We start from the raw sequence: 61,013 nt of genomic DNA on the forward strand, positions 1-61,013 counted from the left end.
TTATTGACAATTTTATTGATTTGAATAGACCATATCGTAGAGCTTGGAAAAATGATTCTAACGCCTCTTGAATCACCCAAATCGAAGTTCAAATGAAGAAAATATTGCTAAAAAAAGTTTAACGGAAAAATACCCGAGATGGTGACGTGGCGACCAAGCATTCAATTTGAACCAATTAGACAAAGCCACTTGGAGCAATGAAGGAATAACAAATGTGGCTTTTTGTTATGTTTTATTGGCTTTTATAAAGAAAATGAATTTAAAAAGAAAATGACTTAATATTATTATTTTTCCTTGTGTCTAACGGCTAGTTTTTTTTAAAAGATGGTGAAGTTGCTTTATTGGTTTCTTTTTAAACAAAATATTTTGAAAAGACATATTATTATATTATTATTTGTATTGTGTCTAACGACTAATTAAAAATCTCAACTATTCATTTTTTTTTACTTATATCTAATGATCCAAAATGATTTTGAATTTATCTTTCCTCTCTTTTTAAATACTTCACTTTTCTCAAATTTTAAAAGACAAGATCATTAAATCTTTACAATCCTCAAGCAAAAAGCCAACATTGTTATTCTCTCTAAAGCTTCCAATTTTTATTCTTTTCACCTTATTCTTGAGAGCTTCTTATTGTATTGTGAGGATTAAATTTGTGAGCTTCAAATTGTATACTCACTCTTTTAGAGAGTTTTCTTTTGTGTGAATTAAAAACTTCAACATATTGTAACGGTTGGATCCTAACCCGTGGAAAGGATCGGGTTTACTCTTGAACCCGAAAAAGGAGCAAGAATCGGTCCGACTCAAATCCGTGGAAAGAGTCCAAAGAAGATTTTCAATAAAAATCTCAAGAGGTGCTTGGGAAAGTGGATGTAGGTTGAGTTTATCCGAACCACTATAAAATTACGGTGTCTTCTTCTCTAACTCTTTTCTAGTTATTTTTTAATTCAATTTTAGATACATATTCTTATTGGTTGAGTTTGATTGCATACTTCAATTCATATCTTTTTATCAATCTTGTTATTTAACAAAGTTTACAAAGTTCTTTATTTAAATTAAAAAAATATCTAATTGGTTGATTTTACTTTTTATTTGTCAAAAAGATTATTTAAACCCTATTCACCCCCTCTAGGGTTGCCATATCGATCCAACAAGCAGTACTGACCTTTTGGCAACTGAATTTGGAATTTGTATCTTCACACAACTTTCCTCTAATAAATCAGAATTAGCCAAGCTAGTCTAAAAGAGCATGTTCGGATGGAGGTTGGGGATGGTAGGCATTGTAAACTGTGCCTGGATCCGTGGTTGCAGGGTGGTCCTATCCTTCAACAAGTTGGTGAGAGAGCGCTTTATAATGTAACGAGTAGATAGGAGGCTAGGCTCTCTAAGTTTATTGGTTCGAAAGGGAATGAGTTGTCGAGGGTGTCTTTGTATTTGATTACTTTATGGGATAGGGTTCAAGTTGTAAGTTCGTGTCCTAATGTTGGTGATAGGTGGGTTTGGGTTCTTGGTCGTCATAGTGGTTTTTTGATTGCTAGTGCATGGGATACTATTCATCCTCGTAGTGTTAAGGTTCATTGGACAAGTTTCTTGTGGGGTGGGGACTTAGTTTCTAAGTTTGAATTCTCCCTTCTGAGTGACAACAAGCGTCGTTTTCCCCCTACTACGGAACGGGGAGGATTCCTCCTCTTTTCAAAGCCCTCGTCAAACTCAATGTTAAGTTTGACTGCTCCCTTCGGAGTGACAACAAGTCTCGTTTTTCCCCTAGTGTGGAACGGGGAGGATTCCTCCTCTTTTCAAAGCCCTCATCAAACTCAATGCTATGTCTAGAACGCTAAGAGTAGGTGGTCTGTTTTGGTTAGGCCAAAAGTGAAGTTTCCCTTCATTTTTTTATGGGATTTTTCTGATGTATAATGCATATGTTGTTTGTTTTTTTAGCTCTTAATTGTCTCGCTGTCTTTAATTTTACATTTGCAAGTGTCTTTTTCTTTCTTTGGTATGCGAACACCAGAACCGTGGGTAACCTTTCTATGGTTCTACACTTAGTTTCTAAGTTTGACTGCTCCCTTCGAAGTGACAACAAGATTTGTTAATGCCCACCCTTTCTAAAGGGATTTAGTTCATTGTGCTAGACAAGAGGCTCCAAACTCATGTTTGAAGACAAATTTGTTAAAACCATCTCAATTTCTAAAGAGTACCTCCTATCCTTTTTTAACTCTATCTAGGCTAGGTTTGGACTAAGCGCATCATAGGTAAGTCATGGCAAAGAAACAAAGGAAGACAAAGCTAGAAAAGTATCCATGCACTTATTTATTATATGCATGCAATCAAGCATTCACAACACACATACCATTTTCTCAATCATGCATTCACATCTCCATAAGATATCGCTAAAAATGGGCTTAAACCAAAAAACACTGGCAGCTTATTCTCAAATTTCAGCACATATACTCATCAACATTCAGAATTTTACATCACAAACCCAAGCTCAGTGATCAAGGGTTGCTAGTCATGCTTTTTATGCAAGATCTAAGTAATCTAAGAAGGTATAGTGCTCATTATTGTAAGGAAATTTTTTTTAGAAATTTTGAAATTTGGCAAAATTTGAACCTCCAAGTTTAGACTAAACATGCAAGCAATTGCCCACCCCCACTTAAAAAATTGCAAACTTTTGAAAATCAAAATAAAGGGAGAAAAATAAGGGAGAACTTTGGACTCCCCTGGAAGGATCGACATCCTTGGCTTTGGTTTGAAGCTTGCATGGATAAACCTCTTCATTCCTTTTTCATTGATTATTCATCCTTGTTCCTGAAAATCAAAGAAAGTTCTCTCAATTTCATTTATTACTAAAATTAGATAATTATATTAACTGTATTTTTAACACTTTTGGTAGTTTATGTTTGGTGTATTTTCAATGGTATTTTTATATAAAGTACAAAGTTTATGGGTATTCTGTATAATTTAGCCTTGAAATTTCTCAGACATGCATCAAATCAAAATTTCAAAACCATCGGTATACTTATGGAACCTCTTTAACAAAAAAAAAAAAAAAATCAAACCATGAAGTCTAACTAACCGAACACAATTAGATTTCTAGTAGCAGTAATTTACCACAGAAACATAAATTAATAGTTAGAAAATAATTGCATGGCATTTCTATAAATTTATCACATGATCTTTCTTCTTCCTTTTTTTCTTTCCTTTTTTTGATAGAACTCTAACTAAGTTAGTTAGGCTTCTACATGTAGCAGTTAATTAAAATAGAGACAGAAACTATAGATTAACAAAAATTGGAAGGCCTCTCGATCAATTTAATACACAATAAGTTCATACTTGTGTCGTTTTGGAAGTATGAAAAACGAAAAATCGCTATTTTCCCTAAACGAGAAACCTCTTCATTCCTTTTTCGTTGATTATTCATCCTTGTTCTTCAAACCTCAAGCCTTAAAATTGAGGCAGTAGAGGAAATTCTCTCAATTTACTTCAAAGGAAGGATCATGTTCTCTCCTACAAAGGGTGTGTTTCTAATTTTCATAACTTTATGACTTAATATGGCAATGTTGTATAATGCAAATCCATAATAGAAGAAACACCATTTGCAGCACAACCAAAAAAATGAAGATTGAATATAATGTAATGCAATAAAATTAAAATACTAAAGAATCTTGTGGTCCCTTCCTTTTCTTCTTTGTTTTTGATAAAGTAACTGCATTTATCACACAAACAATTAGATAGAAGACTTAAAACCCTAATCTGCATCGGACTAAGTTGATATTTTTCCTCTTTCTTTGTAAGTTAAAAACCACATGAGTTTGACACTGATTACTACCACCACAAGTCATTTAACTTCTTCAACTGCCTCATACTTTTCACACGAAACTGCGTCATACAAATTAACCCATAATAAAGCTACCCAAATTCCAAACCCCATCCGAGTTTCTGAAATCAGTAACTCTCATGGAAGGAAAAACTTGGACAGACTGATGCATAAATTGAGAAATGAAAGTTTGAAAAAGATTCTTACATCTTTGTCTATTAGAAAAAAAATCGATTTCTTGCAGTAGAATCGTTGTTCCCTACCATTCTCAAAACAGCCTGAATAGCCATGTTAAGAACAGACCCAACACTGAAGTTGAAAGAGGAGAAAAAACAGCATGTTGAAACAAATGAAGGTTAAACCAAAAGGATTGAACTATAGTTTCCAAAGTTTTCATTTCTCTTATATTCACGTAATAGTAATAGTAATTCCTCTTTCAAACAACCACTTTTGTTTCAACAAAGAGGACAAGGCTTACGATCCCTAAATAGTTAGCAGTATTGCTATTTGGAGAAAATGTTAAAGTTAAACAGCTGACAATACCTTCCAGCCCCTACCACTACTATCTTTTGGTTAACAAAATCACTCAATGGCTGCCCTTGAGCTCTCACATTTCCCAATAGTCCAGCGAGAGCAACACCAGCAGTTCCCTTTATGAAATGAAATAAACGAAAATGAATGTCCTTTTAAGTAATTATCAACTGCATGAATACAACATGAACTACTCACTTGTATGTCATCGTTGAACATGCAGAACCTCTTATGATAATGTTGTAATGTTTCAAAAGCCCATTTCATTTGAAAATCCTCAAACTGGCATTATTCAAAATCAAGTTTCCCAATATATCGTGTATGGAATTTTAAACTTTTCAAAGAAAACAAGGGTGATCAACATACAAAAGCCTCCCGTGGATAGAAAATTAATCAAACGAAAATTCGATTGTTTTGTAGCAGTTTGACTTTGTTGTCAAGGAAATTAAGAGTGATAAGAAGGCGAGGGAGTGACTTTGAGTGGTGGCAATTAGACAGCCAAGCAACTACACTCAAAGTTGCAGGTCGAATAGGCAGCAGGAAGAAACAAAGAAGAAGAAGAAGAAGAAAAGCTTCGTTTTCCCTAGTGTGGAACATGGAGGATTCCTCCTCTTTTCAAAGCCCTCATCAAACTCAGTGCTATGTCTAGAACGCTAAGAGTAGGTGGTTTGGTTTTGGTTAGGCCAAAAGTGAAGTTTCCTCTCATTTTTTATGGCCTTTTTCTGATGTATATTGCATATGTTGTTTGTTTTTTTATCTCTTAATTGTTTCACTGTTTTACGTTTGCAAGTCTCTCTTTTCTTTCTTTGGAATGCAATGTGGTAACTAGGTCTTGCTACAACCGGTGGACTAACCTTTCTATGGTTGTACACTTAGTTTCTAAGTTTGACTGCTCCCTTCGAAGTGACAACAAGTTTTGTTAATGCCCACCATTTTCTAAAGGGATTTAGTTCATTGTGGCTAGACAAGAGGCTCCTAACTCATGTTTGACAAGACAAATTTGTTAAAACCATCTCAATTTCTAAAGAGTACCTCCTATCCTTTTTTAACTCTATCTAGGTTAGTTTGGACTAAGTGCATCATAGGTAAGTCGGCAAAGCAACAAAGGAAGACAAAGCTAGAAAAGTATCCATACTTATTTATTATATACATGCAATCAAGCATTCACAACACACATACCATTTTCTCAATCATGCATTCACATCTCAATAAGATGTGGTTAAAAAGGGGCTTAAACCAAAAAAGACGGCAACTTATTCTCAATTTCAGCACATATAATCATCAACATTCAGAATTTTACATCACAAACCTAAGCTTAGTGGTCAAGGGTTGCCAGTCATGTTTTGTTTAGGGTTTAGGGTTTAGGGTTCTTGTTTTGTTTTTATCGACTGTTATGTTGGGTGAAGAACTCTAAGAACTTGCCGGCTTTGCTTTCTACTTGACCTAACAATCGTATTTTGCTTTCAAACAATCTTATACAAATGTGTATGGCCAGAAGAGGGATTTAAAATTAATATAAAAAAGGCAGTAGAATATGGCAAAAAAGGGGGATTAAAATTGAGATAAAAAAGACAACCGCACATATTATTACGTACATAATTCACAATATTCAGAAAATGAACCAAGTGTTCTACTCATTTCTAAGCTATCAATATATGCATTTTCAACATATGTAACATATTCAAATAACAAATACAATCACAAATCCGAGCTCCGTTCTCATGGGTTAGGCATACATGCATTTTTATGCTAAAAAGCGAAGTAGACATGGTACTTATTCTAAGCATAGAGCATTGCAAAAGTTTCTAAATTTTGACATGTTTAGCGAAATTTGCAAAATGAAAATTTCCCAGAGGACATGGAATGTGCAAGGCTACAACCTCACCCCCACTTAAAAATTTGCATTGTCCTCAAAGCATTTTCAGCAATATTGTACAGATGGATAAAAAAAAAGGAAAACAGAAGACCTCCCCTTGTAACCTAGTTTCTTCATGGAAGCTTGCTTGCAAAGATCCCAAGTTTGGTTATATTTCATTTTCCTTTATTCCTACAAAAAGAAAACAAGAATTTCCATCTAATTTTATTAAAGAGGTTAAACTAAAAATTTTAGAAAAATGTGCAGAATTGTTTAAGTTCGGTTGCATTTTCTAAGTATCACTTGAATTATTAAAACGACCTAACAAATATTCAATACAAGTTCGTAACTCATAACCTACCAAAAAGTTCAAAAAGATTGTTGTGGGTGTTCCACCAAACCTTTTGTAAATTTCATACATCAATAAAATTACTTCTTATAGGGGTGGGGGGGAAGAAACTATGTTTTAGAGACAGATGGCTCTAAAGCACACAAACACTCTCCATCTCACTATCTATCTGCCTTGTATCCAATTTAATCTAGCATTCATTTGGGGTATTGTAGGTTCATATTAAAAAATAGTCATTCATGTTGTGATGTAAAGACCCTTTTATGTATCTAAAACTAAAATCACGAAAATCATCGTGGACATGCAGCACAACAAACTGAATTTCCATGGGAAGCCTTTGCTAACAAGATGGTAGACAATAATTACTCAGACAAGAGAGAAGGACTATAATTAATTAACAGAAGTACAAATCAATATAGGTGCACAACCACCAAGCACCCAACAAAAGGAACACTAAACTTCAATAACAAAAGAAATGTAGTATCCGGACTATCCTTACCTTGTTATCGAAGAAGATACCTTGGCTCTGGTAAGCCCGATGCTCTGCCTTACAACATTCAATTACCTCAGTACTGTAGTGTTTCTTCAAAGTTTGGGAATCTACCTAAAACATAAAATATATATTACAACTTGAAAACCTCCATGTCAGAAACTTTACTTTAATTATCAAACCAGATGCTATGCAAGAATTAGTTATCAGAAACAACATAAATAGTAATGATATTCTTTGGGGAGGGATAAAAGCATCTTTCATCTTAGAAATAAGCTTAGCAGTTAGCACTAACCTTTATATAAGAAGTTAACACCGTTTGATTACTTCATAAACTTCAGCTACGAAATCTGGTAAAGAGAAAGACCTAATCCATAATGTTAAAGAGGAAAAGACCAAGTCAGATTCCTTTATTCAAACAGGTTAGTATCACACTCCAAAGGAAAAAACTTACGGACCTCTACGACGAATTTCCTTGAATGATGTAGCAGCACCTGTTCTTGAAACACAGTTTCATTTATGCTGTGAAAAATAAGATGATAAATAAAACTTTGGCTACAATTAGCCACATAAACATAAAGTTGTGACAGAAAACAAAAGCTAACAGATAATTAACTATACAGTTTGTAGGCAAAATACCAAATAGCCCATAATCAAGATCACAACTGAAGAAACAATAATGTGTAGTTTATCATTTCCAACCAAATAATTCAATAATAAATAAGGTCAAATGGCAAATAATATGTCCTTTCACATAAATATTTACTCCTGAATTTTTTGAAGGATAATGTTATCGCTTCGCTCCACGTTTCACGAAGGCCCTCAGCCATCTGCCAATTCCAATATAAAAATTCTTTTACATATTATATTTTTTTACATATTCTATTGAAGAATCTCATTTGAGCATTTTGTGGTCAATTTGACTTGAAATAAACGACATAACTTTCAATAAGAAAAAGCAAGATGCCCAGTTGTTTTTAACTGCTATTTTCTCTCTCTTTTTTTTTTTTTTTTTTTTGCTTTAACTTGCTGTAAATTGGAGATGTTTTCCATAACTACTTCGGCTTATGTAATTTACCTTCTCCCTAAATGCAACCATAAATCAAACAAACTAGATGAATAAATTTACACCACAGAAATCCATCCTATGAAGACTACATCGGAGAAAGATGGGATAAGGATAAAGCATAGGAAGAACAAATACCCCATGGGAAATAAACTGATAAAAAATACTTTGTCTTGAGAGTAATATATCCCGGACCAATTTTCTGCTCTGCCAGCCATTAAGATTTACCCACTGAAACTCTGCACACAAATATTTTCTTATAAACAATAATTAATACAATCTAATTGGTATCTTATGGATATCAAAGACAACATGGATCCATATTTTCCTGAATGAAGTAAGAATTTAACACATGATTCAAGTTTAGAGGAATGTTGTGATGTTAAAAGAAAGTAAAGTTATTACTACAAGACCTTAAGTAAAAAAAATAAAAGTATCTCCATGAAACCACAAATATTCGATTTAAATGTAGTTATATAGGTGAGGTAAAGCTACTTCAAATCTTTAAACTATAATGTATTGTAAATAACCGACAGAAAGTTGAATACAATAAATTAATAATCAAAGAAAAATTTTGGATTTTGTGGTCAAATTCTACCTTTTAGAACCCTAAAATTGGAAGGATTTCAAATTAGTCTACGAACAAAGAATTTGGAAGCATTTGTGATCCACTAAGGAGCTCTCTCGGGCATCCTTGGGCATCCTTGGGTATTTGTGATCCATTGTGATCATCATCCATAGTAGTCATCCAAGCCAGCAAGGGAAAGACCACGACGCGCAGTGGAATAGGAAAAGGAGCGTCGAGCACAACTTTCGTGTCACCAGCAATCCTTTTTCCTTTATTGGTAGACCGAAAAAGGCTTTGTCAAGCAGACAGGCATGATTGTCACGTCGATCGATAGTTGAGAAATCTGGCGCTGTTAGGGCTAGGAGAAGAAGATGGTCGTGAATCGGCGATTTTGAGGAAGAAAGAAGAGTACAAGAAGTTTTTCATTAGCCATCAATCCAGGAAATAAATGAAGCATCAAGCTTGTCTAATAAACTGACAAGGTAGAGAGGACTTAAACAAGTAAAAGGACAAAATGAAGCAAGCTCAAGCAACAAATTTTGTTAAGTAAACATAAATATTAACTAGAGGCTTAAATAAAATATTTCACCACCATCACCACCAAACAACAACAACAAAAACAAAAAGCCCAGATATATCGCCATTGACAACAAAAACAGCAATATAACCACAATAAACACAGCTGTCATAACCGATGCTGCATACAGTAAAAAGGCTGCAAAATAAAAGTCAAAGTTATTACCAATATGTTGTTAAATCAAATGACTTGCTAAAACCTGAGAACCTATATGGGTACAAATTATAGATTATGAATGAAAAATTTTAAACATATCATTCACAGAGAACCAAGTAACTGATTCCATAAATTTTCATTTCTCAATCAGTGCTGGAACTTTCCTATAACAAGATGACTCCTGAGTTGTCTTCACCACCCCAGAAGAAATATCTAAACAGTTTCTCCATACTTTTAATCATCCTGTAAGGAGCTTTGATGAGGGAAAGGAAATGCAAAGGCAACTCATTGAGCAACGGAGCAATCAATGATTACCAGCCACCTTTGGAAAGAAACAAATTCTTCCATTTAGCAATCTTACTTCTAATTTTGTCGACATCCCAGAAAGCCAGAAGGCCAGAAACCAATGCTTACCACCCAAAGGAAAGCCTAGCGAGTTAAGGGTGAGAGGTTCCATCTTACAACCCAACTCAACCGCAAGCTTAAGACCTCCTATCTTATATCAATATAGTAGAAGAGAAAAGAAAAAGAATTAATACGTGAGAAGCACGTGTGAGTTAGTTAGTAGGAGGAAGGAGAGACTAGTATAAATAGATGAAATAGAAAGGTGGGAAAGTTAGTTAGAGATTCAAGTAAAGAGTTCCTTTCAGGTCCCTTGAAAGATAGGTTGCAGAAGGTATGAGTGTTAGCTTGTATTTGGGAATTCATTCCCTTGCTACTATCAATGAAATTCCTACTTTAATACCAATTGGAGTTCCATCAAACACCTTATGCTCCTTCATATTAATCCAAATTAGGAAGAAATTCGCCATATTCAAATTAAAGAATGAACATCCCCTGGACAAAAAAACAAAATGTCATCAGCATACTGAAGATGAAGGATAGCCACCTTTTTTCTACTGATCTCCCAACCTTCAAGAGCTTATTTCTCCATATAGAAGTAAACTAATCTGTTGAAAGCATCACCACGGAGGGTAAAAAGGAATGGGGACAGGGGGTCTCCTTGTCTTAGATCCCTTTGACTAATGTCACCCATATATTGTGAGCTTTTGCATTTAAGATGCATACGGCTAAAGAGATGAAGTAAACAATATTTTACTACCATGTGGAGACAGCAAGTAAGACTCTATCAATTAATAGGGAAGTTCCAATGCTTCTTATTACCCTGGTGAAGAAAAAAAAAGGAGTTGTCCACAGTTCTCTGCTTTTTCACAGACTGCAAACACTAGAATGCAGGTAATCACGAGGTTTCACGTCTCAACTACTACTGTTTGACTGTTGTATCAATAGTACCGAGTGCCCAATTTCAAACAAAAAATTTAACCTTTTCAAGAACTTTGAAACTCCAAATTGCTTCATCCAACTAACAAAACTAAAGTAAGCCCTAACTGACGAAAAAAAGAAAGGATATGTACAAGTTGTGAAAGGGCTTAAAAGGACAAAAGCTTATTCTCAAATTTCAGTACATATACTCATCAAAATTCAAAATCTCACGTCACAAACCCGAGCTTAGTGCTCAAGGGTTGATAGTCATGCCTTTTATGCAAGATTTAAGAAGCTATAATGCTCATTGTTGTAATGAAAAACTTCTGAAATTTTTTGAAATTTGGGCAAAATTTGAAATCCCCCAAGTTTAGACAAAACAAGCGAGCTATTATCCACCCTCCGCTTAAAAAATTGCTTCGTCCTTAAAGCTTTTGAAAATCAAAGTAAAGGGAGAAAAATAAGGGGGGGAACGGTGGACTCCCCTAGAAGGATCAACATCCTTGACTTTGGTTTGAAGCTTGCATGGATAAGCCTCTTCATTCCTTTTTCATAACTTTATGACTTCATATGGCAGTGTTGTATAATATACAAATCCATAATAAAATAAACACCATTTACAGTAGAGCCAAGAAAAATGAAGATTGTATATAATGTACTGCAATAAAATTAAAATACTAAAGAATGTGTTAAGGTGTGAGCGTAAGCAAAAAGTAAAATCAATGGCTAAAGAAGAGAAAAATTGAAAGACTTCAACAAAATATGTAACCTGTAAGTTGCTAATTCTTTTTCTTTTTCCCCGCAGAAGATCATCCTTGACCCAAGCCAGTGAAGAAATTATAGAATAAAAGGGTTAGTGAAGAAAAAAACAAATCATTTAAAAACATTCTTATGCAAGTAAATAAAGCATGAGGAAAAAAACAACAGACTACTTCGTTGTCTAATGTAATTGATTGCAATTCTCTATCTTTATCTTCTATTCTCCTTTCCAGTTCGTGAATAGGTGGTCTCTTTCACATAGTTGTTCCTGTACAGCCACAAACTTGAATTTGATTCTTCACACTATCCCTCCTCTTCAAGAACAAAAAAACATGAAGCAATTGGCATTAGAAAAAGTGCATACTTGAAACATTTGAAGGCCCACCAGGCAGGCACATAAGCACTAGGTGGTAACCAAAGAAACAAAAAGCAGAGAGAGAGAGAGAGAGAGATATCAGTTTCAAATTCAAACAAAATAATGGTTCACCTTCACATAAGTAATGTGATAGACCACCAATTATTTTACAATATAGTAGGAGGAAAAAGGGAGCAGTTGCACGTGAATAAGAGAAGGGAAATGGAGAGAAGTGGAAAAAGAAGTGGAAACCACCTTGGTGGGGACCAAGGTTAGTTACATGGGAGATAGTTAAAAGGGAAAGAATGGAGGGAAGAGAGGGGTGGTTAGTCGGTTTCTGGAAGTGGAGGGCTGTAATTTCCTGGAGAGCAGGGAATGCAGAAAGTGTTCAGTTTCTGTAGTCTGGAGCAAGTTATTTCCATTATCGTGAAGTACTTTACTGTTTTGATGTTTTATGTTGAACTTGGTTTATCCTTGTATTAGTTCTTGTGTTGTACTTTGTTTTCAAGACTGTGTTAGAACCTGTTTTCTGTCAAAGTTTGGCTGATTAATAAATTAGTAGAAAACACTATTTGGTGTTCTATCATTTTGGCATCAGAGAAATCGAATATGTGAAGTTCTATATCATGGCTCAAAAGCCAATTGAGGAAAAGTTGGAAATTGTAGATCAAGAAATATCCAGCATTCGAGCAGAATTACATGATCTGCCAACAATCAAGGAAAACATGTCATCTTTGGCAAAGAGTAGTGAGAGGTTAGGAGTACAGGCCGAGAAGCTACAACATCAACCAGAAACACTGTTGAAATATATTGAAGGAATGATCAAAGGGAAGACAACGATGGAAGAAGAACTAGAAGGATCATCAAGTAAAGTTGACAGCATGGTTGATGTCAGTGATTCAACGACGATGGGGGGAAAATCTGAGGAAAAACATACCAAGTTGGAGGGTGAAGATTCTGCGGACGACCGAAGCAAATTTTAAAAAATTGAAATGCTAGTTTTTGTGGGAAATGATCCTGATTCTTGGTTGTTTAGGGCTGAGAGATACTTTCAGATACACAAACGGAGTGAGTCAGAGAAAATGACTGTGTCCATTATTAGTTTTGATGGAGTAGCTTTGGATTGGTATAAATCTCATGAAGATCGTGAACCGTTTGTTAATTGGGACGATTTAAAGAAGAGTCTTATTGTTTGATTTTGATTTGGTCGTGAGGGATCAATTCTGGGAAGATTTTTAAAGATCAAGAAAGAAACTACAATGGAAGAATATGAAAATTTATTTGATAAATCAATAGCACCATTGCCTTTTCTACAAAAGGCTGTCTTAGAAGAAACATTTATGAATGGTTTGAAACCATGGATTAAGGCAGATATGGAATGTTGGGAACCTATGGGGCTTGCTCAAATGATGAAGTTGGCCCAAAAGATTAAATACCGAGAAGTGATAAGGGGAGAATCAAGTTTCAAACGTGCAGCAGATGGAAAACTTCAGGTTTCTGCTTCTTTTAAACCTTAAATTCTCGTGATTTCTAATGATAATAAGCCAGGAGGGATTGTTCCAATGCGGACGATTCCACTTCGAGGAGTGGCTGGTGAACCTAATCGATGAGAAGGACCACTAAAATGACTTTCTGATGCTGAATTTCAGGCTAGACGTGAGAAAGGTCTCTGTCGTTGTGAGGAAAGATTTTTTGTGGGCCATAAGTGTAAAGTGAAAGATCATAAGGAACTTAGAGTTTTAGTTGTTGGGGAAAATGGGGAAAAACTAGAAGTAGTTGAAGAACAGGATTCAAAAACGGAAATACAGGGACTGAAGTTGTTAAACAAGAAGAACTCGTGATCGAATTATCAATAAATTCGGTGGTGAGATTAACAAACCCTGGAACTATGAAAATTAAAGGTATGATTCGAGAAAGGTCAGTAGTAGTATTGATAGATTGCGGCGCGACCCATAATTTTATATCTGAAAATTTAGTAACTCAATTGTTGTTGTCGTTGGAGGAAACTTCTCATTATGGGGTTATTTCGGGGTCTGAATCTACTGTAAAAGGGAAGGGAATTTGTAAACAAGTGGAACTGCTATTGGGTGAATGGAAGGTTGTGGATAATTTTCTGCCATTGGAATTGGGGGGGAGTGGATGTCATTCTTGGTATGCAATGGCTACATACATTAGGAGTAACCGAAGTAGATTGGCGAAAACTTACTTTGACATCATACAAAATGGGAAGAAGGTTGTATTAAGGGGAGATCCGAGTCTTAAGAAGGATAGGGTGAGTTTGAAGCACATGATGAAGACATGGACAGAACTTGATTAGGGATTTCTGACTGAGTGTAGATATTTCGAAGGTGGAATGGCATTTGCAGCGTTGTATGGGGTTGATGAATTGTCTACCATTCATGAGTCTATTCCAGCCGTGTTAGCTAAGTATGAAGATGTTTTTTATTGGCCTAGAGAGTTGCCACCACAACGTACCATTGAAGATCATATACATCTTAAGAAGGGGACTAATTCAGTCAATGTTCGGCCTTATAGATATGCATACCAGCAAAAGGATGAGATGGAAAGATTGGTTGATGAAATGATGGCATTTGGCATAAAAACCTAGTACTAGTCCATATTCGAGCCCGGTCTTGTTGGTGAAAAAAAATGGTAGTTGGCGGTTTTGTGTAGATTACCGTGCGTTGAATAGTGTGACCGTTCCAGACAAGTTTCCTATTCCAGTAGTAGAGGAATTGTTTGATGAACTTAATGGGGCTAATATATTTTCGAAGATTGATCTCAAGGTGGGATATCATCAAATTAGAATGTGTAAAAAGGATGTGAAGAAAACAGCTTTTAGAACTCACGAGGGGCATTATGAGTTTCTTGTCATGCCTTTTGGGCTCACCAATGCACCATCAACATTTCAAGCTTTGATGAATAGTATCTTTAAACCTTACCTACGCAGGTTTGTCTTAGTCTTTTTTTATGATATTTTAATTTACAGCAGAAGTTTGGATGAAAATCTTCAACATTTAAAATGGGTGTTAAAGGTGCTGCGACAGAATAAATTATATGCTAATATGCACAAGTGTGGGTTTGCCAAAGTGAAAGTGGAGTATCTTGGCCATATAATTTCGGGCAAGGGTGTAGAGGTTGATCCCAAGAAAATTATATCTATCAAAGAATGGCCCGTGCCCTCTAATGTCCGTGAAGTTCGTGGATTTCTTGGGTTGACAGGATATTATCGAAGATTTGTAATGAATTATGGAAGTGTGGCTGCTCCTTTGACTCAATTATTGAAGAAATGAGCTTATGAATGGACTGTTGCAGCTGCTGAAACTTTTGAGAATTTAAAGATGGCTACAATGACTCTCCCAATCTTAGCACTGCCAGATTTTTCCTTACCATTTGAAATAGAGACCGATGCTTCTGGATACGGGGTAGGTGCTGTCTTAATTCAAAATCATCGGCCAATTGCTTATTTTAGCCAGACATTAGCTATGAGGGATCGTGTTAAACCAGTTTATGAACGGAAATTAATGGTTGTAGTTTTGGCTGTGCAACGTTGTAGACCTTATCTTTTGGGCAGGAGGTTTGTACTGAAAACTGATCAACGATCATTGAAACTTTTATTGGAACAAAGGGTGGATTGCTAAGCTTCTTGGCTACAATTTTGATGTCGTGTATAAACCGGGACTAGAAAACAAAGCAGCAGATGCCTTGTCTCGTGTCCCTCCTACTGCCCAACTTAATCAACTTACTGTTGAGATCAGTTAAATTGGCAGTCCCCAACACTGAAGTTGACCCTAAATTAGTCCCAGAAATTAATGGGATGGATCTGAATGTCTTGTTCAATGATGAAGATATTCTCCCTATTAAAATTCCCTTGGATTTGCCTAAAGATTTAGTGTCTATAGTCGATGATTGTGGAATCATTCTGGCTTAAATTAGATGTGCAACTGCCTTTTCCTCCTCCTAGTCATTATTAAGGTTGTCTCCTGGAACATTAAGGGTTTGAACGACTCCTCTAAACGTGCAGCACTTAAAAAATTCATCAACAATTGTAGTCATGATTCAAGAATCTAAGAAGGATACCTTGAACTCAGCTTTTATAAAATCATTGTGGAGTTCTAAGGATATTGCCTGGAATTATGTGGTTTCTGTTGGATCTTCTGGGGGAATTCTTACCATGTGGGACAGCAGTAAAATATCTGTAACAGAGGTCATTAAAAGACGCTTCTCTTTGTCAATCAAATGCCTCACTTTGTGCAAAAAGGTTTGTTGGATCACAAATGTCTATGGCCCTTGTGGTTGCAGAGAAAGGAAATTGGTTTGGCCCGAATTGTCTTCCTTAGCTGATTGTTCGGTCGTGGCCTGGTGCATAGGTGGGGATTTTAATATCACTCGTTGGGCCCGGGAAAGATTTCCTTTTGGCAAAAGGACTAGAGGAATGTCATTATTCAATATGTTTATTGACATGGTTTCTCTCATGGAAATTCCATTGCAAAATGGAAGGTTCACTTGGTCTAGAGACGGTAATTCTCCTTTAAGATCATTATTATACAGATTCTTCATAAATCAGATGTGGGATGTTTGTTTTGAAAATTCTCGAGTTTCTCGAAAAGCACGCATCTTCTCGGATCACTTTCCTTTATTCTTGGAGGCTGGTTCTTTTCTTTGGGGTCCCTCACCTTTTTCGTTTTGTAACAGCTGGTTGGTGTCCAGTGATTCTAATCAGATTATTGTTGAAACAGTGAGCAACTCTAACTTCCAGGGATGGGCTGGTTTCATTCTTCATGAGCAGTTGAGATCAATTAAATTGGCAGTAAAAGCTTGGAATATTGCTGCACAAGGTAAGGTAAAAAAAAAATAGAGAAATCCTTGATGTCAAAATTAGAAAAATATGATTCTGTGGCTGAGTTGATTGGATTAAATAAATAAGAGTTGAATTCTAGAGCTGCTTTGCAAGCGAAATTACTTAGTATTTATCAAAATGAAGAGCGAAATTTTATTCAGAAGAGTAAACTCAATTGGCTTTCTTTGGGTGATGAGAATACGGGCTTCTTCCACCGCTTTCTAAATGCGAAAAAAAGAAGGAACCTCATAACTGAATTAAAAGATGATGATGGGGTTGTCTCGACTTCATTCCGCGACAATGAAAGGCTGGTGCTGGAATTTTTTGAGTCACTTTATACTAGAATTCCGGGGGACAGATTCATCCCTATTAACAGTAATTGGTCTTGTGTTTCCTCAATTCAGAATGAGGCTCTTGTTGCCCAGTTTTCAATGGAGGAGATCTTTAAGGCATTAAAGGCACTTGGCAACAATAAAGCTCTGGGCCCGGATGGCTTCACAGTGAAGTTCCTAATCACCCAATGGTCTATTTTCAAGGATATGTTCAAATCACTAATGTCTGATTTCCACATAAATGGACGATTAAATGCTTGCATCCAAGAAAACTTCATTTGTTTAGTGCAGAAAAAAGAGAATGTGACTCTAGTCAAGGATTTCCGTCCAATCAGCCTTACTACGTTAGCATACAAGGTCGTTGCAAAGGTTTTATCTGAACGTCTAAAACAAGTTATGGATGCAATTATAAGCCCCACTCAAAGCGCCTTTATTGAAGGTAGGCAAATTCTTGACCCAATATTAATTGCTAACAAGGCCGTGGAAGATTATAGGGCAAAACGGAAAAAAGGATGGATTTTAAAACATGACTTGGAAAAAGCCTTTGATAGGGTGAATTGGAACTTTTTAGAAAAAAAATTATCTTTGAAAAAGTTTAGTTCCAAATGGATATCATGGATAATGGGCTGCCTCAAAAACCCAAAGTATTCAGTCTTCATCAATGGTAAGCCTAGAGGCCGGATAACAGCATCTAGAGGTATCCGCCAAGGGGACCCCCTCTCCCCCTTTTTATTCCTCCTAGTAAGTGAGGTTTTAGGAGAAATCATAAACAAGCTTCATATTAACAGCCAGTTTGAAGGTTTCCTTGTTGGCAAAGACTTGATCCACCTCCCTTTGCTTCAATTTGTCGATGATACTCTTCTCTTTTGTAAGTATGATGTGAAGATGCTCATTAAACTTTAAAACGTCATTAGATTATTCGAATGGTGTTTGGGGCAGAAAGTAAACTGGGAAAAATCAGCCCTTAGCGGCGTTAATGTGGGAGAGGAAGATTTGTTTCAAACAACAAATCTGATAGGGTGCAAGGTAGAAAAGCTTCTGATTATATATTTAGGTCTCCCTTTGGGAGGCTACCCTCGACAAAAGTCTTTTTGGCAACCAGTCATTGATCGAATTCACAAGAAACTTGAAAGGTGGAAAAGATATAACATCTCTAGAGGCGGAAGACAAACCTTATGCAACTCAGTTTTGGTTAGCCTTCCTACATACTACCTACTTTATTTTCTATACCTGAAAAATGTGGCTGCCTATTTGTTAAAGTGAGTTTTTGGAGTGAAGGAAAAGGTCTGCAATACTCCTTGAAAGACTGGGGAAGCAGAAGATTGGTGTTCTATATTCTGGTTTGCTTATTAGTATTTTGTTGTTTAGAATTTTGGATTAGGAGGTTTTCTTTGTTTGATGTTTGTGAATTATATGTAACGTGACTCATTTTCTGAGGTTCACGATTTGCTTATGTTGTAAGTTGTGTTTGAATTATCAATATAATAGAAACACTACATTAGTGTTCTATCAAGATGTCATCCTTGGAATGCAATGGCTGCACACGTTAGGGTAACTGAAGTGGATTGGCGGAAACTCACTTTAACTTTCATACAAAATGAAAAGAATGTTGTTATAAGGGGTGACCCGAGTTTGACAAAGACTAGAGTGAGTCTGTAACACATGATGGAGACATGGACACCATCTGATTAAGGTTTCTTGACAAAATGTCGAGCTATGGAGGGAGGAATGACATTTACCGAACTATATGGAATTGATGATGTTCCTACATTTCAAGAGTTACTACCAGCAGACAATTTTGGCTATCCTAAAAATCCAGCAACAAAGAAGTGGGAAGTGCTTGTTAGTTGGAAAGGAATACCACCTCATGAGGCTACATGGGAGAATTGTGATGATTTTACACAAAAGCTTCCTCATTTCCCACCTTGAGAACAAGGTGTCTTTGGAGAGGGAGAGTAATGATAGACCACCAATTGCAATACAATATAGCAGAAGAAAGACAAGTGGAATTGCATGTGCACAGGTGATGGAATTGGAGGAAGTGGAAACCACCTTAGTGGGGACAATAGTTAGTTACAGGAGGGAGGTTAAAAGGGAGAGATGGAAGGAAAGATGGGGGTTGGTTAATCAGTTTCTGGAAGTGGAGGGGCTGTATTTTCTGGAGAGCAGAATTACAGAAGTTGTTCAGTTACTTTAATCTTAGAAAGTGTTTTCCATTATCGTAAACTACTTTTGATGTTTGAATGTTTTATTTTGTACTTGGTTATTGTCTGTAATAGTACTTGTTTGTTCTGTGTTTTCAAGACTGGTTTGAGTATTGTATTCTGTAATAGTTTGGTTGCTTAATGAACAAATAAGAACCATTACTTGGTGTTCTATCAGCTTCTCAATCAAGCATTCACATCTCAATAAGGTATTATACATGCAATCAAACAATCACAACATACATACCATTTACTCAAAACGACCTAAAACATGCTCAAAACGACCTAAAACGTGCTCAAAACGTGTCTAACTTTCACTGCAACTTTCAAAACGACCTAAAACAGCTTACGTGCAGGTTTGTAACTCATAACCTACGAAAAAAGTTCAAATATTGTGAAAAAAGCACTCAAGACCCAAAATGGCAACCAAGTGTGTAAGTGCAACAAATTTAGTGCAAACCAACCTAAAACGTGCTTAAAATGTGTCTATGTATTACTTGAGTTTACAAAACGACCAAGCAAATCCTAAGTGTAAGTTCGTAACTCACAACCATGTGTGTAAGTGCAACAAACTCAATCTAACCTAAAATGTATTCAAAACGTGTTTAAGTATCACTTGAATTTTCCAAACGACCCAGCAATGCTTTATTGGTTTCTTTTTAAACAAAATATTTTGAAAAGAAATATTATTATATTATTATTTGTATTGTGTCTAACGACTAATTAAGTTTAAATCTCAACCATTCATTTTTCTTTTACTTATATCTAATGATCCAAAATGATTTTGAATTTATCTTTCCTCTCTTTTTAAATACTTCACTTTTCTCAAATTTTAAAAGACAAGATCATTAAATCTTTACAATCCTCAAGCAAAAAGCCAACATTGTTATTCTCTCTAAAGCTTCCAATTTTTATTCTTTTCATCTTATTCTTGAGAGCTTCTTATTGTATTGTGAGGATTAAATTTGTGAGCTTCAAATTGTATACTCACTCTTTTAGAGAGTTTTCTTTTGTGTGATTTAAAAACTTCAACATATTGTAACGGTTGGATCCTAACCCGTGGAAAGGATCGGGTTTACTCTTGAACCCGAAAAAGAAGCAAGAATCGGTTCGGCTCAAATCCGTGGAAAGAGTCCAAAGAAGATTTTCAATCAAAATCCCAAGAGGTGCTTGGGAAAGTGGATGTAGGTTGAGTTTAACCGAACCACTATAAAATTACGGTGTTTTCTTCTCTAACTCTTTTCTAGTTATTTTTTAATTCAATTTTAGTTACATATTCTTATTGGTTGAGTTTGACTGCATACTTCAATTCATATCTTTTTATCAATCTTGTTATTTAACAAAGTTTACAAAGTTCTTTATTTAAATTAAAAAAATATCTCATTAGTTGATTTTACTTTTTATTTGTCAAAAAGTTTATTTAAACCCTATTCAACCCCCTCTAGGGTTGCCATACCGATCCAACAATTGGTATCAGAGCAAGGTTGCTCATCTTGAAATTTTAATTTCTTGATAAACTTTATTGTTAGAGCATTATGGCAAACATATTGGCAAATGGGATTGTTGAAGGTCAATCTACTTCTAGACCTCCTTATTTTGATGGTTCAAATTATGCATATTGGAAAGCTAGAATGAAAATTTATTTGCAATCTATTGACTATAATTTGTGGTTAATTGTTGCTAAAGGTCCTTATGTACCCATGAAAAATGTTGATAATGTTGATACGCCTAAATTAGAAGAAGAGTATGATGAAAATGAAATGAAAAAGTGTTCTTTTAATGCTAAGGCTATTAATTGTTTGTATTGTGCCTTGAGTAAAGATGAATTTAATAGAATATCCATGTGTTCTTCCGCTCAAGAAATTTGAAATACTCTTGAAATTACTCATGAAGGAACAAATCAAGTTAAAGAGTCTAAAATTAGCATGTTTGTTCATAATTATGAATTGTTTAAGATGGATGCTAATGAGACTATCACCGATATGTTTACTAGATTTACTAACATCATAAATGCTTTGAAGGGTCTTGGTAAAGTTTATACAACTTTCGAAAATGTTAGAAAAATTCTAAGGTCTCTACCTAAGACTTGGGAAGCTAAGGTAACGGCAATTCAAGAAGCAAAGGATCTCACCAAACTTCCACTAGAGGAGCTTATTGGCTCACTCATGACTCATGAGATCATCATGAAGGAGCACTTGGAGGATGAGTCCAAAAAGAAGAAGAGCATTGCATTAAAGACTATCTCCTTGGAAGTTGATCCCGAAGATGAGGATGGCCTTGATGAAGATGACATTGCTTATTTCTCACGTAAGTACAAAAATTTCATAAAAAGAAAGAAATATTTCAAGAAACACCTATCAACCCAAAAAGAGTCAAAAGGTGAGAAAAGCAAAAAGGATGAGGTGATTTGTTATGAATGCAAAAGATCGGGTCATATAAGAACGGATTGTCCTCTCCTCAAATCATCTAAGAAATCCAAGAAGAAGGCAATGAAGGCTACATGGGATGATAGTAGTGAAAGTGAAAGTGAAGTTGAAGAAATGGCAAATCTTGGTCTCATGGCTCATAGTGACAAAGATGATGAACATGATGATAAGGTAACTCTAGAACCTCTTTCTATCGATGAATTATTTGAAAATTTTGAAAGCATGCAAAATGACCTAGAAAAACTTAGTTCTAAGTATGTTGTGCTTAAGAAGAAATACAATGTTTTAATTAGTGAAAATAAGTCTTTACTTGATACAATTGCTTGCTTTAAAGAGAATGAAAATGTTGAGCAAATTGAAGAATTGAATGTCTCTAGTGATAAGCATGTTTGTATTGAGAAAGATGCTTTGCTTGATAAAGTTAGATTTCTTGAGCATGATAGTTGTGAAAAAGATAACTTGATTAAAGTGCTTAAAGAAAATGAACTAAGTGTTTTACAAGAACTTGATAAAGCTAAAGAAACTATTAAAAAGTTGACAATAGGTGCTCAAAGATTGGACAAAATTATTGAAGTAGGAAAATCTTATGGTGATAAGAGAGGTTTAGGCTATATTGATGAATCATCTACTCCTTCAAGTTCTAAAACTACATTCGTTAAAGCATCACCTATTGTGCCTAAGTTTAACATGTCTAATCATGTGTCTAATCATGTTAAATCTAGTTTTGTACCCATATGTCATAATTGTGGTGTTGAAGGTCACATTAGACCTAAATGCTTTAAATTGAAGTATGCTCAAAATACTTATTCAAGAAGAAATTTTTCGCAAAGAGCAAAGTTTTACATTGCTCCAAGGAAGAATTTCTCCAATAAAAGTAGAGTACATAAATTTGTTATGAAAAATAAATCTTTGCATAATGTTGTTTGTTTTTCTTGTGGCAAGTATGGACATAAAGCTTATTCTTGTTACCTATCTAGATCTAGTGCTTGTAATGTCTATGAAAAAATGAAATGGATCCCTAAATATGTAAATGCTAACATTCTAGGACCCAAACAAGTATGGGTACCAAAGGATCAAACTTGAAATTAGTTGTTTTTAGGTTTGTTTGAAAGCCTCCAAGAAAAACAAATGGTACTTGGATAGTGGTTGCTCAAGACACATGACGGGAGACCGATCCAAGCTTATCTCTTTCTCCAAAAAGAATGGAGGCATGGTAACCTTTGGTGACAACAAGAAAGGTAAAATAATTGGTAAGGGTAATATAGGAAATGATTCATCTACTTTGATTGAAAATGTTCATTTGGTTGATGGTTTAAAGCATGATTTGCTTAGTATTAGTCAATTGTGTGATAAAGGATTTAGAGTAATATTTGATAAAAAAAATTGCATAATTGAAAATGTTAGTGATAGAAAAGTTTTGTTTGTTGGAAATAGGGATGAAAATGTGTACACTCTTGATTTGAATGATTATCCTATTATTGATAAATGTCTTTCGGTTTTGCATAATGATTCTTGGTTATGGCATAGAAGACTAGGACATGCTAGCATGCACTTAATTTCAAATATTTCTAAAAATTGTTTGGTTAGAGGTCTTCCTAGTTTTAAATTTGAAAAAGACAAAGTTTGTGATGCTTGTCAAATGGGTAAGCAAACTAAGTCCTCTTTCAAATCTAAAAATGTGATCTCTACTACTAGACCCTTACAACTATTACACATGGACTTATTTGGCCCTTCTAGAATTGCTAGCTATGGAGGAAATTATTATGCTTTTGTGATAGTTGATGATTTTTCTAGATTTACTTGGGTTTTGATGATAAAACATAAGGATGATGCTTTGAAAAGTTTTATTAGTTTTGCAAAAAGAGTACAAAATGAAAAAGGATTTTTTATTTCCAAAATTAGGAGTGATCACGGAGGAGAATTTGATAATGATGCTTTTAAAGCTTTTTGTGAAGAAAATGGTTTTTCCCATAATTTTTCCTCTCCAAGAACTCCTCAACAAAATGGTGTAGTTGAAAGGAAAAATCGTACTTTGCAAGAATTTGCTAGATCAATGTTGAATGAGTATGGTTTACCTAAATATTTTTGGGCGGAAGCCGTTAACACCGCTTGCTATGTTTCAAATAGAGTTTTAGTTAGACCCTCTTTAGATAAAACTCCTTATGAACTTTGGCATGGAAAAATTCCAAATATTGGGTATTTCAAAGTTTTCGGTTGTAAATGTTTTATTTTGAATAACAAAGAAAAACTTGGAAAATTTGATTCTAAGACGGATGTTGGTATTTTTCTAGGATATTCCTCTACTAGTAAAGCTTATAGAGTTTTCAATAAGAAAACTTTAGTTATTGAGGAATCTATTCATGTTGTATTTGATGAATCTTGGAATAATGTTTCTAATGAGTCTATTTGTAGTGATGATTTAGAAAAAGATTTTGGAGATTTACTTGTTAATGACAAAGGCAAAGAAATTGTTCCAAGTATGCAAGATGTGAACATCATAGAAAAGAAAGAAGAGGGTTCTTCATCCTTGCCTAAAGAGTGGAGATATGCTCTATCCCATCCCAAGGATCTAATTCTTGGCAATCCCGAACAAGGTGTCAAAACTCGTTCTTCTCTTAATTTATTTAGTAATCTTGCTTTTGTGTCTCAAATTGAACCTAGAAGTTTTAAAGATGCCGAATGTGATGAGTTTTGGATTTTAGCTATGCAAGAAGAATTAAATCAATTTGAAAGAAACAAAGTTTGGAAATTAGTCCCTAGGCCTTCTAATGCATCTATAATCGGAACTAAATGGGTTTTTAGAAATAAGATGGATGAAAATGGAAATATCATTAGAAATAAAGCTAGACTTGTAGCTCAAGGTTATTGTCAAGAAGAAGGTATAGATTATGAAGAGACTTTTGCACCAGTTGCTAGATTAGAAGCTATTAGAATGTTGCTTGCTTTTGCTTCTTATAAAAATTTCATTTTGTATCAAATGGATGTAAAAAGTGCTTTTTTAAACGGTTATATTGTGGAGGAAGTTTACGTAGAACAACCTCCGGGCTTTGAAAGTTTTGATTTACCTAATCATGTTTATAAGTTGAAAAAGGCTCTTTATGGCTTAAAACAAGCTCCAAGAGCTTGGTATGATAGACTTAGCAAGTTTTTACTTGAGAATGACTTTAAGATGGGAAAAATTGATAATACTCTATTTATTAAAGTTAAAAATAATGACATGCTTATAGTACAAATTTATGTGGATGATATTATATTTGGTTCTACTAATTCATCTTTGTGTGAAGAATTTTCCAAGTGTATGCATAATGAGTTTGAGATGAGTATGATGGGAGAACTTAGTTTCTTCCTTGGTCTTCAAATCAAACAACTCAAGGATGGCATCTTCATAAGTCAAGAAAAATACACAAGGGATTTGCTCAAGAAATTCAAATTAAATGAAGGTAAAGTTGCAAAAACTCCTATGAGCACTACCACTAAGCTTGACAAAGATGAAAAAGGTAAGTGTGTGGATATAAAGACTTATCGAGGTATGATCGGATCTTTACTTTATTTGACCGCTAGTAGACCCGATATCATGTTTAGTGTATGTCTTTGTGCTAGATTTCAATCTTGTCCTAAAGAATCACATTTCCATGCCGTTAAAAGAATACTTAAATATTTGCTTGGAACTATTGATGTTGGATTATGGTATCCTAGAAATGTTGAGTTTAATTTGGTAGGATATTCCGATGCGGACTTTGCCGGTAGTTTACTTGACCGTAAAAGTACTAGTGGGACTTGTCAATTTCTTGGTAGTTCCTTAGTATCTTGGTTTAGTAAAAAGCAAAATTCGGTTGCCTTATCCACTACCGAAGCGGAATATATTGCGGTTGCTAGTTGTTGTGCACAAATTCTTTGGATGAAACAAACTCTTTGTGATTTTGGATTAAAATTTGATAATGTGCCTATATTTTGTGATAATACTAGTGCCATAAATTTGACTAAGAATCCTATTCATCATTCTAGAACTAAGCATATAGATATTAGGCATCACTTTATTAGAGAGCATGTACAAAATGGTCATATTACTCTTGAGTTTGTAAGTTCCAATAATCAATTAGCGGATATATTTACCAAACCTTTGAGTGAAGAAAGCTTTTGTAAAAATAGGCTTGAGCTTGGAATTATTCGTTGTGATGCATCTTGATTTTATATCTTACTTGATATTGTTACCGTAATGCATATTGATAGGGGGAGAATTAGACATTGTATATGTGTTCCTGTTTTTTGGGAGAGCTAACTTCATTGGTATTGTTTTTGATGATTCCAAAGGGGGAGAAGTATAAGAAAAATATGTTTTTATCAATTTGTTGCATAATTGTTTCTATTGAATAATGCATATTTTTTTAGAGAAAAAAAAATTAATTAAGGACAAAGAAGGTTCTCTTATCAATTGTTTTCAAGTATGTTCTTTGTGGTGAAATATATACATGAGCTTTATGGTTATACATCTTGATAATAGAATTACTTGTTGATCATGTGTGTTTCAAGTTATTTTTCTTCAATGATTTGTCATCATCAAAAAGGGGGAGATTGTTGGCTTTTTGGCCCTTAATCTCAAATTAATTTATTTTAATTATTCAATTAATTTATGTTTTGATGATAACAAATCTGATTTTTTTTATTGACAATTTTATTAATTTGAATAGACCATATCGTAGAGCTTGGAAAAATGATTCTAACGCCTCTTGAATCACCCAAATCGAAGTTCAAATGAAGAAAATATTGCTAAAAGAAGCTTAACGAAAAAATACCCGAGATGGTGACGTGGCGACCAAGCATTCAATTTGAACCAATTAGAGAAAGCCACTTGGAGCAATGAAGGAGTAACAAATGTGGCTTTTTGTTATGTTTTATTGGCTTTTATAAAGAAAATGAATTTAAAAGAAAATGATTTTAATATTATTATTTTTTCTTGTGTCTAACGGCTAGTTTTTTTTAAAAGAGGGTGAAGTTGCTTTATTGATTTCTTTTTAAACAAAATATTTTGAAAAGACATATTATTATATTATTATTTGTATTGTGTCTAACGGCTAATTAAGTTTAAATCTCAACCATTCATTTTTCTTTTACTTATATCTAATGACCCAAAATGATTTTGAATTTATCTTTCCTCTCTTTTTAAATACTTCACTTTTCTCAAATTTTAAAACACAAGATCATTAAAATCTTTACAATCCTCAAGCAAAAAGCCAACATTGTTATTCTCTCTAAAGCTTCCAATTTTTATTCTTTTCATCTTATTCTTGAGAGCTTCTTATTGTATTGTGAGGATTAAATTTGTGAGCTTCAAATTGTATACTCACTCTTTTAGAGAGTTTTCTTTTGTGTGATTTAAAAATTTCAACATATTGTAACGGTTGGATCCTAACCCGTGGAAAGGATCGGGTTTGCTCTTGAACCCGAAAAAGGAGCAAGAATCGGTTCGGCTCAAATCCGTGGAAAGAGTCCAAAGAAGATTTTCAATCAAAATCCCAAGAGGTGCTTGGGAAAGTGGATGTAGGTTGAGTTTAACCGAACCACTATAAAATTACGGTGTCTTCTTCTCTAACTCTTTTCTAATTATTTTTTAATTTAATTTTAGTTACATATTCTTATTGGTTGAGTTTGATTGCATACTTCCATTCATATCTTTTTATCAATCTTGTTATTTAACAAAGTTTACAAAGTTCTTTATTTAAATTAAAAAAATATCTAATTAGTTGATTTTACTTTTTATTTGTCAAAAAGTTTATTTAAACCCTATTCACCCCCCTCTATTCACCCCCCTCTAGGGTTGCAACAATTGGTATCAGAGTAGGGTTGCTCATCTTGAAATTTTAATTTCTTGATAAACTTTATTGGGTTCTTGGTCGTCATAGTGGTTTTTTGATTGCTAGTGCATGGGATACTATTCATCCTCGTAGTGTTAAGGTTCATTGGACAAGTTTCTTGTGGGGTATGGACTTAGTTTCTAAGTTTGAATTCTCCCTTCGGAGTGACAACAAGCGTCGTTTTTCCCCTACTACGGAACGGGGAGGATTCCTCCTCTTTTCAAAGCCCTCGTCAAACTCAACGCTATTTTCCCTAAACGAGAAACCTCTTCATTCCTTTTTCGTTGATTATTCATCCTTGTTCTTCAAACCTCAAGCCTTAAAATTGAGGCAGTAGAGGAAATTCTCTCAATTTACTTCAAAGGAAGGATCATGTTCTCTCCTACAAAGGGTGTGTTACTAATTTTCATAACTTTATGACTTAATATGGCAGTGTTGTATAATGCAAATCCATAATAGATGTAACGACCCGACTTTTCTAACTATGTCAAAATCGTTAATTTTGACAAAAGACCGAGTTTAAATAAAATTTAAAACCTGAAAAGAACGAAATTTATTTTGTTTGTTTGGGCCCAGTTTTAAATTACTAAAATTCACGTAAAAATTTAAAACTAAAAAGTTTCAAATCCTTGAATACTTTAAAACCTCAAAATTTCTAAACAGTCTCACGTTCGAATACAAATATATACAATAAATCACTAAGCGGAAGCAAAATTTTAAAGTGTCCCCTGTGGCGATCACGCTTCCTTCCTGCCCCTCGCCGGTTTGCCGCCTTTATTACCTTTGCCTGAAAAATTAAAAATAAGGAGGGTGAATATAAAAATACCCAGTAAGCGACCCTCTACTGGTCCCGTCAGGGAAAAATAAATTGTTAACATTCTATTGGGACACCCTGCACAGTCGCAGTCTTGTGATCCCGTAGGATGCACATTTCAGTCTAACGCCCCGAGAGACGTACATTTCAGTCTAGTGTTCTGCAGAAACACATATCAGTTCTAATGCTCCCGAAGGTCGGCATAAAAATTGGTGATCCCGTAGGACACCTACAAGGCATACATCCCAATAAAACTAACAATTTTTCCCCTCAATCCATTCTAACTATCTTTACGATAATTTATGACATCTTTCAGTTACTTCAAAATATCAAGTTCTTTCACTCAACATTCTAACAGTCAACCTATCTCACTTAAGTTCGAAGGTCGTTGATAACATTTTAATACATCCGTCAAGTAAACCACAAAGTCACAACACCCCTCATTTTTACCAGCGCAAACCACAGTTCATTATAAGACACACCCAACTGAAACAAATTCACCAATTCACATCCAAAATTTTATACAGCACAGTCTACTAATATCATCCTATCTACATCCACACCTGCATGTTTAATCCCAAGACAATCTCCATATATATTCAACATCAAATCTGCGTCAATTTATGTATATGCATAATTTTCAGTCATTCACAGTATACATTCAACAATCCACATCAATCCATTCATAAATATATGTATATTATATATATATATATATTATATATATATATATATATTTCCAGTTAAACACAATATACACTAAACATTTAATCTGCAACCAAATGTGTATATCATAACCATCATCTTTACTAAGTTTCGATATAAGGATATCGTCCAACACAACTGAAAACTTTAGGTGAGTCCAGTAGAAAGTCCCTTACCTCAAGTTTACGGTAAAGTTCTTTAATCGTACTAAATCCAATAAATTAAATTCCAAGTAGAATGAAACAACAATTCCAATGAAGCTCACTTCGAAACATAGATATCCAAGCACGACTCTCCAATATCACCTTAAAATCAAGCAATACCCAAATCAATTAATCAATTTTAAAACTTACGCTAGCCAAGAACAATACTACTAAATCCACAATTTCTCCTTACCAATGAAATCACAACATAACTTTGACGATTGACAATAAAATAGAATCAGCGACAATCGAATGAAATTGATGCGTGCAAAACAGATATGCACTACAATAAAGATGGACGTCAGACCCGCGACTGGGAAAACGGGGAGTTGCGCGACAGATGAGGACTTCACGATGCACAACTGTTGGATGCTACACGGCTCGTATCTGAACGACGAGCGTCGGCAAAACTATTGGGACGGGGCTACGGGTGGGGACACGGCGTTGGGACGGGGCTACCGATGGGGACACGGCGTTGCAGATCTGGACAACGGCACGGAGAGACACGGCGGTTACAGGCGGATGGGCGCGGCGGTTTAGATTCAAAGAAGAAAGAAATGTGGCGACTGGGTTTCAGTTTCGGTGAACGAAATGTGACGAAAATCACGGGCGGCTGGACTTCACGAATGGAGACCGGTGTAGACGTAGCCGGAAGAACGAGAAGGTGAGAGGGACGTGACGCCGATGACACCAACCGACGACGACGACGACGTTCAACTTCAATGGAAGATCGAGACGATCGGCGGTCGACTGCAGATCTGAAAGGAAAGAAAAGAAAAAGAAAAAGAAAGATGGGGGAGGCTATGGAGGCTAGGGTATTGGGATGAAGTAGGAGAAGAAGAGAAAAAAAAAAAAAGAAGGAAGAAGACGGGGAAGGGTCACGCGAGAGAGAGAAGAAGAAGAGAAATTTTAATTTCCTTCTTTTTTTTATAAATTAATAATTAATAATAATATTATTATATTATTATTATTATATTACCTTTTCATCCTACACTTCTTTTCTTTCCCAATAATTAAATTTCTGTTCCAAGCCTAAAGAAATAAAATAACACTCCACAAAAAATTAAAATCCTAAAAATAGAGCAATCTGATTAAAATCAATTAGCTTAGAGTTCGGGGTTTTACAATAGAAGAAACACAATTTGCAAGCATAACCAATAAAAATGAAGATTGAATATAATGTACTGCAATAAAATTAAAATACTAAAAGAATCTTGTGGTCCCTTCCTTTTCTTCTTTGTTTTTGATAAAGTAACTGCATTTATCACACAAACAATTAGATAGAAGACTTAAAACACTAATCTGCATTAGACTAAGCTGATATTTTTCCTCTTTCTTTGTAAGTTAAAAACCACATGAGTTTGACACTGATTACTACCACCACAAGTCATTTAACTTCTTCAACTGCCTCATACTTTTCACACGAAACTGCGTCATACAAATTAACCCATAATAAAGATATCCAAATTCCAAACCAATCCGATTAGTTTCTGAAATCAGTAACTCTCATGGAAGGAAAAACTTAGACAGACTGATGCAGAAATTGAGAAATGAAAGTTTGAAAAAGATTCTTACATCTTTGTCTATTAGAAAAAAAATCGATTTCTTGCAGTAGAATCGTTGTTCCCTGCCATTCTCAAAACAACCTGAATAGCCATGTTAAGAACATCGAGCTCTGCACTGAAGTTGAAAGAGGAGAAAAAACAACATGTTGAAACAAATGAAGGTTAAACCAAAAGGATTGAACTATAGTTTCCAAAGTTTTCATTTCTCTGATATTCACGTAATAGTAATAGTAATAGTAATAGTAATTCCTCTTTGAAACAACCACTTTTGTTTCAACAAAGAGGACAAGGCTTATGATCCCTAAATAGTTAGCAGTATTGCTATTTGGAGAAAATGTTAAAGTTAAACAGCTGACAATACCTTCCAGCCCCTACCAGTACTATCTTTTGGTTAACAAAATCACTCAATGACCGCCCTTGAGCTCTCACATTTCCCAATAGTCCAGCGAGAGCAACACCAGCAGTTCCCTTTATGAAATGAAATAAATGAAAATATATGTCCTTTTAAGTAATTATCAACTGCATGAATACAACATGAACTACCCACTTGTATGTCATCGTTGAACATGCAGAACCTCTTACGATAACGTTGTAATGTTTCAAAAGCCCATTTCATTTGAAAATCCTCAAACTGGCATTATTCAAAATCAAATTGCGAGAATACAATACTGATTACTGGCAGTGAACACAGTTAAAAATTTGATATCTTAACCAATAAACCTGAACAATAGCTTTAGGCCAACATGTATGCACGACTTCCATAAATTCATCAACAATAGATAGATACTCTTCTCCCTCCAATCTAGGTATTCCTATTCCCTGAACTCCAAGGTCACCGAGGCCAAGAATACGACTTCCATCTGTCAAGACAATCACATCAACCTGTAGTTGGAAGAAGAAAATACAATGAACTTCAAATATGGTGTTGCTGGAAATTAAAAGGGATATTCATTTTTATTTTGCTCAAAATCAATGCTCTTGAGCTTTTAATGTCCAGAGGAATGTGAAAGTTTCCCAATATATCGTGTATGGAATTTTAAACTTTTCAAAGAAAACAAGGGTGATCAACATACAAAAGCCTCCCGTGGATAGAAAATTAATCAAACGAAAATTCGATTGTTCTCTAGCAGTTTGACTTTGTTGCCAAGGAAATTAAGAGTGATAAGAAGGCGAGGGAGTGACTTTGAGTGGTGGCAATTAGACAGCCAAGCAACTACACTCAAAGTTGCAGGTCGAATAGGCAGTAGGAAGAAACAAAGAAGAAGAAGAAGAAGAAGAAGAAAAGCTTCGTTTTCCCCTAGTGTGGAACATGGAGGATTCCTCCTCTTTTCAAAGCCCTCATCAAACTCGGTGCTATGTCTAGAACGCTAAGAGTAGGTGGTTTGGTTTTGGTTAGGCCAAAAGTAAAGTTTCCTCTCATTTTTTATGGCCTTTTTCTGATGTATATTGCATATGTTGTTTGTTTTTTTTATCTCTTAATTGTTTCACTGTTTTACGTTTGCAAGTCTCTCTTTTCTTTCTTTGGAATGCAATGTGGTAACTAGGTCTTGCTACAACCGGTGGGCTAACCTTTCTATGGTTGTACACTTAGTTTTTAAGTTTGACTACTCCCTTCAAAGTGACAACAAGTTTTGTTAATGCCCACCATTTTCTAAAGGGATTTAGTCTATTGTGGCTAAACAAGAGCCTCCTAACTCATGTTTGACAAGACAAATTTGTTAAAATCATCTCAATTTCTAAAGAGTACCTCCTATCCTTTTTTAACTCTATCTAGGTTAGGTTTGGACTAAGTGCATCATAGGTAAGTCAGGCAAAGCAACAAAGGAAGACAAAGCTAGAAAAGTATCCATACTTATTTATTATATACATGCAATCAAGCATTCACAACACACATACCATTTTCTCAATCATGCATTCACATCTCAGTAAGATGTGGCTAAAAAGGGGCTTAAACCAAAAAAGACGGCAGCTTATTCTCAAATTTCAGCACATATAATCATCAACATTCAGAATTTTACATCACAAACCTAAGCTTAGTGGTCAAGGGTTGCCAGTCATGTTTTGTTTAGGGTTTAGGGTTTAGGGTTCTTGTTTTGTTTTTATCGACTGTTATGTTGGGTGAAGAACTCTAAGAACTTGCCGGCTTTGCTTTCTACTTGACCTAACAATCGTATTTTGCTTTCAAACAATCTTATACAAATGTGTATGGCCACAAGAGGGATTTAAAATTAATATAAAAAAGGCAGTAGAATATGGCAAAAAAGGGGGATTAAAATTGAGATAAAAAAGACAACCACACATATTATTATGTACATAATTCACAATATTCAGAAAATGAACCAAGTGTTCTACTCATTTCTAAGCTATCAATATATGCATTTTCAACATATGTAACATATTCAAATAACAAATACAATCACAAATCCGAGCTCCATTCTCATGGGTTAGGCATACATGCATTTTTATGCTAAAAAGCGAAGTAGACATGGTACTTATTCTAAGCATAGAGCATTGCAAAAGTTTCTAAATTTTGACATTTTTAGCGAAATTTGCAAAATGAAAATTTCCCAAAGGACATGGAATGTGCAAGGCTACAACCTAACCCCACTTAAAAATTTGCATTGTCCTCAAAGCATTTTAAGCAAGATTCTACGGATGGAAAAAAAAAAAGGAGAACAGAAGACCTCCCCTTGTAACCTAGTTTCTTCATGGAAGCTTGCTTGCAAAGATCCCAAGTTTGGTTATATTTCATTTTCCTTTATTCCTACAAAAAGAAAACAATAATTTCGCATCGAATTTTATTAAAGAGGTTAAACTAAAAATTTTAGAAAAATGTGTAGAATTGTTTAAGCTCGGTTGCATTTTCTAAGTATCACTTGAATTATTAAAATGACCTAACAAATATTCAATACAAGTTCGTAACTCATAACCTACCAAAAAGTTCAAAAAGATTGTTGTGGGTGTTCCACCAAACCTTTTGTAAATTTCATACATCAATAAAATTACTTCTTATAGGGGTGGGGGGGAAGAAACTATGTTTTAGAGACAGATGGCTCTAAAGCACAAACACACTCTCCATCTCACTCTCTATCTGCCTTGTATCCAATTTAAATCCAGCATTCATTTGGGGTATTGTAGGTTCATATTAAAAAATAGTCATTCATGTTGTGATGCAAAGACCCTTTTATGTATCTAAAACTAAAATCACGAAAATCAGCGTGGACATGCAGCACAACAAACTGAATTTCCATGGGAAGCCTTTGCTAACAAGATGGTAGACAATAATTACTCAAACAAGAGAGAAGGACTATAATTAATTAACAGAAGTACAAATCAATATAGGTGCACAACCACCAAGCACCCAACAAAAGGAACACTAAACTTCAATAACAAAAGAAATGTAGTATCAGGACTATCCTTACCTTTGTTATCGAAGAAGATACCTTGGCTCTAATAAGCCCGATGCTCTGCCTTACAACGTTCCATTACCTCAGTATTGCAGTGTTTCTTCAAAGTTTGGGAATCTACCTAAAACATAAACATATATTACAACTTGAAAACCTCCATGTCAGAAACTTCACTTTAATTATCAAACCAGATGCTATGCAAGAATTAGTTATCAGAAATACAACATAAATAGTAATGATATTCTTTGGGGAGGGTATAAAAGCATCTTTCACCTTAGAAATAAGCTTAGCAGTTAGCACTAACCTTTATATAAGAAGTTAACACTTGTTTGATTACTTCATAAACTTCAGCAACGAAATCTGGTAAAGAGAAAGACCTAATCCACAATGTTAAAGAGGAAAAGACCAAGTCAGATTCCTTTATTCAAACAGGTTAGTATCACAGCTCCAAAGGAAAAAGCTTACGAACCTCTACGACGAATTTCCTTGAATGATGTAGCAGCATCTGGTTCTTGAAACACAATTTCATTTATGCTGTGAAAAATAAGATCGATAAATAAAACTTTTGGCTTTAATTAGCCACATAAACATAAAGTTCTGACAGTAAAACAAAAGCTAATAGATAATTAACTATACAGTTTGTAGGCAAAATACCAAATAGCCCATAATCAAGATCACAACTGAAGGAAACAATAATGTGTAGTTTATCATTTCCAACCAAATAATTTAATAATAAATAAGGTCAAATGGCTAAATAATATGGCCTTTCACATAAATATTTACTCCTGAATTTTTTGAAGGATAATGTTATCGCTTCTCTCCCACGTTTCACGAAGGCCCTCAGCCATCTGCCAATTCCAATATAAAAAAATTATTTTACATATTATATTTTTTTTACATATTCCTATTGAAGAATCTCATTTGAGCATTTTGTGGTCAATTTGACTTGAAATAAACGACATAACTTTCAATAAGAAAAAAACAAGATGCCCAGTTGTTTTTAACTGCTATTTTTCTCTCTTTTTTTTTTTTTTTTTTTTGCTTTAACTTGCTGTAAATTGGAGATGTTTTCCATAACTACTTCGGCTTATGTAATTTACCTTCTCCCTAAATGCAACCATAAATCAAACAAACTAGATGAATAAATTTACACCACAGAAATCCATCCTATGAAGACTACATCGGAGAAAGATGGGATAAGGATAAAGCATAGGAAGAACAAATACCCCATGGGAAGTAAACTGATAAAAAATACTTTGTCTTGAGAGTAATATATCCCGGACCAATTTTCTGCTCTGCCAGCCATTAAGATTTACCCACTGCAACTCTGCACACAAATATTTTCTTATAAACAATAATTAACACAATCTAATTGGTATCTTATGGATATCAAAGACAACATGGATCCATATTTTCCTGAATGAAGTAAGAATTTAACACATGATTCAAGTTTAGAGGAATGTTGTGATGTTAAAAGAAAGTAAAGTTATTACTACAAGACCTTAAGTAAAAAAAATAAAAGTATCTCCATGAAACCACAAATATTCGATTTAAATGTAGTTATATAGGTGAGGTAAAGCTACTTCAATATCTTTAAACTATAATGCTATTGTAAATAACCGACAAAAAGTTGAATACAATAAATTAATAATCAAAGAAAAATTTTGGATTTTGTGGTCAAATTCTACCTTTTAGAACCCTAAAATTGGAAGGATTTCAAATTAGTCTACGAACAAAGAATTTGGAAGCATTTGTGATCCACTAAGGAGCTCTCCCAGGGCATCCTTGGGTACTTATCGAGTAGAGACTGGAAGTAGTTGTGATCATCGTCCATAGTAGTCATCCAAGCCAGCAAGGGAAAGACCACGACGCGCAGTGGAATAGGAAAAGGAGCGTCGAGCCCAACTTTCGTGTCACCAGCAATCCTTTTTCCTTTATTGGTAGACCGAAAAAGGCTTTGTCAAGCAGGCAGGCATGATTGTCACGTCGATCGATAGTTGAGAAATCTGGCGTTGTTAGGGCTAGGAGAAGAAGATGGTCGTGAATCGGTGATTTTGAGGAAGACGAAGAAGAGTACAAGAAGTTTTTCATTAGCCATCAATTCAGGAAATAAATGAAGCATCAAGCTTGTCTAATAAACTTGACAGGCTAGAGGAGGACTTAAACAAGTAAAAGGACAAAATGAAGCAAGCTCAAGCAACAAATTTTTTGTTAAGTAAACATAAATATTAACTAGAGGCTTAAATAAAATATTTCACCACCATCACCACCAAAACAACCACAACAAAAACAAAAAGCCCAGATATATTGCCATTGACAACAAAAACAGAGCAATATAACCACAATAAACACAGCTGTCATAACCGATGCTGCATACAGTAAAAAGGCTGCAAAATAAAAGTCAAAGTTATTACCAATATGTTGTTAAATCAAATGACTTGCTAAAACCTGAGAACCATATATGGGGTACAAAATTATAGATTATGAATGAAAAATTTTAAACATATCATTCACAGAGAACCAAGTAACTGATTCCATAAATTTTCCATTTCTCAATCAGTGCTGGAACTTTCCTATAACAAGATGACTCCCTGAGTTGTAGTCTTCACCACCCCAGAAGAAATACCTAAACAGTTTTTCTATACTTTTAATCATCCTGTAAGGAGCTTTGATGAGGGAAAGGAAATGCAAAGGCAACCCATTGAGCAACGGAGCAATCAATGATTACCAGCCACCTTTGGAAAGAAACAAATTCTTCCATTTAGCAATCTTACTTCTAATTTTGTCAACATCCCAGAAAGCCAGAAACCAATGCTTACCACCCAAAGGAAAGCCTAGCGAGTTAAGGGTGAGAGGTTCCATCTTACAACCCAACTCAACCGCAAGCCTAGGACCTCCTATCTTATATCAATATAGTAGAAGAGAAAAAAAAAGAATTAATACGTGAGAAGCACGTGTGAGTTAGTTAGTAGGAGGGAAGGAGAGACTAGTATAAATAGATGAAATAGAAAGGTGGGAAAGTTAGTTAGAGATTCAAGTAAAGAGTACCTTTTTGTTCCCTTTAAAGATAGGTTGCAGAAGGTATTAGTGTTAGCTTGTATTTGGGAATTCATTCCCTTGCTACTATCAATAAAATTCCTACGTTAATACCAATTGGAGTTCCATCAAACACCTTATGCTCCTTCATATTAATCCAAATTAGGAAGAAATTCGCCATATTCAAATTAAAGAATGAACATCCCCTGGACAAAAAAAAAAAAAAAGTGTCATCACCATACTGAAGATGAAGGATAGCCACCTTTTTTCTACTGATTTCCCAACCTTCAAGAGCTTATTTCTCCATATAGAAGTAAACTAATCTGTTGAAAGCATCACCACGGAGGGTAAAAAGGATGGGGACAGGGGGTCTCCTTGTCTTAGATCCCTTTGACTCATGTCACCCATATATTGTGAGCTTTTGCATTTAAGATGCAGACGGCTAAAGAGATGAAGTAAACAATATTTTACTACCATGTAGAGACAGCAAGTAAGACTCTATCGTTTAATAGGGATGTTCCAATGCTTCTTATTACCCTGGTGAAGAAAAAAAAAGGAGTTGTCAACAGTTCTCTGCTTTTTCGCAGACTGCAAACACTAGAATGCAGGTAATCACGAGGCTTCACGTCTCACTACTACTGTTTGACTGTTGTATCAATAGTACCGAGAGCCCAATTTCAAACAAAAAATTTAACCTTTTCAAGAACTTTGAAACTCCAAATTGCTTCATCCAACTAACAAAACTGAAGTAAGCCCCAACTAACGAAAAAAGAAAGGATATATACAAGTTGTGAAAGGGCTTAAAAGGACAGAAGCTTATTCTCAAATTTCAGTACATATACTCATCAAAATTCAAAATCTCACGTCACAAACCCGAGCTTAGTGCTCAAGGGTTGATAGTCATGCCTTTTATGCAAGATTTAAGAAGCTATAATGCTCATTGTTGTAATGAAAAACTTCTGAAAATTTTTGAAATTTGGGTAAAATTTGAAATCCCTCAAGTTTAGACAAAACGAGTGAGCTATTATCCACCCTCCACTTAAAAAATTGCTTCGTCCTCAAAGCTTTTGAAAATCAAAGTAAAGGGAGAAAAATAAGTGGGGGGGGGGGGGGACAGTGGACTCCCCTAGAAGGATCAACATCCTTGACTTTGGTTTAAAGCTTGCATGGATAAGCCTCTTCATTCCTTTTTCATTGATTATTCATCCTTGTTCTTCAAAGGAAAATCTCTCAATTTTCTTCAAAGGAAGGTTCACGTTTTCTCCTACAAAGGGTGTGTTTCTAATTTTCATAACTTTATGACTTAATATAGCAGTGTTGTATAATATACAAATCCATAATAAAATAAACACCATTTACAGCAGAGCCAAGAAAAATGAAGATTGTATATAATGTACTGCAATAAAATTAAAATACTAAAGAATGTGTTAGGATGTGAGCGTAAGCAAAAAGTAAAATCAATGGCTAAAGAAGAGAAAAATTGAATGACTTCAACAAAAAATGTAACCTGTAAGTTGCTAATTCTTTTTCTTTTTCACGCCAGAAGATCATCCTTGACCCAAGCCTGTGAAGAAATTATAGAATAAAAGGGTTCGTGAAGAAAAAAACAAATATTTAAAAACATTCTTATGCAAGCAAATCAAGCATGAGGAAAAAACCAACAGACCGCTTCGTTGTCTAATGTAATTGATTGCAATTCTCTATCTTTATCTTCTATTCTCCTTTCCAGTTCATGAATAGGTGGTCTCTTTCACATAGTTGTTCCTGTACAGCCACAAACTTGAATTTGATTCTTCACACTATTCCTCCTCTTCAAGAACAAAAAAACATGAAGGAATTGGGATTAGAAAAAGTGCATACTTGAAACATTTGAAGGCCCACCAGGCAGGCACATAAGCACTAGCTGGTAACCAAAGAAACAAAAAACAGAGAGAGAGAGAGAGAGAGATCAGTTTCAAATTCAAACAAAATAATGGTTCACATTCACACAAGTAATGTGATAGACCACCAATTATTTTACAATATAGTAGGAGGGAAAAGGGAGCAGTTGCACGTGAACAAGAGAAGGGAAATAGAGAGAAGTGGAAAAAGAAGTGGAAACCACCTTGGTGGGGACCATAGTTAGTTACATGGGAGAGAGTTAAAAGGGAAAGAATGGAGGGAAGAGAGGGGTGGTTAGTCTGTTTCTGGAAGTGGAGGGCTGTAATTTCCTAGAGAGCAGGGAATGCAGAAAGTGTTCAGTTTCTGTAGTCTGGAGCAAGTTATATCCATTATCGTGAAGTACTTTACTGTTTTGATGTTTTATGTTGAACATGGTTTATCCTTGTATTAGTTCTTGTGTTGTACTTTGTTTTCGAGACTGTGTTAGAACCTGTTTTCTGTAAAAGTTTGGCTGATTAATAAATTAGTAGAACACACTATTTGGTGTTCTATCATTTTGGCATCAAAGAAATCGAATATGTGAAGTTCTATATCATGGCTCAAAAGCAAATTGAGGAAAAGTTGGAAATGGTAGATCAAGAAATATCCGGCATTCGAGCAGAATTAAATGATCTGCCAACAATCAAGGAAAACATGTCATCTTTGGCGAAGAGTATTGAGAGGTTAGGAGTACAAGCTGAGAAGCTACAACATTAACTAGAAACACTGTTGAAATATATTGAAGGAATGATCAAAGGGAAGACAACGATGGAAAAAGTACTAGAAGGATCATCAAGTAAAGTTGATAGCATGGTTGATTTTCAACGATGATGGGAGGAAAATTTGAGGAAAAACATACCAAGTTGGAGGGTGAAGATTCTGCAGACGACCGAAGCAAATTTTAAAAAATTGAAACGCCAGTTTTTGTGGGAAATGATCCTGATTCTTGGTTGTTTAGGGCTGAGAGATACTTTCAGATACACAAATGGAGTGAGTCAGAGAAAATGACTGTGTCCATTATTAGTTTTGATGGAGCAGCTTTGGATTGGTATAGATCTCATGAAGATCGTGAACCGTTTGTTAATTGGGACGATTTAAAGAAGAGACTTATTGTCTGATTTCGATCGGGTCGTGAGGGATCAATTCTGGGAAGATTTTTAAAGATCAAGCAAGAAACTACAGTGGAAGAATATCAAAATTTATTTGATAAATCAGTAGCACCATTGCCTATTCTACAAAAGGCTGTCTTAGAAGAAACATATATGAATGGTTTGAAACCATGGATTAAGGCAGATATGGAATGTTGGGAACCTATGGGGCTTGCTCAAATGATGAAGTTGGCCCAAAAGATTGAGGACCGAGAAGTGATAAGGGGAGAATCAAGTTTCAAACATGCAGCGGATGGAAAACTTCAGGTTTCTGCTTCTTTTAAACCAAAAATTCCTGTGATTTCTAATGGTAATAAGTCAGGAGGGATTGTTCCAATGCGGACGATTACACTTCGAGGAGTGGCTGGTGAACCTAATCGACGAGAAGGACCACTAAAACGACTTTCTGATGTTGAATTTCAGGCTAGACATGAGAAAGGTCTCTGTTTTCGTTGTGAGGAAAGATTTTTTGTGGGCCATAACATAAGTGTAAAGTGAAAGATCATAAGGAACTTAGAGTTTTAGTTGTTGGGGAAAATGGGGAAGAACTAGAAGTAGTTGAAGAAGAGGATTCAAAAACTGAAATACAGGAGACTAAAGTTGTTAAACAAGAAGAACTCGTGATCGAATTATCAATAAATTTGGTTGTGAGATTAACAAACCCCGGAACTATGAAAATTAAAGGTATGATTCGAGAAAGGTCAGTAGTAGTATTGATAGATTGCGACGCGACCCATAATTTTATATCTGAAAATTTAGTAACTCAATTGTTGTTGTCATTGGAAGAAACTTCTCATTATGGGGTTATTTTGGGGTCTGAATCTGCTGTAAAAGGGAAGGGAATTTGTAAACAAGTGGAACTGCTATTGGTGAATGGAAGGTTGTAGATAATTTTCTGCCATTGGAATTTGGGGGGGGGGGGGGGAGTGGATGTCATTCTTGGTATGCAATGGCTACATACATTAGGAGTAACCGAAGTAGATTGGCGAAAACTTACTTTGACATTCATACAAAATGGGAAGAAGGTTGTATTAAGGGGAGATTCGAGTCTTACGAAGGCTAGGGTGAGTTTGAAGCACATGACGAAGACAAGGACAAAACTTGATTAGGAGTAACCGAAGGACAGAACTTGAGTATGTAGTCATTCTTGGTATGCAATGGCTACATACATTAGGAGTAACCGAAGTAGATTGGCGAAAACTTACTTTGACATTCATACAAAATGGGAAGAAGGTTGTATTAAGGGGAGATTCGAGTCTTACGAAGGCTAGGGTGAGTTTGAAGCACATGATGAAGACAAGGACAGAACTTGATTAGTAGTAACCGAAGGACAGAACTTGAGTATGTAGTCATTCTTGGTATGCAATGGCTACGTACATTAGGAGTAACCGAAGTAGATTGGCGAAAACTTACTTTGACATTCATACAAAATGGGAAGAAGGTTGTATTAAGGGGAGATTCGAGTCTTACGAAGGCTAGGGTGAGTTTGAAGCACATGATGAAGACAAGGACATAACTTGATTAGGGATTTCTGATTGAGTGTAGATCTTTGGAAGGTGGAATGGCATTTGCAGCGTTGTATGGGGTTGATGAAGTGCCTACCATTCATGAGTCTATTCTAGCCGTGTTAGCTAAGTATGAAGATGTTTTTGATTGGCTTGGAGAGTTGCCACCACAATGTACCATTGAAGATCATATACATCTTAAAAAGGGGACTAATCCAGTCAATGTTCGGCCTTATAGATATGCATACCAGCAAAAGGATGAGACGGAAAGATTGGTTGATGAAATGATGGCATCTGGCATAAAAACCTAGTACTAGTCCATATTTGATCCCGTTCTTGTTGGTGAAAAAAATGGTAGTTGACGGTTTTGTGTAGATTACCGTGCGTTGAATAGTGTGACCGTTCGAGACAAGTTTCCTATTCCAGTAGTAGAGGAATTGTTTGATGACTTAATGGGGCTAATTATTTTTGAAGATTGATCTCAAGGCGGGATATCATCAAATTAGAATGTGTAAAAAGGATGTGGAGAAAACAGCTTTTAGAACTCACGAGGGGCATTATGAGTTTCTTGTCATGCCTTTTAGGCTCACCAATGCACCATCAACATTTCAAGCTTTGATGAATAGTATCTTTAAACCTTACCTACGCAGGTTTGTCTTAGTCTTTTTTGATGATATTTTAATTTACAGCAGAAGTTTGGATGAAAATCTTCAACATTTAGAATGGGTGTTAGAGGTGCTGCGAGAGAATAAATTATATGCTAATATGCACAAGTGTGGGTTTGCCAAAATGAAAGTGGAGTATCTTGGCCATATAATTTCGGGCAAGGGTGTAGAGGGTGATCCCGAGAAAATTAGATCTATCAAAGAATGGCCCGTGCCCACTAATGTCCGTGAAGTTCGTGGATTTCTTGGGTTGACAGGATATTATCGAAGATTTGTAATGAATTATGGAAGTGTGGCTGCTCCTTTGACTCAATTATTGAAGAAAGGAGCTTATGAATGGACTGTTGCAGCTGCTGAAACTTTTGAGAATTTAAAGATGGCTATGATGACTCTCCCAATCTTAGCACTGCCAGATTTTTCCTTACCATTTGAAATAGAGACCGATGCTTCTGGATACGGGGTAGATGCTGTCTTAATTCAAAATCATCGGCCAATTGCTTATTTTAGCCTGACATTAGCTATGAGGGGTCGTGCTAAACCAGTTTATGAACGGGAATTTATGGCTGTAGTTTTGGCTGTGCAATGTTGTAGACCTTATCTTTTGGGCAGGAGGTTTGTAGTGAAAATTGATCAACGATCATTGAAACTTTTATTGGAACAAAGGGTTATCCAACCTCGACATCAGAGGTGGATTGCTAGGCTTCTTGGCTACAATTTTGATGTCGTGTATAAACCGGGACTAGAAAACAAAGCAGCAGATGCCTTGTCTCGTGTTCCCCAACTTAATCAACTTACTGTTGAGATCAGTTAAATTGGCAGTCCCCAACACTGAAGTTGACCCTAAATTAGTCCAAGAAATTAATGGGATGGATCTGAATGTCTTGTTCAATGATGAAGATATTCTCCCTATTAAAATTCCCCTGGATTTGCCTAATGATTTAGTGTCTATAGTCGGTGATTGTGGAATCATTATGGCTTAAATTAGATGTGCAACTGCCTTTTCCTCCTCCCAGTCATTATGAAGGTTGTCTCCTGGAGCACTAGGAGTTTGAACGACTCCTCTAAACGTGAAGCACTTAAAAAATTCATCAACTATTGTAGTCCTAATGTAGTCATGATTCAAGAATCTAAGAAGGATACCTTGAACTCAATGCTAAGTTTGACTGCTCCCTTCGGAGTGACAAGTCTCGTTTTTCCCCTAGTGTGGAACGGGGAGGATTCCTCCTATTTTCAAAGCCCTCATCAAACTCAATGCTATGTCTAGAACGCTAAGAGTAGGTGGTCTGCTTTTGGTTAGGCCAAAAGTGAAGTTTCCCTTCATTTTTTTATGGGATTTTTCTGATGTATAATGCATATGTTCTTTGTTTTTTTTAGCTCTTAATTGTCTCGCTGTCTTAAGTTTTACATTTGCAAATCTCTCTTTTCTTTCTTTGGTACGCACACAATAACCGATGGGGTAACCTTTCTATGGTTCTACACTTAGTTTCTAAGTTTGACTGCTCCCTTCGAAGTGACAACAAGATTTGTTAATGCCCACCCTTTCTAAAGGGATTTAGTTCATTGTGGCTAGAGAAGAGGCTCCAAACTCATGTTTGACAAGACAAATTTGTTAAAACCATCTCAATTTCTAAAGAGTACCTCCTATCCTTTTTTAACTCTATCTAGGCTAGGTTTGGACTAAGCGCATCATAGGTAAGTCATGGCAAAGAAACAAAGGAAGACAAAGCTAGAAAAGTATCCATGCACTTATTTATTATATGCATGCAATCAAGCATTCACAACACACATACCATTTTCTCAATCATGCATTCACATCTCCATAAGATATCGCTAAAAATGGGCTTAAACCAAAAAACACTGGCAGCTTATTCTCAAATTTCAGCACATATACTCATCAACATTCAGAATTTTACATCACAAACCCAAGCTCAGTGATCAAGGGTTGCTAGTCATGCTTTTTATGCAAGATCTAAGTAATCTAAGAAGGTATAGTGCTCATTATTGTAAGGAAATTTTTTTTTAGAAATTTTGAAGGGCAAAATTTGAACCTCCAAGTTTAGACTAAACATGCAAGCAATTGCCCACCCCCACTTAAAAAATTGCAAACTTTTGAAAATCAAAATAAAGGGAGAAAAATAAGGGAGAACTTTGGACTCCCCTGGAAGGATCGACATCCTTGGCTTTGGTTTGAAGCTTGCATGGATAAACCTCTTCATTCCTTTTTCATTGATTATTCATCCTTGTTCCTGAAAATCAAAGAAAATTCTCTCAATTTCATTTATTACTAAAATTAGGATAATTATATTAACTGTATTTTTAACACTTTTGGTAGTTTATGTCTTGAGTGTATTTTCAATGGTATTTTTATATAAAGTACAAAGTTTAGGGGTATTCTGTATAATTTAGCCTTGAAATTTCTCAGACATGCATCTAATCAAAATTTCAAAACCATCGGTATACTTATGGAACCTCTTTAACAAAAAAAAAAAAAAATCAAACCCATGAAGTCTAACTAACCGAACACAATTAGATTTCTAGTAGCAGTAATTTACCACAGAAACATAAATTAATAGTTAGAAAATAATTGCATGGCATTTCTATAAATTTATCACATGATCTTTCTTCTTCCTTTTTTTCTTTCCTTTTTTTGATAGAACTCTAACTAAGTTAGTTAGGCTTCTACATGTAGCAGTTAATTAAAATAGAGACAAAAACTATAGATTAACAAACAATTAGAAGACCTCTCGATCAATTTAATACACAATAAGTTCATACTTGTGTCGTTTTGGAAGTATGAAAACAAAAAATCGCTATTTTTCCTAAACGAAAAACCTCTTCATTCCTTTTTCGTTGATTATTCATCCTTGTTCTTCAAACCTCAAGCCTTAAAATTGAGGCAGTAGAGGAAATTCTCTCAATTTACTTCAAAGGAAGGATCATGTTCTCTCCTACAAAGGGTGTGTTTCTAATTTTCATAACTTTATGACTTAATATGGCAGTGTTGTATAATGCAAATCCATAATAGAAGAAACACCATTTGCAGCACAACCAAGAAAAATGAAGATTGAATATAATGTACTGCAATAAAATTAAAATACTAAAGAATCTTGTGGTCCCTTCCTTTTCTTCTTTGTTTTTGATAAAGTAACTGCATTTATCACACAAACAATTAGATAGAAGACTTAAAACCCTAATCTGCATCGGACTAAGTTGATATTTTTCCTCTTTCTTTGTAAGTTAAAAACCACATGAGTTTGACACTGATTACTACCACCACAAGTCATTTAACTTCTTCAACTGCCTCATACTTTTCACACGAAACTGCATCATACAAATTAACCCATAATAAAGCTATCCAAATTCCAAACCCCATCCGATTGGTTTATGAAATCAGTAACTCTCATGGAAGGAAAAACATGGACAGACTGATGCAGAAATTGAGAAATGAAAGTTTGAAAAAGATTCTTACATCTTTGTCTATTAGAAAAAAATCGATTTCTTGCAGTAGAATCGTTGTTCCCTGCCATTCTCAAAACAGCCTGAATAGCCATGTTAAGAACACCGAGCCCTGCACTGAAGTTGAAAGAGGGGAAAAACCAGCATGTTGAAACAAATGAAGGTTAAACCAAAAGGATTGAACTATAGTTTCCAAAGTTTTAATTTCTCTGATATTCACGTAATTGTAATAGTAATAGTGATAGTAATAGTGATAGTAATAGTGATAGTAATAGTGATAGTAATAGTGATCAAGTAATAGTTATAGTAATAGTAATTCTTCTTTCAAACAACCACTTTTGTTTCAACAAAGAGGACAAGGCTTATGATCCCTAAAGAGTTAGCAATATTACTATTTGGAGAAAATGTTAAAGTTAAACAGCTGACAATGCCTTCCAACCCCTACCACTACTATCTTTTGGTTAACAAAATCACTCAATGGCCGCCCTTGAGCTCTCACATTTCCAAATAGTTCAGCGAGAGCAACACCAGCAGTTCCCTTTATGAAATGAAATAAACAAAAATGAATGTCCTTTTAAGTAATTATCAACTGCATGAATACAACATGAACTACCCACTTGTATGTCATCGTTGAACATGCATAACCTCTTACGATAACGTTGTAATGTTTCAAAAGCCCATTTCATTTGAAAATCCTCAAACTGGCATCATTCAAAATCAAATTGCGAGAATACGATACTGATTACTGGCAGTGAACACAGTTAAAAATTTGATATCTTAACCAATAAACCTGAAAATAGCTTTAGGCCAACATGTATGCACGACTTCCATAAATTCATCAACAATAGATAGATACTCTTCTCCCTCCAATCTAGGTATTCCTATTCCCTGAACTCCAAGGTCACCAAGGCCAAGAATACGACTTCCATCTGTCAAGACAATCACGTCAACCTGTAGTTGGAAGAAGAAAATACAATGAACTTCAAATATGGTGTTGCTGGAAATTAAAAGGGATTTTCATTTTTATTTTGCTCAAAATCAATGCTCTTGAGCTTTTAATGTCCAGAGGAATGTGAAAGTTTCCCAATATATCGTGTATGGAATTTTAAACTTTTCAAAGAAAACAAGGGTGATCAACATACAAAAGCCTCTTGTGGATAGAAAATTAATCAAACGAAAATTCGATTGTTCTGTAGCAGTTTGACTTTGTTGTCAAGGAAATTAAGAGTGATAAGAAGGCGAGGGAGTAACTTTAAGTGGTGGCAATTAGACAGCCAAGCAACTACACTCAAAGTTGTAGGTCGAATAGGCAGCAGGAAGAAACGAGGAAGAAGAAGAAGAAAAGTTTTCGATCTATCAAACGTTATCAACATACAATAGAAAGTCATTTAAATTATCCAAATATCTTTCGAAGTAATTTTAACAGTTTCAAAATAACACTTAATCATGCTCTAAATATGGAATGAAATATCTATTCAACTACAAATACAAAAGTTTTTCTAAATCACTCTAACTAATTATACAAATTCCACAACACATATATCACATGCTTCCCAAGAACCCACAAAATTATTCAATGCGGCATTTCATCAAACAGCTGGTGGATGGGGACAACAAAAACAAGTTTTTAACAAAATTATCTTAGAAACAAACACATTAATATTACCTGAAGATGGAACTCCAATTGAACAGCCTTGAAAAAGTGATGGAAAAACAAACAGAACATAATGATTGTGGGACTCCTCAACTCCAATAAATCCTGCAATGGAAAAATGGGTTAGAAGAAGGTGGAAAAGCATAGTAGAGGATGATGATAATGAAAATGGGTAGTAATGTTTTTCAGCAGCTATCTTTTTCTTTTCTTTTTTTTTTTCATGTAGTTGATGGTTGTTCTTGATTGTCTTTATCTTTATTTATTTTTTCCTTTTTTGCTTTTGGGAAAAAACAGTTTGTTGAATAAGAGGTGATGATGCTGGTGAGGGAATTTATTAAAGTAATGAATACTTTTTGGAGGACTTAAACAAGTAAAAGGACGAAATGTATAATTAGTTAGAGGAGGACTTAAACAAGTAAAAGGACCAAATGAAGCAAGCTCAAGCAACAAATTTTCTGTTAAGTAAGCATAAATATTAATAAGAGACTTAAATAAAATATTTCACCACCACCACCGCAACAACAACATAAAACCCAGATATATCGCCATTGACAACAGAAACATATCAATATAAGCACAATATATTACAAGGAAAATATGGAGATAAACGACATGAAGGTTTCCCTTTCACTTACGAAGAGAATCATTAAGTAACTTCTCGTTGTTAGTACCAATATCTAGCATTGCTGGAAGAATCTATCAATTAAACAAGAGTAAACTTAATGAAATTCAGAAAGTGGGGTTAAGAAAAGTTGCTAAAAAAATGTCACCATTAAATGATATTAGTATTCTTAGATAATCTACAAATTTAATGAAGAAAAGACTGCAAACTTGAGAGTTACCCCCACAATCAGGAATACTTGCTGGAACGGGAAAAAGATATCGGTAAATTCTAAACACGACACACTAAAACTCTCACTCTCCTGGTTCATGCCTAAAATCACATGTACATGTCAATGCTGATAGTGCCTCTTTCACTGAAACAAACCAAATTTCAGTACCAACTAAGATTCAGAAAATAAGGTATTTAAGATGTAGAAAATAAGGTATTTAAGATGAAGAAAATAAGGTATTTAAGATGCAGAAAATAAGGTAGTTAAGATGCAGAAAATAAGGAAACACCCCACATCACTACAGTGCATAACAAATCTATCACATAAGCACAAAGATAAATACTGAGTGTATTAGTTGAAACTTAGCAAAAACAAAAAGGACATAAGCTTATTCTCAAAATTCAGAATCTCATGTCACAAACCCGAGCTTTGCTCAAGGGTTGACAGTCATGCCTTTTATGCAAGATCTAAGAAGTTATGATGCTCGTTATTGTAATGAAAAACTTTTGAAAAATTTTAAAATTTGGGCAAAATTTGAAATCCCCCAAGTTTAGACTAAACAAGCGAGCTATTATCCACCCTTCGGTTAAAAAATTTCTTGGAAGTAGCCCAACATGAGAAGATAAAACAATCTAAATGCAGACGATCCTATAAACAATTAAAAAAATAGCCACAACTGATTGAAATCAAGTTGGATAAACAACCATTGGATGAAGGGAGGGCGTTGAGCTTGTCTAAGAAAAACATACTCTTTGAGGGTTTATGCCAGCAACAGCAACATACATATCCAGCTTTCCTGTAGATATTCCTATTCCCTGAACTCCAAGGTCACCGAGGCCAAGAATACGACTTCCATCTGTCAAGACAATCATGTCAACCTGTAGTTGGAAGAAGAAAATACAATGAACTTTAAAAAATATATATATCTATAAAGCATAACAATTATCCCATTGCTGAAAGAAATAATATTTGTTATGCTATGTATATAATTCACAAATTAATAGACCATCATCTCAATGTACAAATTGTGTGAAGCTAAGGTCTCTTAAACAACTTAAAGAGGATTGAAGAAGAGTACCAGAAGTTTTTCATTAGCCATCAATCCAGGAAATAAATGAAGCATCAAACTTGTCTAATAAACTGATCTGGGTCGTCAATATGTAACACAAATTACACAAAAATCTAGGGAGGGGATATGATTTAGATACGTAAAATACTTAGAGGTTTGAGAGAGAATCAAAATAACTTATTGCATTCACTAAAGAAATACATATACAAGATGTTCTTGTAAACTTAATCCTCAATTTATCCAAGACCCAATTAGAATGGTTAATCGATTCAATAGATGTTCTTGTAAAAGAACCAAACTGGAAGTTTTCCAACAAATATGCGAGTGATGAAACCATAACAACATAACTATCCAAAAGTGAAGTTTCTACTCATTTTTTATGCGTTTTTTTCTGATCTATATTGCATATATATATATATATATTTTAGTTCCTAATTGTCTCATTGTTTTACATTTTACATTTGCAAGTCTCTCTTTTCTTTCTTTGGTACGTACAATGTGGTAACTAGGTCTTCCTAGATCCGGTGGGGTAACCTATCTATGGTTCTAGACTTAGTTTCTAAGTTTGACTTCTCCCTTCGGAGTGACAACAAGCCTCGTTTTCTCCTACTACTGTGGATCGAGGAGGATTCCTCCTCTTTTCAAAGTCCTCAATCAAACTTGACGTTATGTTTAAAACACTAAAAATAGATGGTCTAGTTTTGGTTAGGCCAAAAGCGATGTTTTCCCCCAAAAGCTCTAATAGCTAGGGAACTCAACAGGTTCTACTTGACCTAACCGACTTGACTCTATATTTTTTATGAGCTTTTTTTAATGCATATTGCATATGTTTTTTTTTTATAATTGTTGATTGTCTCACTTTTTTATGGTCTGCATTTACGAGCCTCTTTTCTTTCTTTGTTATGAACTGCGGTAACTAGGCGTTGCTAGAACCAATGGGGTAACATTTCTATGGTTCTACAATTAGTTTCTAAGTGTGATTGCTCACCTCTAATTTTCAAAACACTTAATATCTAAGCACATACAATGTTCACCTAGAAAAAAATGAAAATTGTTGTAGTTAAGATCAAAACTAAATAGTTATGAAATAAGACATAAGAGATTTGATTTTAACAACCTTCCCGTTGTACTTGGGATCCACTCTGGCTTTGTGCTGGAAAATTGGTTTGGAGCTGATTGTAAGCTTTCAGTTGCTCTTCTGTAACCTTTAGATACTCTTCAAAGCTATAAGCTTTGCTTCCTAACGAAGAATCTTCTACTATTACAGTACATAAAAAAATTATATTTCATAAACCCTGTATCATAATTGAGGCTGATAGAATGATTATTCTATAACCCTACCGATAGTTTCATTCTTAACATTCATAGACACGATGTATGGTAGCTATCCAATTCTATTTCATGTTCTCGAGAATGGCTCGGTTTAACAATCATGTTAATTTTTTTTTCTATTTTAAAATAATAACGATGCTTACTAATCTTTTTTTTTCCATTTGGCATTCTACTTTTTCTACTCAACTTTCTTTCCCTAGTGATAACAAATAATACGAGTGATAAAAAACTTAATCACTCACTTGGTTCAGCCACCGAAAGCCCTTCTACTTTAGAAATAGAATATGGGTTTGAGTAGGTAGATTTACTTGCATTGTATGTGCTGTTCATTGAACTCTCAATTTCATCGAGACCAATTTCTCACTCAAACATGGTCTTGCATTCTCTAGAAACGTCCTACAAACAAAAATGAAGAACAAAAAACTACAATAAGGTCTATGAAAAAGTTATAAAGGAAAATCTCAAAAACTGATATGTAAGTCATAACAACCTTAAGTTCTCTATCGTGGGTTAAAATGCACGTAAGGTTTTTCCAAGACTCCGAGCAACCAGCATGTAAATAAGTTAAGTCAACTAAATTTGCTATAAATTTACTCGTATTAACATTATCATTGTTATAGACTTGACAACTTCAAATTTATCAATATAAAATATGCTTTAACAAAACGTACCTTGAGGTTCCTCCAACCTTATTAAAAAAGCAAATAATCCAACAATTTAACAAATTTATAGTGCATATTATGTATATCAATTGATCACAACAAAATAAGATCGAACAAATATCCATGAGTAATATTTAGCCACCAAATGAATAATGATGAAAACCTGAAAACAAAACCGAGAAAAAAAAGGAAACAATTCATCAACAAAACAAATTTAGTGGACTAAAAAATTGCTTACCTTATTACACACTTCAAAATATTAAGAAAAGTGGAGGGAAAAAACCAACCAATAATCAACAAATAAACTTCAACACAAATAGCCATAAATTTTCTTCTTTAAAGGTATCACAAATAAGTCCATCAGTAATAACAAAATAAAAAAGGGCAATGTGCAATTGAATTCTGCAGTCGTAAAGCTATGCTAAAGGCAGTATGAAATCAAACTTGAGCACTAACAAGAAAATTTGCAAAACAAAAATTACTAGACATCATTAACTAAAGTACCAGCACAACAATGAATGTGTAACCTCCGCAAGAGCAAACCCGAATGGAGAAGAACATGAAGAAATATATAAATAGAAAAAACATAAAAGACAAACATGAAACACATGGAAATATACAAAGGGGATAAATAAAAGTACAATTATAAAGTGATGAAGCACAAATATAGGTATCAACAGAACCAGAATACAAGTCTTACCCTATCTCGACTGTCGAGGAGTGTTAACCAACCGTCGGAAGGTTGGTTTTATTTTTTAGAAAAAATTAATGTTGTCTGAATTGTTTTCCAAGCCACTAACCAGCCCCTCCTTATCTATGATCGCGCGATCAACTCCTCAACCTCTAATTACATTTAAAAGAGTGATGCGAACATTGTGTGAAATCCCAAACCTTTGATGGATCCCACCATCACTCTCTTTCTATCCCCTTCAAAACCTCATTATTTTCAAGAGAGGCCTCAAAGCTTCTTCCAATTAACATAAAAGAAGAATGAAAGAGAAGGAGAGAAAGGGAAAGTGGTTCAAAAGCTATGGAAAAAAAAAAAAAGAAAATGGTCTACTCATTGGCACATCTTACACAGATGATAATGTTAGGGCAAGGCAATGAGAGACAGAATGCTTTTGGAGCCTTCTCCTCTACTTTCGAAGATTTTAACAAACTAAAATATGCAAATGTTACAAGAAAGATCTTTGGAGATTTGAAATAATCCAAAATAAAGAAAAAGGAAAACCCCAATATGTACAAATTTCAGAATCTAAAACTTGAAAAGTGATTGAATGATGAGATATGTTTGTACAATCAATTATAGAGACAGTGAAATATTAAAAAAAAATGAAACGTACCAAGATAAAAAGAATAGCAACTAGTATTATGACCTTTGTATGTCTTCAAAATACAAACATCAAAATGAATCAAGAGATCTACCACACAAATAATGGTATCAACACAAATAAAGCAATTTTTTAGTAACAATATTTGAGTACAATTAAACTAAGCATGCTATTGTCCTTGACAAATTTACATTCTTCTAATCGAACAAAATCTGACCTTTAAATAGTGATAGAAACTGAAGATGAAAGCAAGTTTAGCTACAACTTCAGACCGTGATATATATGACGGAACCTATAAAAAAAAGAAGAGTACCTAACTATATATACACAGAGGAGATCTGATGCTTACTAGCACATCAGAGGCTCAATCGATTTATATTTAATTGAAAAACAATCCCTATATTTTAATGCATACACATTGAATAGCCCCTGTTTCAATCCAATTTACAAAACTACCTCCATAAAATTACATAATGGGGGAAGTTCGACCGGATGCACTGTGCTTTACCAGAACCACATGAAATTATTGGAACATAGTTCATTCAATTAACTTTCTATTCAATAATTGAAACAAATGGAAAGAGGTCAATTGAATATTAAATAAAGATGGAATTAATTGGGAACTCACGGAGTAATGCGATTTGTTCGGGGGCTCACCACTGGAGTTGGAAGAGAGACAAGGATTAGAAAGGAAAGGAAGAGGAGCGTCTGATAATCCAGCGGATTCTTTGATGAGTGGAGTACTAGTAGTAGTAGTGGAGGTTCCAAGGACATTGAAGTCAATCCGGTGAGAGTGAGGGAATCCAGAAGGTTGAGGTTGAAGAGAGTAGAAATTGCAACCAAAATCGGTGACGATGGTGGAATCGAAATTGCGAGGGAAGAAGAAAAGAGCATCACAGGTCGAAGTAGAGGAGGAATCAACACTGGAGAAAGGAGGAAGATGAGGAGAACCTGCCATTAATGGAAGAGGGAGGAAGTGAGAGAGAAAGGAGAGGGAATTAATTAATTAAAGAGAATTAGGGTTTGAGAAGAGAAAGGGAAAATGGAGTGTACGAACAAAGAAGAAGAAGAAGAAATGGAAAGGACGCGCTAAGAGAAGAAGATGGAGATGGATCGGTGAAATGGGTATGATAGGGTTTCTTCCTTAAAGAAACGGAAATTGAGAGATAGGCCTTAGGGTTTTGAGAAGAGAAAGGAAAAATGGAGTGTACGAAGAAATGGAAAGGACGCACTAAGAGAAGAAGATGGAGATTGGATCCCCGACTAAGAGAAGAAGATGGAGATTGGATCCCCGACTAAGAGAAGATGGAGATGGATCCGCGAAATGGGTATGATAGGGTTTCTTCCTTACAGAAACGGAAATTGAGAGATAGGCCAAAGAAGACAAGAGAGCAAGAGAGAAGGGGGGAGGAGAGGGAGGAGAGGGAGACTTGGCCGTTAGAGAAGAGGAGAAAGAAATTTGAAATGAGAGAGACTGTACATGTAGGGTTTTTATTAGATTTTTTTTTTGAAATCTTGCTTAATTGGATTTAGAGAATTTTGTGTATTCGGTTCACCGAATCTTATTAGCTGTCCATTGGTCCATTGTTTTGTCATTTTTTTTTTCAACAAACAATCATATTTTTTTACAATATAGGACTAAAAAAGATAACTAATATATATATATATATATATATACACATACAACAGTATTTAGTTAAATTACAAAAAAAATCTTTTGAATTTTGTAGTTTGTGTAAAAAAATAACCTTAAACTTTGAAAAGTTAAAAACAATTGTTTTCAACTTTTAAAAATTATTCATAAATACATCTACATACTTAGGATGAAGGTATTGGCATGCTTCTCTAAAAAATCTTTCCAAAAAGATGTCGTGTGATTTTTGAAAAGAAAAATTACAAGCGGGGTCGTTTTTAAACAAATTAGATATATCAAGTTATATATTCTTTTAGCAGAGTCTATACTCTATCTCTCTCTTTTTTTTTTTTTTTTTTTTTTTTTTTTTTTTTTTTTTTGAGGTGAGGGAATCAACCTTTCTTCTTTTTTTTAATCCCTTCTACTTTTAGTTTATTTCTTCAATTTTTTTCCTTTTTTCACATATTATCAATCACATCTTACATTTTTCCTTTTTCTTTGGAACCTGCAAAAATAACAAAAACATTTATAATCACATGACTCATGTCACTACATTTTCTAAATTTTAAAAGTAGTAAATTTAAAAGTTGATAACCCTATGATTATTGTCCGATAGTCATCTAATATCACTAATTTTGTCATATTCGTAATATGCAAAAAATAGGTGTCATGAACTATTTTTTCTAAATGTTTTTTTTTTTTGTCATTTGATGCAATTAGTCTTTTTCTTTTAATGTTTTAATTTCTTTATATTATTTGTACTTCTCAACCAAATTCATTTTAATTTTAAAAATCCTAATTTTAGAACTAGAGTAAGTTTCGAATACATCTTCAAAGGTTTAATTTAAAAATGAGTCATTTTGACAAAGTTAGACTTAAACATGCAAGCTAAGTAAGCTATTCACCACCCCCCACTTAAAAGCTAAGCACATATTCATCAATTATATCACAAATATATCCACAAACCTGAACTCAATGATTACGGAGGAGCATACTTTTGCCAACAAGATGTCGCGATCCACGAGATAGGATCCATTCAACAAATTTTGGGCATCTGAATTGGAAACAGATGAGTCCGTTCTCAAGAATTGTAATTGTTGGCATTTCAATTTTATTAACAATAACAACGAGCTAAACAAAATCCTCTATCCAGGACGCACTGATGAAAACTAAAATGTAAAATAAGTACGAAGTAATTAATTAAAACAGAAGACAAAAGAAACCCAAAGTAAGTTGACAAAATGTCCACAATAAGCTTCAAGATGAGTGAGAGGGAACACCAAGAGAAACATGAATAGCCTTGCTAACTTTTCACTACTAGCCAACTACATATTTTTTTACAATACGTGTTAGGGAAATCTTTCCCTTTGCAAAACAGACCAATATATAATCAATCATTGGCTCTTTATGGGAAAATATAGAAGCCCTATACATGTCTGTTTCAAGCCTGTGTTGAACAACTTTTAATCCCCTAAGATAAGGAGATTTATCTGAAGGTTCGAGAATAATGACATGTCCTAAACTAACCCACCATTTCGCAACAGTGAACCAGTTTGATCGTTAGGGGACAACTTTTGATAATAAGCGCACAACCATGCCTCAACTTCAATGTTGCCCAAAAGTAAAGTCTTTTCTTCACAATGCTCCATAAAAAAAGTTCGACTTTCACATAAAGATCTGATTTCTTTTTTATTGCTCCAAGAGATCTAATAGATCTATTTTCACCACGCAAATCCTTTTTCTTATCATGGAAAATGTGTTGGTTGTGCTCAAACCAAATCTCTGCTAGCAACACTTTTATCAAATTAACCCATATTTTTTTTTTAAAAAAAAAAGAGGATATGAGTCTCACTATTATTAATATTGAAAAATGAAGAGACAAAGCTCAATGCCATGAGGATTATACAAAGAGCAATATGATGGAGGATCAACAGACGCACCTGGACATCTCAACTAGGTTGACACCCCTTAGCGCCCTCATCACATCCAAAAAGCGACAACACAAGATCAAAACCAAAAGCCACAAATAGAAGGCTTTTTTGTGTTTGTTTTGCCTTTGGACATTACTCTCTTTGTTATGGGTTTTAGCTTGGTTGGATATGATGAGGGTGCTATGGGGGTGTCAACCTAGTTGAGATGCCAAGGTGCACCCCCTGATCCATGGTTACATGTTCATTGTATAACTCTCTTGTACTATGAGCTTTTGTCTAATTATTATTAATATTTTAATATTAATAAAGAGGTTGTCTCCTTTTCAAAAAAAAAAAAATAAAAATAAAACAAAACAAAAGCCACAAATATAAAACCAAACAAAATGATAAAATAATATGTCCAAAACAAAATCATATATCATAGGTAGCAGGTCGAGAACAAAGAAGAATAAGCCTTGATTGAGAAAAAAATCCCAACAAATATTGAATGTTTGGAGAAGACGGAACCAATATTTCGATACAAAGATAGGCAATAAAAAGTGCTAAATATTTTTCATGTTATCAACACAAATGGGGCAGACATGAGGTGAGAGGACATGGGAGGGAAGTTTTCTTTGAAGTACTAAAGCACAGTTTAATTTTCCAAACAACATAATCCATATGGGCATATTTATCCAAAGAGTGAGCCAAATAGCCCAATGAGTGATGGTTTTATAAAACATCATTTTGAAACAATAAGTATTTAACAATTAACTCTTAACATAAATGAAATCAAACTCAAACAACTTATCTCAAACTTTCCCTTTCAGTTGCTATACCTAGAATCGTCGAGATGAAAAACAATAAACTAGGCATAGAAGCCTATCCCGTGATACGATACTTACGAGATGAAACTCTAGGCCAATTGTGCCCTATCTCGTTATAATAAAGAGATGGAAAACTAGGCATTCGTACAGGCTCTCGTTCCTTGAGATAGGAACTAAAGCATCTTTAGAAGTCTTCAACTCTTATCTAGTACCAATGATGGAAAGCTAGGTATTTACCGAATATCCAAATCAAATGACCTCTATGCACAAGAAAATCTCTCCGAAGGGTTGCTATATATCTTAGAATATTTTAGGTATAGACTAAAACATGCTAATATTATTTTCAAGCTTAAACATTTTGAAAACTTAGCACAATCATGATTGCTTATAATTTTCATTAGTAAATTCATCAATAAAAAACATGTTTACCAAAATGTTTCTAAATTCATGCTTTGGAAATAGTTTATAAGTCAGTATCCTCAAATATTCAAACATAAAAGCATGCTTGAAACATTTGATAATAAATTTATGTTTAGAAATCAATTTTAAACTCATTTTTGTCACTTATAGAGAGTAGCTTAGACCCTTGGCTATAAACTTGTTCGATCTCCTTCAGATCTAAAATAATGAAAATAATGGGAAATAATTCCATTTAATTCTCATTGATTATAAAAATATCAAAACTTTGCTTAAAATTTCCAAAAACCACAAAAACAGCCCAAAGACATTAGCTTCGTACAAAATATGTGGGCAGGAGTTGGCATGCGCGCGTAGGGCTTGCCTTGCCATGTCTCGTGCTAACCTCATGTGCAGTGTGTCACAATTACAACTTTTCAAACACGAAACAGACTATTGTGCGGCACTTGTTGTAACTCGATGAACACGTCAGTTGTATGAAGTTCGATACATGATGTAGCCTCCCTACAGGTTTTAAGAGAAATTGGTTTTATTACACATGAGAGAAAAAGGAAAGCATTGGAAACATCGTTAAAAAAAACTTTGAAGACTGTCCATTGCAAAGACAACTTAAATTGCAAAGAGTACCTCTGTGATGAGATTGGTTTGTGGAACCAATTGGGATGGGAAAAAGTTTAGAGATATTTGAGAGAGAAACTTTTTTCTTTTTGCAAAGAGCAATAGTGTTAGCCTTATTTTTCTTTTTTTATTAATTCATTTTTTTAAGAAAATTGTTTTCTTCTAGATATTATAACTCTCTTTCCTTCTTGGAATAGAAAATGAAGTAGAAGAGAACCATGAGATTCTATTAATTTACAAATAATTAAATTAAAATATATTTCAAATCTACTAATTAATTAAGCATTAATCAATTAGTTAATAATTAATGAAATCAAATTTAATTAAATAATATTAAACTAAACTATTAATTAATTCTCCAATTAATTAATAACACTAAATTATTTATCTTATATTTAACTTAAATTAAATTTGAATCATATTCAAATATAAGTTTCTCTCAATAATTTTAATATGAATCCAATTCACATTAAATTAATATTTGAACTCATTCAAATATTTTATCTCTCATAAATTAATTTTGAATCATCCCCAAAGTTAAATTTATATAGTAAAGTTTGATAAACTTTATATTATAATGTATTACTATACATTATACTAATTCCCAAGTTAAATTTAAATATTTTAAATTACAACCAATATAAATAAATCTCATTACCCTTTACGAGCTAGGAAGGGACCTAATGGACCTACAGATCAAAAGCTACAACGATCTAAGATTAATTGACTAAACTCATTAACCACCTTAATCAATATTCATTAGCTGTGTGTACACTCCACTAAAGACTCACAACTGAACTCTTCTCACTATAAATATATTTATGTGTCCACGGATATAGACCAATAATAGTAAGTTAGTCCTTCACGAGTGTTTGTAACACCAGTTGGATCAATTTACCGCTTTACCCCTATGTTACCTCTAATCCTTAAAAACCAGTGCTCCTCTAATGAACAACTTATTTATGATCCTACTAGTAAACAGAAACCCCTCTCATGTCATAGAGAGGGTAAGGCCCTTTGTTCAAGTTTTAGAGACACCATTTAAGCTAACATTCATCTACTTACCCTAAAGTAGGAAATGAGTGAATTCCATTTTGTGCAATTATAATCCCAAAAACGTCAAGAAATATGTGATTTCAAATAAAAAAACGTTAAATTTTTTTTATGAAAGGCCAATTTTCAACTTTTTGACGTTTATTAAATGTCAAGTAAGATGTATTTTTTCTTGACGTTTTTTAAACATCAAGAAATATCTAATAATTTTTTGACGTTTAAAAAACGTCAAGAATGTTTATGAATTCAACATTCTTGACGTTTTTTAAACGTCAATAATATATAGTTTTCCTCGACGTTTTAAAAACGTCAAGTAATTTTAAAAAATTCTTAACGTTTTTAAAATGTCGAGATAATTCTAAAAAGTTCTTGACATTTTTAAAAACGTCAAGAAATTTATAAAAAATTCTTGACGTTTTTAAAACGTCAAGATAATTCTAAAAAATCATTGGTTTTTAAAAACTTCAAGAAATTTTAATTTGTTTTTGACGTTTTAAAAACGTCAAGAAATTTCTAAAAAATTATTGTGTTAATATTCTTTTACAAAACGCAACGTTTCAATTAGATCACTTCCCTTTTCTTAATTAAACCTAATTCGCCGCGACTTGTCCCTTCTCACCCGAAATCAAAAGTGTCGTTCACCTAACCTTCCCTTCGCGTTCATTGTGCATTCATCTGCGTTCATCCGAAAAAGACTTCCCTTCGCGTTCATCAGCGTTCACCTTCATTCATTTGCATTCACCGTCTCACCGTTCGTCTGCTTTGCGTTCCTTCACCTTCGTTGATTTGCGTCCGTCTGTTCACCGTTTGAAATGCGTAAACACATTCTCTGTTCGAAAACGAGTAAACACGTTCACCGTCCTTCTGTCGCATTCCACTTTCGCTAAACCTCTATTCGTTTCCAAATCCTTCATGGTTACTCATTCATTTTCTTCCCTTTCTAAAGGTAATAATTTTCCTTTTTTCCTTTGTGATTAAAATTTGTAATTTGTAATTTAAAATTGGAATGCAAAATTAAAGAAGAGGAAATATGCCTTAGAGAATGGAAGAAAGGTTTTGCATTTTAGGCTTGAAAAGGGGGATACAAGTTATTATAATTGTAATATATAATATTTTGAACAAGGCTACCAAGCGTGCGAATATGATTCATTGGTTAGTTTAGGGATTGGAAAGAGAAGGATTGTGGAGTTTGTGATAATATTTTGGTACACTGGAGCTGGAAACAGAGAATATTAAAAAACACATACTGTTATACACAGTATTATAATAATACGAATCACTAGCTTTTCTTCTTCTTTTTCTTTCTCTTGAATTTTTGTTATGGGTATTGTATTGAGTTTTGTGTTTTAGATTGTGAAGTATGGGGTAGCTAAACTCTTAATCCTAGGGATAGATGTAGACAAAGTTTATGAATTTTCTTTGTAATGCATCTGATTATTTGCTCTTAATCTTTTCATGTTTTTATGTGAATAACGTTCATAATATCTTAATCACAGATTAATTGTTGATTGGCCATGAACCTTAATCTTTGCATGACTAGAGTGGTTATGAACTTGGAAAGAGATAATTAAGGATCCTTGAGGTTGTTGAAAGAAGTGGACCTAAAAACTTTTGTTTGTTAATAAAAAGAAAAATGAACAGAGATTCATCTTCGTCAGGGGTCTTGATGTTTAATTTAATTTAAATTGTGTATGAATTTTTAATTACGAGAATTTTAATATGTTGCAAGAGCACTATAGCCAAGGTATAGAGTGAGGGAGATAAGGTTTATATGTCTTAGAGAATGGAAAGATGGAATTTGTGCTAAAAT

The 61,013-nt window shown here is 34.4% G+C and overlaps 1 protein-coding gene and 1 long non-coding RNA gene across 3 annotated transcripts; both read right to left on the reverse strand.

The window, feature by feature from the left end:
• Nucleotides 1-2,425: 2,425 nt before the first annotated feature.
• On the reverse strand, nt 2,426-49,176 carry LOC116403388 (NAD-dependent malic enzyme 59 kDa isoform, mitochondrial-like). Of its 2 annotated transcripts, XM_031884509.1 has the most exons (8): nt 49,101-49,176; nt 48,361-48,495; nt 48,154-48,214; nt 47,531-47,623; nt 31,448-31,587; nt 31,275-31,358; nt 4,361-4,467; nt 2,426-2,808 (listed from the first exon to the last, which is right to left on the reverse strand). In XM_031884509.1, exons 2-8 carry the CDS (start codon nt 48,448-48,450, stop codon nt 2,793-2,795), a joined length of 591 nt encoding a protein of 196 aa, XP_031740369.1. In that variant the 5' UTR covers nt 48,451-48,495; nt 49,101-49,176; the 3' UTR covers nt 2,426-2,792. The 2 variants fall into 2 exon arrangements, with proteins under 2 accessions (XP_031740369.1, XP_031740370.1); XM_031884510.1 differs by lacking the exons at nt 2,426-2,808; nt 4,361-4,467 and adding an exon at nt 27,725-27,744.
• On the reverse strand, nt 29,042-30,042 carry LOC116403394. The gene is made up of 2 exons (XR_004216173.1): nt 29,356-30,042; nt 29,042-29,264 (listed from the first exon to the last, which is right to left on the reverse strand). It is a non-coding gene; the product is annotated as an uncharacterized LOC116403394 (long non-coding RNA).
• Nucleotides 49,177-61,013: the final 11,837 nt, after the last annotated feature.

The sequence above is a fragment of the Cucumis sativus genome, chromosome 4, assembly GCF_000004075.3.
Source record: "Cucumis sativus cultivar 9930 chromosome 4, Cucumber_9930_V3, whole genome shotgun sequence".
In the NCBI taxonomy this organism is placed as follows: Eukaryota; Viridiplantae; Streptophyta; class Magnoliopsida; order Cucurbitales; family Cucurbitaceae; genus Cucumis; species Cucumis sativus.

Bases quoted from the DNA above. Each gene is read 5' to 3' on its own strand.
- LOC116403388 (XM_031884509.1), bottom strand. From the start codon at position 48,450: ATGAACCAGGAGAGTGAGAGTTTTAGTGTGTCGTGTTTAGAATTTACC. The intron at 48,215-48,360 runs GTAACTCTCAAG...TTTAATTGATAG, and splicing joins AAGTATTCCTGATTGTGGGG to ATTCTTCCAGCAATGCTAGA. The intron at 47,624-48,153 runs GTAAGTGAAAGG...TTTCCATTGCAG, and splicing joins GTTACTTAATGATTCTCTTC to GATTTATTGGAGTTGAGGAG.